General features: G+C 40.7%; 1 long non-coding RNA gene across 2 annotated transcripts; it reads left to right on the top strand.

Annotated features, from left to right (window-relative positions):
- Positions 1-32,920: 32,920 nt before the first annotated feature.
- LOC140502116 (uncharacterized) lies at positions 32,921-56,792 on the top strand. Of its 2 annotated transcripts, none has more exons than XR_011966538.1 (3): positions 32,921-33,307; positions 34,511-34,709; positions 54,859-56,792. It is a non-coding gene; the product is annotated as an uncharacterized lncRNA (long non-coding RNA). The 2 variants fall into 2 exon arrangements; XR_011966537.1 differs by having other exon boundaries at positions 32,924-33,307; positions 34,511-34,705.
- Positions 56,793-72,089: the final 15,297 nt, after the last annotated feature.

Below are 72,089 nucleotides of genomic sequence, written 5' to 3'. Positions count from 1 at the left end.
TGAGATTTGAACTCAGGTCCTCCTGACTCCTGCACTGGTGCTCTATCCACTGCACCACCATCAACACATTCAGCAAATGAATTCATTCTCTTTCCCCCTAAGCTCTCCCCTTTTCCCAAGTGCCCTATCACCATCAAAGCTACTTCCAATCTCCCAGCTACCCAGGCTCCCAACCTAGCTGTCCTCCTCAACCCTTCACTCTTTCAGTAGTCAAGAGTCTATCTTCTTCCATCTCTCATACATCTGTCCTTCCCTCCTCTGACGCTGCCTTCACCCTGGCGCAGGGCCTCACCCTCATACCTGGATTGTTGCCACAGCTGCTGCTTGATCTCCCCACCACGAGTCTCTCCCCTCTCCAATCTGTCTTCTACCCAGCTATCAAAATGATCTTCCTAAAGTGCAGTCTGATGATGTCATTCCCTCATTATATCTAATTATATAAATTCCAGCAGCTCCTTATTACCTCCAGAATCCAATATACAATCCTCTGTTTGGCATAAAAACCCTTCCTAATCTGGACTCTTCCTATCTTTCCAGGCTTCTTATCCTTCACTGTTCTCCCTGAGCTCTGTGATCCAATAACACCAGCCTCTTTGCTGTTCTTTAAATGACAATCCATTTTCTGACTCTGCATTTTTAGTGACTGGCCCACATGCCTGGATCTTTCTTCTTCCCCATCTTCTTCTGGCTTTCATGCTTTCTTTCAAGTCTCAGCTAAAATCCTACCTTCTGTAAGAAGCCTTTCCAATGTCCCTTCATGCCAGTAGTGCCTTCCCTCTGTGATTATCTCCAATTTATCCTATTCATATCTCCTTCATATACAGTTACTGGTATGTTTTCTCCCTTATTGTACTGCCTGCTCCATGAAAGCAAGGACTGTTTTGGGTTGGGTTTGTTTTTTTTTTTTTAGGGGGTTGCCTTTTTAAGTATCCCCAGCGCCTGGCATATGGTACACGCTTATAAATTCTAGTTTACTTGACCTGTCAGCTGGTCTATTGCACTAGCTTCTATGTGGTCTTTTGGTCTCATCTTTCCCTACCCCAGTTCATCCATCCATCAGACAGCTGCCAAAGTCCTTTTCCTAAAAAGCAGGTCTGTTCATGCCATCTCTCTCCTCAACAGACTTCAGTGGCTCACTCATACTTCTTGGTTCAAATACAAGTTCTTCTAATAGGCAATTAAAGCTCTCCATTGACCTGGTCTCTTCTTTTCCCTCTTCAACATTCTTACCTTCTATCCCCCACAGCCACATACTCGCCAAACCAATCATCCCAATTTACTGTTCCTCACATGTGACATTCTATCATTTGCCTCAATGCTTTTTTCACTGGTTGTTCCCCATGATGCTCTCTCTCTCTGGACTTTCATCTCTTGTAAATCCTGATTTCCTTCAGGACTCGGTCCAAGGGCTCCTGTCTAATGGTTTTTCTGTCCCTCTCTTCTCCCCCCAACATTACCTTGTATCTGTTTGGTATGTCTTGAATATACATTGTGCATATCGTCTCCCCTTTTTAAAAAGCAATCTCCTTGAGAGCAGGAAGAGTTTGACTTTTGTCTTTCCATTATACTACCAGGCACATGGTAAGTGTTTCATAAGTGCTAGTTGGCTAAATGATTCCTCCAGCCTTTTTTAATCTGTCTTCCAGCCAGGAGATCAACCTGCTTTTGGTTAAAATGTCTGGAACCTCGTACCTTGTCCCTTTTCCTTATTACTTGCCTGTCTTCCTGGTTTTTTCTCTTCAAGAGTTTCAAGTGGAGCATGACCATGGATTATTTTAACCATTGCTATGGCTTAAAGTGCAATATGAAATGAACAGTCTTCTCATGATTCATCCATTCACACTTAGCTAGAGGTGCAGTCAGCTGCTAGACCTGCTCTAAAAACCTTTCTAGCTTGTTAAATACTGCTTGCCCTTCTCTGGGAGGCTGATGGTGCAGTGGATAGAGAGCTGGAGTCAAAAAGTCCTGAGTTGGAATATGGTCTCAGACATTTAATAGATGTGTGATCCTGGGCAAGTTATTTCACATCTGTCTGCCTCACTTTCCTCAGTTATAAAATGGGGGTCATAGTTGCACCTATGTTACAGAGTTGTTGCGAAGATGAAATGAGATATTTGCAAAGCACTTAGCACAGTTCCTCGTACATAGTAGGTACTTAATAAATGCTTATTCTTTCCCTTTCTCTTCTCTGACAGGGTCTTTAAGAATCCAGGGACTCCCCTCAGAAAGATTTTAATGGAATCTTCCTTCTACTTACTAAGAAACCCTAAGAAGCTCTCAAATAGTATTGTCTGGTTAGTCCCAAGATATCAGGATAGAAAAGAAGCTAGAAAGCTAACACTTTCATTTATCAGATAATTATGGCAGCTGCTACCATAGGAAGCAAAGAATAGGGCCCAGACTGGGAAAGGAGGAGTGGAGAAGTAGGCAGGGTTTCACAAGGACCACAGTGGGATGAACTGTGCTTTTCAGAGAGGTCATGCCTGGGTAGGTGACTAGGTAGATAAATAGATAGAGTACTGGACTTGGAATCAGGAAGACCTAAATCTAAAACTGAACTCGGACACTTACTAGCTATGTGATCCTGGACAGGTCACTTAACCACTGTCTGCGTCAGTTTCTTCTTGTATAAAATGACAGGTAGGAAGATGATGTCATCTAAGGTTCTAACTCTGCCTCTATGATCCCATGACCACAATTGGAAGCCACAATCTCTTATCACAGATGTAAGAGAAAAGCATGAGTACAACTGGACACCCCAGAAGGAGGAAGATCTTCCTGAAAGGGAAACTTCAAAGGCCATTCCAGGGTGTGAGTAAGTACATAAACTGAAGAATATGCCTTCAATTGCCAGGTAGGTAGCAAGTGCAAGGATAGAGAGCCTGAGAGTTCCATAGCTATCCATGTAATACCAAAAGAATGTTAGGTGAAACTTCTAAGACAGGTAGATGAGGAGGATCATAGAGTAGAGCTAGATGTAATTATGTCCCACCCCTCACTTTCCCAGATGAGCCCCAGAGGGTCAAGTGACCTGTCCAGAGTCACTTAGGTGGTATATAGAAGAGTTGGGATTTAAACCTGGTTCTTCTGATGCAAACTTAGTTCTGATGCAAACATCTGAACGCAGATGGACTAAAATACTCATCATGGGAGGGAAGACCTGCAATAAAAAGATCTCAGATCCACGGGTCCGTTACAGGGCTGGCATAGAAACCTCATGGAAAAAGAGAAGCAAGAAGGCTATTGTTCCTTAACATCAAGAAAAGGATATAGAATCATAAAATATTAGGGCTGAAAGGGACCTTAGAGCATAACTAAACCAGGGCTTCTTAAACTTTTTCCACTTGTGACCCTTTTCCAGTGAAGGCAGTGTTCATTGCCCTTTGCATGGCCTGAAGACATGCGCAGTACCAAGTGCACATGTCTTATGTTCAAAACCAAAGCTGCAGTAAAACTGCAGGTGCAACACAGGCAAGCAGTGCCAGAAACTCATTACATGTTTAACTTTGAATTAGTTTTTAGTCATGGCATGTTCTGAAAACTTTTACTGTTGACAAATTTTTCACTACCCACAGTTTAAGATGCACTGATGTAGACAATTTCCTTCACTTCACAGATGAGAAAACTGAGGCTTAGACAGAAATGATTTGCCCAAGGTCACAAGGTTAGTTGATGGCCAAATCAGAGCTAGAACTCAGGTCTCCTAGCTCCCAGTACACTTCCCTCTGTTGTATGGCCAAGGACTAATGGGGAAAGTGTACCATGAAATTGTAAAAACTATGTTTTTCTGTATGCACCACCAGACTAAATGTGTTTTTTCATTTGCTAAGAGCAGCAGTCAGTGCTTTGGAAGATGAAGATTGAAGGACAAACACTCCTCCTACTTGACAGAACCTAGTTTTGATGATCCCCTTACTACAAATAGAGCTGAATTAAAAATCCCTAAAATGGCTTTAGTGGAGCATCGTAAGGACACCCTTATCCCACTGGCTGAGGATTTGCTTTTGCTCCAAGCTCTTATTTTCAAACATTTGTCACTTTTAAAAAGATTGTGGTTTAAAAAAAAAGGAAAAAAGGTAGAGTGGGCTTGGGGGAAAGCAGAGCTTTATCAGATTTGTTCTCTATCCAGAGCCGACTTGTTGGACCCATCTGAAAGAATCAGGTCAGGCAGCCACGTGTGTTATTTAAACCAGAATTTATGGCTTGACTTAACCTGAACAGTCATTTTTCCAGAGACTCACAGGTGTTTGGGCACCTCCAAAAAGGCTCCACTTTGGGAACTCTAAGTTGATGCAAAGACTGCCAAGCACTTACAAATGTTTTTTTCATTCATCCATTCATTCATTCATTCATTTAATAGGAAGAGGGTTGAATTTCAAAAGAATTGGTGGAAGAAGAAAGGACCCACCAAAGGAGACTCATGTTGAACAGAATTTCAGAAATGCCACTGATTCCTTCTCTCTTTGTACCCAGAGTTCTTTGTGCTATGGTCATGAAGAAAAGGGAAACGGGATCAATGTCCTTGTGTGGCACAGAGGAAGAGTGAATAAAGACCCCTTTGTTGCCTGATAAATGCCTGGGTAGGGGAGCAAAGGCCCAGATGTTGGCCTCACCACTATTCTTGGAGAATGTTTAAATCCAGAAATACAGTGCTTAGAATAGTACCTTCAAGTATTTATAGCTTCTTTAAAGGTGAAGCACTGTTTGGGGGTGTGGTTTTCTCCTCTCACTTGGCAAAGCTACATTCCTACCTCAGAAACTATAGAAAAAACCAAATATGGACTTAAGATCATCTAAACTGAAAGACTTTTTTTGGCATTAAAGAATAAAAAAGGGGGGAAGGATCAGGGGTTTGAATAGCCTGACGTGTGAAAACACCACATTTTAACACTCAAATGATTCAAAAATAGATGAGCAGAATGCTTGCAAAGTTTCCAAAAATATTCACCTTCAGGAGAAAAAAAATCAGTCTAAAGGGTCATTTATTTCCAGAAACTAAAAGCTCAGTTGGATGTTCCCTGAACCCCCACAATGAAGTGATGCAGGAGCCTGGGACTCCAGAAGGGTCACTTACACTCCTTCCCCTGCCCCTTAATGATAGGTTTAGCATAACTAATTTTAGAGCTGCCGGAAGTTTTTGATAGCCTTAATCATAAGGTGCTGGTGACAAAACCATGGCCAATGGCGGGTGTGGGCTGAGCTCCACTTAAAGTTGTGGGGTCCGTTCCTGGAAGGAAGGTCTCGATAGGCCGTCGTGGGGAATTGCTCATCATCCACTTAAGGCTTCTGGGAGGGCTCTCTGCCCTCCTCCATTCGATATGTACAGGAGACCCTAGAGAGAATGAATGGAGGCAGCCCCAGCGTATTGATGATATTAACCTCTTTCCTGCGGACCCATTCAAAATAGATCTCCTATTGGCTTGGCAGGCAACTGTTTGGGTTTGAGCTGGAAGCAGCTGGCTTTGAGTCAACGTGGAAAAGGCTGAAATTTTGATTGTTGGTCAGAGGAAATGCTTCAAAAATATCAGAAGTGAATTTCCATCCTTATTATTCGAGGATGGGGAGAGGCCTGTGTTTGCATCTATCAGGTGCGAGTGTCAGGCAGCAGTTTTTCCCTTTTCTTAGAGTCAGCGGTGGTGACACCTCCACCACTCATTCAGTTATTAATTGCCTACTCTGCTAGTGCAGAAAGGACCAGCCCCAGGATGATCAGCATTCAAATCCTGCCTCTAACACGTTGGCTATATGTAATATCTATGAGCCCAGTTATGAACTGGGTTGTCTATCATCCACATAGTGGCATGAGCTATCATGGAAAATGGACAAAGCCCAGCAAAGAATCCGTCCCAGCCTCTGAGACTTGGACACATCACTTCATCATTCTGAGCCTCCGTTCTTTCATCTCACTGACCAAAGACAGGGTCAGACTAGGTTATGTCTAATGTCCCTTCCAGTGCTTAATTTATGAACCTTAGTATGAAAACAATTCATTACCAAAAGATTGCTTTCCAGGTAATGTATGCTTTTTGGCCATAGGATTTTGCAAAGCCATCTACTAAAGCATAGAGGAGTTCTGGTCTGCACTGGGGGAAGGAGTGCCCTCATTGATGGTAACACAGCTCTTTTGAATGATTGAAGCTTATGCCATGATCGGGACAAGGTGCTAGAGGAAAGAGGTGAAAAAGGACAAACAGAATCCCTACCCTCAAAGAAGAGACAATCTGATAGAGAGAGAAAGGACCCATGTTCCAAAGAAGAGAACTCTATGTTTTATCCCATCCCTTGTTTAGAAAGAAATCTATCTCAGTTCTATCTACTTATTATCTACCTTGCCTAGTGACAGGAAGCACAGTGCAGTGGAGAGAAATCTGGTGCCAGAGTCAGGAACACCTGAGTTCAAGTCCTGCCCCTGACAGATGCTACCTGTGTGACTCTGAACAAGATATTCAAGCACCCTGGGCAACTGTCTAAAGGTGTACGTTGGAGAGAAAGGGCCAATCTACATGGCTAGAAGGAGTTCCTCATCTAGAATTCCTTACACCAAAGTCACAGGTCTCATTAAATAACACCCCCACAAAAAGCCCCCCAAAAAGCCATTATCTACCTTGCCAGTTCTGAAGGAAGATGAAATTTCATTATGTTTCTACTGTGGGTATTATATCTATGGACTCTTTTTAGAATCACTAACAAGAGGTTTAATTGGTGTGTTACGTTCATGTATAGATGTAATTTTGTCTATATTACACATATGTGTCTTGTTGGGAAAATCCTGGACAATAAAAAAGAATGAAATGTTCCGTCCTATTGTTCTGTCTTATGAACAATGTCTCCATGAACCCTATGGATACAGCTCATTTAGTGCAGTCAGCACATCTCAGGGAAGATGGGAACTATTACACATCCAGTCAATAATCTCCTGGGGGATGGAAACTGTTAGACATCCATTTTTTTAAAAAAAATAATTTTTATTTATGTTTTCTACTTCTTACATCACTATAGTACCCTATGGATCCTTCCTTCTCTCCCTCCCCCTCCCCATTCCATATGACAAATAGTGGGGGGGGGGGGAGGGATCTTTGTGTGTTTTGCTTTGCTTTGTTTTTTAGACAGAAAAAAAGTGAGAACAACTGATAGATGCACTGAGATAGTCCGAAACCACGTGTGGTGCAGAGTGCCTATGAATCTGCCACCCACACAGAGGAGGAGCTGAGGGCATCTTCTCCTTATCTCTTCTTTCGAGTCTCACTTGCTCTTTATAATTCTGTAATATTTCCTTTTGATTTTCAGTATGTTACTCTTTCCATTTTCTATACTCTTGTGGTCAGTGTGTTTATTGTTTTCTCGGTTCTGCTTACTTTACTCTGTGTTCTTGTAGATCTTTCCATACTTCTCTGTATTCATCATACGCATCATTTCTTATAGCATGCATCCCATTACATTCATGTAACATGCATTCTTAAAAAAAAAAAAGCTCTTTGTATCCTTCGTCAATACCCTTACGACCCACGTCAAGATTCAGTGGGAAAAAGTGCTAAGATGGATGGTCCTAAGACCAAAGGGAAGAGTAATTAGGAGGGCAGAGAAAAGATAATAATCGATGCCTTCTTGTTACCACCCACCCACAGTCATCTTCTTATCATTTCTTCATCCCTCATAAAAAAGATGAGGTCCCAAAAAAGGAATCTCTCTGGAGATCATAATATCACAGAATATTAGAATGAGAAGGAATCTCATCCAAACCCTTCACCTTACAGATGAGGAAACTGAGACCAGAGACTTTAAATGTATTGCACAGAGTAGCAGAATAGAGTTCTTAGTAGAGCAACTACAACAGGCACTATCTTTTAAGGGGTAGAAGACAGAACTTCATGCCAGGTGTGTCTATATCAGCCATATTTTCCTGCCTTGGTAAAACAAACATTTAAAAAGATACTATTGCAACCACATTTATAAAGTAATACTAATTTCATTTGTTCACCAAACCAATATCTTTTGAGCATCTAACTGTGTCCAAGATGCTGTAAGGGATACAAAGAAGACTTAGATATCCCCTGCCCCAGAAAGTTCACAGTCAAATAGGAGGATAGAAGGTGAACACGAGGAACTGTAATAATGTGTGGTAGAACATGACAAGTGTCAAAAAGTCAGTGTTGAAAAGTGCAACAAGAGTTCAGGTGAATGAAAAGTAGTTTTGATCCGAGGAATCAGAGAAGATTTCCTAGAGGGGATGGCATTTTCATTTGCATAAAGGACAAGACAGCAGAGATTAGAGGGGGAGAAGAATGGGGGGAAGGCGTTGTTGAGCAGGGGAGGGAACAAAAGGGGAGAAACAAAAGCATGGAGGCAGGAGTGTTCAGAGAATGGTTTATGGTTTAGTGGTCCATCTAGATTGTATAGAATATGTAAAAGGGAGCACTGTAGAATAAAGCCAGCCTTCGGAAAGCCTTAAGCTTCATACTATAGAATTTAAACTCTGTTCCATAGGCAATGGGGAGTCATTGAAGGTTTGATTTGGGGAGTGAGAAAGCACAAGATCATGAATTTGAAATCTTAATTCACGAATTGAGTATAAAATGTCAATTTTTGAACCTGGCACCGTGCTAAATACTAAATAGGTACTTGAGAAATATTTATTAATTAATTAATTTTGACCTATAGCTTAGAAACAAGGGTAATATAGACTCACATGAGTCATTTCTCATGAAACATTTTCTATAGGACTTCAAAATATAGAGCCACAGGTATGAGCAAACAAGTATCAGGTGTCTCAGACTAAAGGAAAGCCAAGGAGGCCCTTCTTACCCCTTCCCTATTAACCAAATGTAACGATTGTCGTGACCGGTGCAATGGAGCATTACCTAGATAATTAATTTGTTATAACTCATCTTTATTATGTCCATCCTGTGCGTTAAGACCATACCTGTGTTCCTGGTTCTTTTTCATTTTTAACCAGAAATTCCATTTAAAAGGAGAGAGTCTATCCTGGGAGGCTGTGAACTATCATAAGGAGGTTTTTTTCCATTAACAGATGATGTCATCTTGACAGAGATGGTACTTTTCTCTACCTCCTTCATTTTCTAGACTTAATTAGCTTTCATATGTTAAAGATTTTTACTCCAAAGTACACAGAGTGGTGCAGATGTAGAGTATACCATAAAAAAAAATCCAGGTTACAAAGGAGACAACAGACCAAAGTTTGAGTATTCTGTTCAGTTCTGGGCACCTCATTTTAGGAAGGAAATAGTATGCCAGAGAATATCCATAGCAGGACAATCAGGGTGGAAAAGGGCATTGAGATCCTACTCAAAGAAAATGAATTGAAAGAATGGGGAATATTTAGCCAGGAAAAGAGAAGAGTTAGTTGGAACATGATGACTGTCTTCAAGTATTTAACAGGCTGTCATATGGAAAAAGAATTAGCTCTCTTTCCTTAGCCCCAGAACCAGAGGCAGACCTAGGAGTATTGCACCAAAATAGTATAGAAGCAAATTTAGGCACCGAATCACAAAATCTCCAAATTTGGTGGGACCTCAAATGTATATGAACCGTCCCCTGAACAGCCCAGACAAATGGTCATCCAGCCTCCACTCGGAGAGCTTCAGTGAAAGGAGAGCCCCAACCTATAGAAATGGCCGCTCCTCCTATTGACTAGGGGCTGTTTTTAAGTGCAAAGTGTCCCAAAAGTCTTAGTGCAGTTTTAAACCATATTTTTTTCCACCAAATTGAATTCTGCCTTTTTGAAACTTCTGCCAAATGCACTCTGGGTCCCAGCAGAACAGGTCTCACAATCCTTCATCCATATGATAATCTTTCACATACTAGAAAACAGTGTATTCCCGAGCCTTCTCTTTCTTCTCTGCTCCAGGCCTTTTCTCTGGCTCTCTCTGGTGCCCAGAATGCTACCTCTCTTCAACGCCACCTACTGACTTCCTGGCTTTCCTTAAGTCCCTATCAGAATCTCATCTTTTACAGAAAACCTTTGCCAAGCTCTCTAAATTCTGAGGCCTTGTGTCAATTATTTCTCATCCCTGCTGTATCTAGCTTGTTCCAACATTACTTGTTTCCATGTTGCTTCCCCCACTGGATTATAAGTTCCCAGAGGGGAGGGATTGTCTTTGACCTCCTTTTGTATCCCCAGAGCTTAGTGCCTGGCACACAGTAGGTGCTTAATGAATGTTGATTGATTGATGGATAGGTTAAACAGCCCCACTTCCTTCCACTGGTCATCCCCTTGACATGCTTCTAGCTTGTTGATAGCCTTCTTAAAATTCTATGTCTTAGACCTCTTTGCAAAGATAGCCAGCTACCAGCTGGTGAGAAACAGTGAGCTAGATCAAACCATTCCTTGCTTTGGTAATGACCTTTCCAGTGCCTCCCTCCACTAGTTCAATAAAGTAATCTTTTTATGGGATTTTGGTTTTCTACCCACAGTGCTTTGTTCAAAAGGCTTCTTGTGTATACTCACTAATTATCTCTTCTGGGATATCTTCCATTCCTATGACTACTAGGGTAATATCAACTGCTGTGGCTGCTGCTGCTGCTACTACTATTACTACTGCTGCTGCTGCTGCTGCTGCTGCTGCTGCTGCTGCTGCTGCTGCTGCTGCTGCTGCTGCTGCTGTTACTACTACCACTACTAAAATATTAATACTACCAAGAATAGATATTTAAATAGTACGCTGTAGAACATACTTGTCCATCCATTATCTTGTTTAATTATTAAAGTCCTGCAAAGTACTAGACCAGGTACTATTATACCCATTTTGCAGAAGAGAAAACTTCAGCAGAGTGAAGTGAATCACCCCCAAATTTAGTTCTTTCTAATTCCACCTCCAGGACTCCCTCTCCACTGTGCCATACTAACGTTTTCATGTCTATGGCACTTCACAGTGCACTTACTTCACAATAATCCAAGATTCATAAACTCAGACTAGAGGTGGAATGTTTGTCAGAGAGATAACTCATACAGTATAATTTCCTCATTTCCTAGACAAGAGAACTAAGACTCAGAAAAATTAAATAAACTTGCCCATAATCACACAGCTGGTCAGGAGGAGAGCCAGAATGTGGATCTAACTCTCCTGAACCCTGGTAAACTGTTCTCTCCACCATGCCTACTGCAGTATCCCCATGTTGGCATCCATACATGTGTAAAGTGTCTAATGTGTAGATCCTCTATAAGCAGCATTATGGTACAATAGAAAAAGAAAAGGCCTTAGAGCCTGGATGCCATGGACAAGTACTACCTGTGACATGACACTGGATATAATTATGGGAAAAGCCACTCCGTCTCTCAATACCCTAGAGAGCTCTTCAAAATTGTTAGGGAGAGAGGAGTTGTGGATGTGCACAATGGCGGAGGTTTCCAAACTGGGAGTTTCCCAAACTGATGGAATCACAACTTTGGAAAGGTGGAGGTGGGGTAAAGGTAGAGGGAAAGAGAGTAGAAAAGGGAGAAGGAGAAGGCAAGGCAGGGATGTATCTCGAGAGAGAGGGAGACACACAGAGAGAGAGCTTCTATATCAGTATTCATTTCAAATACATTTATATGTCTTGTTATCCATCTTAAAAGCAGGGGTCAGAGTTCTGAACTTGATTACAGGGAAGACTTAAGGTCAAATCTTGTGTCTCAGACACTTTCTAACTCTGACGCTGGATAAATCATATAGCCTCCCTTAGCTTCAGTTTCCCCCTCTGTAAAATGGGTATAATAACCCACCTCCCAGGATTGTTGTGAGGACCAAGTGAGATAATATTTGTAAAGTACTTTGAAAAACCTTTGCATGTAAATGCTAGTTGTGTGTCTACTCTAAACTTGGTGAAGTCCAGAATGCCGAAGACAGTCTTAGACACCCTACGGGCACCAAACCAGTGGCTGGGGACTGGGCTCCTAGGAAGCACTTGCATCATCAGCCAGTTGCAAACCTACTCCCCCATCACAGAAGAGTCTAGAACACAAAGTCCATTTTCATTGTTCATCACCACAGCAATACTGCTTTCACCTAACGGCCACATTTCTGTTTTATTTCCCTCATTTTCCTTACTAGAGACATTAAAAACAGAATCTACCACTAGTGGAATTTCATCTGCTCCTGATGCTTATTCCCTATTTAAAAGTCATAATATTCAATTTATGAAACCAGCAATGAGCTGGCTCTATTGCTGCTGCCCTAGGCTACCTCTAAGGGTCTAGACTGCACCACGTTCCATTTAGAGCCAATTGACCAGCATCTGGGTAGAAGGGTGGTCCCGGGGAGCCCCAAGGAAAGCAAGAAAAATAGAAGTGGGAGATTTTAATGCAAGTACCTCTAGACATTAAAAAGAATAAGTACTCATCTACCAGAGTGCATTCCAGGAGGGATGCTTTTTTTCAGACAAAGATGGGGGTAGGGAGAGGAAGAGAATCCCTCCCAAAAAATTTTCCCAAGACCTCTGTCTCACTCAGGTGTACTTATATTCTATTTCTTCTTCATAACAATCCATTCCCTATGGCTAGAATCTTGTTCCAGGCAGACTATGCCCTGGGAGGTCAAAATGCATAATTAATTAGGCCAGGGAGTCAGGGATCCCCAAGCTCTCAACTATTAATGTCGTATACCAGTGCTTCAGAAAGTTGGGGAGCTACCGTGTTCTCCTGTGGAGGGTAGCATCAAAGGTTAGGGTCAAAAAGGCGAGGGCTTTTCCCATCACACCCTCCTCATGCCCTTGCCCTCATGCTTCTGGGAATAGGGATCTCCTTCCCCCCAGTCCCAATCCCCTCTCCTACATGCAGGAAGGTTCATTCACCTCTGCGATGACATCAATGAGCTACCGCAGGTAGGCTACTGCTTTGGTTTGTCTGCGTCTGAGTTTCTGTCTGTGTGTCTGAAAACCAAGGTGACAGGGGAGGGGCCCTGGAGCTGAAAGAAAAGGAAGGTTCCTCTTGAAAAAAGGCCCTCCAGCTGGGTCTGTCTCCAGGATTCATTCCCCTCCCCCCCTCTGTATTTTGAGAAATCAAGATCCAAAAAGCATCCAAATTCCAAAGTTTTCTTGGTTGCACTCTTTCTGCCAGTTCATCGCCTCCAGCTCCACTCGAAAGCTTGGTAACGGAACTTGGCTCTGCTCTTTGAGATAGGCATTACATCATAGGCTTCTTTTAGCCCATTATGTCATCCCTGCTGAGACGCATTATCCAGGCTTGGCTCACAGCAGCGATTTCTGCCGGCCTACTGCGGAGCTCCAGAGCACTGCTGGGAACCACAGATGGAAAGCTGAAGCATTTATCTTTGACAAAGCTGGAAAAAAGGGGGGTGGGAGGGAAGAGAAGTTAACATTAGGCTCCCTTGAGTGTCCTTAACCCTCTCCTAACTCTGCCTCCTTTTTAAAAATTGGGCAGGTGGCTGGCAAAGAGCTGCTCTCTCAGAGCGAAGGAGGCCATTTCCGTGATACCCATGATCATAGACTGGCAGGATTCTCACTCGCTGACCCATCCCCCCTGACGCACCCCCCCCTTTCTTGCTGCTGTTCCATTTCATTGTGTTTGAGAAAATGCATTCGAAAGGAACCACTTAGAGTCTTGCAATGATGAGGTTTATTGTCTAGTTTTTAAGAAATATGTAGACTGCAAATAAGTCTATAAAAACGTCCGGATGACAGATACACGGACAAACCTGCGTCTGAGCCCTCACGACAAACAGACACGCATACATCCCTAGGTCGTCTTGAATTGATGAAGGCAGATCTCTGAAAGGCATGTATTAGAGTGTAATTTTGATGCCAGGATCTGAGCAGATATTATCTCTTCTCATTTCAACCATGAAATTAGAGCTCGTTTTTGTATCACTATATCCTAGGCAGGATTAGAAACCATATCACAGAGGGAATAGGCAGGTGCTTTCAGGATAAAGCAAGGATATTTCCAAGCCTTAGAGAATCTCCAAATCTCTCCCTTCACAAAGGCATAATTATGGAGAAAAAAAAGGTCTCTAACTAGCAAGAGAAAATAGAATACATTCAACCATGACTAAATGACAGCCCTCCCCACCCACCCACCTCTTATAAATTGACTAAGGAGATTCATTGGATAGGGATGGATTAGGGACAGCGTTTTAGGGCGCGCTGGTCTTCTTTATTTCTGGGACTCTGGGTCTCACTGTCCTGTCGTATGATCAACGGCTTTTATATTGACCTTAACAAATGGTGGAGTTTAGGCGTGTCTATTGCCAGGGACTGGCAAGCACCTCCATAATTAGGATCATAGATCTAACACTGGAAAGGATGAGATCATCAAGTCCAGCCTTCTCATTTTTACTGATGGAGAAACCGAGAAATGGAGAGGTTAAGTTACTTGCCCAGGGTCACACAGGTAGTATGCATTAAAACTGAGGAAAGTCAAGACACTATTTATTCTGATACAATTATCTCCTTTCTATTTAAACACCCAATTATCACTTCACTCTGTTCCTCACTAATCTCAAGATGAGTCATGAAGCATGGCAATATCCTTTACCTTAGTCCTCAGCAAGAGAAGAACCATGATACACCTGCCTCCATGCGTGGTGGTCCAGCTGATTTTGAGCAAGTAGTCTACTTTCCCACTTTCCAGCCTTTGCCTATCTATTTTTTAAAGGAGCAAAGAAGAAAGCAATAATATTTATCTTTTCCCTTGTGGACTTGGACACTGTGAGGATTGATGACTAGTTATCTAAAGGGCTTTGAGTCTGTCAGATAAAGAATGTTATAGAAAACAGAATTATTTCACGTCAAAGGGCATTTGCTGACTAGAATCTGTTCTCTTTCCTTTCCTCCTCCCAAACTCCAGGAATTTTATGATCCTGGGGCTAAAGATGCCTTAAATCTTAATAGCTGTATGTGCTACTCAGGATACTCAAAGGAAACTCTATATATTCTTTTCCTAATTCATCTTGTGCCTTTTACTGCTGCTAAAATAATTGCTGTGTGATCTTTAAATTCCACCAAAAAAGGAAGATAGCATCCAACATTGGAAGCCAGTTTGAACGGAAGTCATGAAGTAGTCAATATCCACAAGCTTATATCCAGTGATGGGACAATCTGACATGAGTCTTTTGGTTTCCCCTCAAAGAAAAAGTGGATGAAAGTAAATTGTGTGAAAGCCACTGAAACGTGTCTTTTGATGTTCTTTGGAACTATCTGCACCTGACTGCTGACTTAAGAAGTGAGAATCAGGAGAGAATTCTGTCTCCCTTACTTATACCTGCCAGAGACTTCTCCTCATTACTCAGGGTCTTGAAATCCCCACAAGGAGTTTGGCTTGCTGTGAATGGACAGTAACTCTATCCCACATGTAGTGTCCACTGACCAGCTGGAAGTTTGTTAGACCACACCTAGTGCAGGAAACATAAGCAAGTTCTCTGAAAAAAAGACTACCGGTCCCTGAAGCAGAGCCATAACTACAAATTTGGGTTCTTGGGATGAGCAACACTAAACAAGTCCTCAAAGCAACTGGAGGGAGAGCTCAAACTGTCCATCCAAAAGCATCAATTAAGTGCCTGCTGTGTGTCAAGCACTGTCCTGGGTGCTGGAAATAAAAAGACAAAAATGAACAGGTCTCTGCCCTTGAGTTGGAAATTACAAGGTCTCTGGTGGGGAGTCTAAGAGAGGAACTTACCTGATATGTGATAAGGGGGTGAGCCAGAGAAAGCTTACCTTTTGGAAGCTTTCTAGCTTAAAATTAATCTCGCTGACTAGTTTCTAGTTGCCAAAGGAGTAAAATTGTCAATATACAAATGTAATAAATTTTAAAATTACAGTCTTCTAAAAAAATCATTATTTGACATTTTTGTGCCCTCTAAATTTTGATGTCCCAAGATAGTGCCATGGTTGCCCTGCATTAGTTAAGCCTCCGTACAAGAACAGAGGAAAGAAGACTTAAGGAAGCTCTTCTCCCCTCTCTAAATAGGAAGGCACATTATTCATACCACTCAGGGAGTGGAAAGGTTAGGGGTTATCTGAACTGAATATTCATTGATCTTCCTCAGAGAAAATACAAACTTGGGATTTGATCTTATAGTGAAAAGAGAGTAGGGTGATCCCTTCTGGAGGTTTTAAGCCAAAGATTCCTTTAGGGAGTAGAGTGAATACGGAAGAATAGGGTGCCAGAATCTGCCCCCCATCCACACCAACACCTAAGCAGTAAAAGCAGGTGTGGAGGCTAGAAACATTCTAAGCTTAGTTCCTGGCTCCTTCTGAGTTGCTTTCATCTCTTGGCAAAGAGACTTGTGTAGAAGGTCGAAAGGAAGAAACAAGACAAGCCGATGCCCAGCTCTCCCAGACAGTGAGTGCCATGAAGTTTTTGGAGTGGCCACCTTACTAAATACTCTATGCCTCAGAATCTCTGGGACAATGAACCATCCCAGAAACTAGGGAAGTCACAACCTTCCTCGGCTCATCTGTAGGACAAGTGGATTTGACCAGATGACATCTCTGTTCTCTCTCAGCTATCCATCTATGATCCTAATATGTATGTAAGACTCTTTACGCTGAGGTTAATTGACTTGCCCAGAATGACACTGCTGATGAGCGCCAAAGGCATTGTTGACTCTAGGTCACCCCACAGGTAAGGATCAGAAGCACGGCTCTCCCTTATCCCAAGCCCAGGAATCTATCCACTATAGCAAATTGCCTCTAAAGATCCCCTCTCTTCCCCACCCCTGCCCCCAGAAGCCTATGCTCCTCCAAACATGGAGATTAACAGTCTGATTGTATTTTAATAGTCCTAGAGAATCATCTGGAACACTGTGAAATGGCATGACTTACCCAGAATCAAATTACTAGTATGTGTTGGAGGAAGTATGTGAAGCCAGATCTTTCTGACTCTAGGACTATCTTTCTGCTCTGCTTCTCTTCTTCAGGGATTATCCTTAACCGTTACTTATAGTCTCATTAACCACTCAACTTGACAATAGATTCCTAGGCATCACACTTGGAGGCATCTGAAATGGGAAGTATTTGTGAGAAAGGGAGGTTGGGTTAAAATAGTTGAGTAGTCCTGGGCCCATCAGCAGGAGCAGTAAGTAGTTGTTCTTAAAGTCATTGAGTGAAAGGGAGACATTAGATCAAGTCAAGTCAATAACATTTATTAAGTGCTTACTGTTTGCCAGGCACTGTGCAAAGAGCTGGAAATATGGAGACAGGTGAAAAGACAGCCTCTGTCCTTGAAGAGCTTCCATTCTAACAGTAGAAGACAACACATGAAATGAAGCTGAGAGTGAGAGGAGAGAGAGAGAAAAGAGAAAAAGAGAGAAAAGAAGAGGGAAAGGAAGAGGAGAGGAGGGGGGAGGGAGGGGAGAAGAGAAGGGAAGAGGGGAGATGAGGGGAAAGGAAAAAGGAAAATAAATAAAAAAGGAAAGAAAGGAAGAAAGGAAGGGAGGGAGAGGGAAGCAAAGAGAGAGGTAAGGAGGTAAGGAAGGAAGAAATGCATTCATGTATTCTTGGATAAGGAGGCAGCTAAGTGGATAGAATGCTTGGCCTGTAGGCAGGAAGACCTGAATTCACATCTAGCTTCAGACACTTATTAGCTGTGTGACCCTGGGAAAGTCAATTAAACTCTGTTTGTCTTAATCCACTACAGTAGAAAATGGCAAACTACTCCAGTATCTTTTCCAAGAAAACCCCGTAGACAGTATTGGCACATTATGGCCCACAGAAACACAAAGAGTCAGACACAATCAACTGACAATAATATGTGAATGAATGAAGTATTAAACAATTACGCATTAAATAAGCACTTACTGCGTACAAAGCCCTGTGCTGAGTGCTGGGGATACACATAGTGATGGTCCTTGCTCTCAACAAGCTCATATTCTCATGGGGAGCACAACCTAGGGATAGCTATGGCTAGAAGTAAGATGGAAAGGTCCCATCATCCTCAGAGTGCTTTGGGTGCTTCAGCTAGGCTGGCTTGCCTACTAGAGTAAACATGACTGGCCTAGACAGTTCTTTAAAATGGAGATTCTGAGAAAAATGAACCAATCAGAAAAGGGGTCCTGGGGGGAAGGGATCTTCCAGGGTGAGAAGATTGCTGGGGAATAGAGGAGACAGAAATCTAGAATGGAGAATGAGGTCCAGAGAGAAATGAAGGATAGTGGTGGCAATTATTCAAATTTTAGGTGACCAGAGAAAGATGCTAACTCAGTGGGTTGACTGGTGGCCACCCACTGAATGCTAAGGCATTATTTTGGGTGAACAAGGCCTCCAAGGGAGCATTGTGAATTCTTCTCTGTATATTTGGAAAGGTCTTAACTAAGAACCTGCCAGGTATGGAAGGCAAGAAAAGAATGTCTCTGCCCCCCTCTACTCAGGCTACAAGACAACTGTGAGTCATTATATTGTCCCAACAAGGGTCTGCAGTCTTCAAAAAGTGGTGAACCAATGTTTTCATTTCTGTTCTAGCTACTCAGGAAACAGGGTTGTGGGCTGTGATGCAAGGTTAACTTTGGTATGTCTCAAGCATCAATCTTGGGGTGGAAAGAGGACATCTCCCTTGAGCTGGGGGAGGGACTCACCCAAGACTTGCGTAGCTAGCCTTCTTAATGCTGAAAACTGGCCTCTTTGCCACCTTTGGGTGCCATCTCCTACTGAAGGGCTTCAGATTGAGTATCAGGCAACACTCCTGGAAAGTATGCCCATTGTTGCTTGGCTAACAGAAGTGACCAGAGATGATCTGTGAGAGAATGATATCTCAGAGGCAGCAGATGGTACAGTGGAACTCAGGTCCTCCAGACTCTAGGGCCAATGCTCTATCACTGGGCAAGTCACTTGACCCTGATTGCCTCCAAAAAAGAAAAGAAACTCTGCCCCTCCCTTGGAAGGAGGAGGTAAGGAGAGGACATGGAATCATAGTTATCTATTTCTATAAGAGAGATATAGTTCTGAGGAAAAACCCTCTCCTTCAGTTAATATGCAGACTTCAATGGCCTTTTCTATCAAAAGTGGGGGAAGATTTGTGTGAGGATAAGGTCCTTCTGGGTCATCAGTCCAGCTCCTTCATTTCATGTTCATTAGTTAGCTCCTCCTATTCTGTAAATCCATATGTAAGCTCCTTGAGGGTGAGAACCATTTTTCAATATTCTGTCATCCTATCTCCAGCACCTTGCACAGCAAAGCAAATTTGGCAGGTGTCAAATAAGTGTTCTATGAGCCTAGGAATACCCAGCTCTGTTCACAGAACCAAAGCATCGTAGAATCATAGGCTTATGGAAGGAAAGGAAACTCAGAAATCATCTAGTCTAAACTCTTCATTTTTCAGATGTGGAAACTGAGGTCTAGGAAGATTGAATGACTTCCCCCAAGATGACACGTCAGAGGTGCAATCCACATCGAGGTTTTCCTCACTCCAAGCTCAGAACTCTTCTCTGGGCTATGCTGATGATTCTCAAGCAGTATCTTCTTTGTTCTACTTCCTAAGAGACAGGTCCCTATTGGGAGCTGGGTGAGCTTGGATGCAGGTCCTGGGTGGAAAAGACTGGATTTTTTACAAAAGGAGCTATTGGGGAAAAGACAGAAGAGACTTTCTTCCCCGTGAACCTGCGGAACAAGCTGCCCCCACAGGAAGGGCAGAAAGAACAGAACTCAGAGTTTTATTATTATTTTTATGAAGGAAAAAAGCAGGGATCCAGAGGAATGATGATGAGGGATGCTTTCAAAGTTATATTTAGAGATCTGACTCCTACATTCAAACCAACTCTTAAGCAGCCTTTCAGGTGGGTGGTTCAGTTGCTGGTCTGTTAACATCTTGGTGTGTACTTTGAGCACAGGGAAGTTGATGACTTGTTTTTCTGAGCTGTAGGACAAAGTGGAAGAAAGCACTCAGGGGTAGTGGCTTCTGAGGATCCAGTTCTACTTGGCTTGAGCCCCCAAGCTCTGATTCGAAAAGGCATAGGCTTTGACATCCTATGGGGCTTTCTGAGGAAATAAGATAATAAGTTAATTTTAAACAAATAGATCACTACCCCTGTTAGAGAGCAGTCAGATTTTGAAACTGGAGAAAGATGGATGAGTATTCAGCTGGATTCAGTTAGGCTGAAGTCGAGAAGCAACATGCCAATTTGTAATGAGCTCTGAGAATCTTGTCTTCTCATTTAGCTCATTTTGCTCGAAATGATGACACTTGGGGTTATGAAGAAACTTGCTAGATATGCTTGAGGTAGAGGCACCACGGAAGGGTTAATAAAGTCCTTCTTTGCTTCCTTGCTCTTTGAAGATATCCTTCTAAGTGAGAATGAGATGGAAAGGGAAAGAAAAGAAAAGGGAATGGGAATGGGGAAGGAAGAGGGAAGGGAAGGGGAGGAGAGGGGAGAGGAGGGGAGAGAAGGAGAGGGAAGGAAAGAAGGGGAGTGGAGGGAAGGGAAAGAGAGGGGAGGGGAAGGAAAGGGAGGGGAAGGAGAAGGAAAAGGAAAAAGAGAGGAAAACAGAGAGACTATGTTTTCATTTACCTCACTGTTCTTTGACAGAGGTCCCAAAATTCTTTTCCTACTCCGGCAAAGTGCCAGCCACGGGCTGCTTGCTTCTGTGGTCATTTTTGCTGCCAGAACCCAAGGATTTGGGGGCTCTTAGGGTCTTTGTCTTATTACCCCTCCCACGCTTTCTCCTCAATCCAATTTAATGAAAGATACAAAGTGCTACGGAAGCCTGAGAAAGGGAAGGTAATTTCTGGTTCGGTTGGGAGTTAGGGGTAAAGATTATGGAAGGTTTCATGGAAAAAGCAGCACTCAGTCTGGGTGCAGAATAGGGAGGATTTCAGCAGGTGGGCATGAGCAGGAAGATATTCTAGACAGATATAGGTCACAATGTGGGGGAAATTTCTGGAGTAGCCAGGATGCAGAGAATCTGTACAAAAGCTTTCCACTCCTGCATGGAAAGAATAACAATTCTGTCCCTCAGTGACTGTGTCCCCATGAGGTAATTATGAAAGCCCCCACATACACAGAACTCGGGCTTTGTGTTCTGGAGGCTTTTTCCAGACTGGGTTACTTACCATCTAATACTGGGACAGATTCTCTAGAAGGAATAATAGATCTGGGGTAAGAGGACCTTGAGCTAGAACCCTGTCTAACTACATAACCTCAGGCAAATCATGTAACTTCTCAGGGCCAGCATCTCCTTATCTGTAAGAACAGGAATTTGGAATGGATGGCCCTTCAGTTCTAATCTATGATCCTCTGATCTTAAGAACTTACTCCCTTTTCAAGGCCTCAGCGTCCTTATAAAATGAGGAGATTGGATTAGATAATGCCTAAATTACTTCCTAAAATCACATTTGATGATGCTTGGCCTCTTAGACTGGCAGGGCACTCAACTGACCCTGGAAAGAGGTTTTGTGGTGACATCAAAAAGGCTTTTGATGTGAAGTCACAGAAAGGAGCTGAGTTCAAATTCAGGCTCTAAATACTTCTATGACTTAAAATGAGTCACTTTGCCACTCTAAGCCTGATCCATCAAATGGACTCTAATGATCTCTAAACCTCCTTTTGACCCTACAATGTCATTCTAAGATCACTTCCATCCCTAAAATCCTATGCTCCAGGGCCCTGTGATTCCTTGCAAGTGTAGGCACCAGGGCGGACATTTGTTTTTCTCTTAGGAATATGGGCCCTACTAAGCTGACTGCCTCAAAAGATTCTTTAACTTGTTTTTTGGAGCAGAAGAACATGGAATGCTTTGGGCGATAGGGGTGGGGAAACAGCAAAGCAAGGGCAGCAATTCTGTTCATTCAAGAGACCAAAACTGTAAAATTGTCTGCTCTGGTCCCTTTCTACGGAGCCAAACACTTGAGGTTCCTCGGGCTCCAGCCTCAAATGTTTGTTACTAGTAATTTGGAAAGAAGGTCTACTCCCTATCCAGATCACCAAAAGGTTGATTTGTATTTTCAGGAGGTGGGGTAGGCATAGAACAGCCTTAGAACAGCAGCCTTTTTTTGTAGAACCAATGCCTGCCTCCCTACCAAGAAAAGCTTTGGTTGAGAGAGGCCTAAGCCTATCTGTTACTTGCAGCATTTTAATGGTAATTGTAAGAGTTAAAGATCTTCCCCACCCATTAATGGACCTGCCCACTAAGGGAAGTTTGATTAGGGGAGATTTGTTTTGTACTAAGACCCACACTTTTTGTTAATTTCCACTGAGGCATTGGTCAGAGGGTCCTGTCCTCCAATTTGAATACTGTAAGGGAAGGTTTTGTTTTGGGGCTTAGTTTTTGGAAAAAGGTTTGTGTGACAGATGAGACTCTGGGAAGTCACTAAGGAGTCCCCAGGCTTTGAAAACCTATATGTTGGTACTTCTCTCTCTGGTAACTATATATGTATATAATGGTCAGATAGTTGGATCTGTCTGTTGATCTGCGATGTATATATTGTTTATGGTCAGACAGTTGGAAGCCCTGTCTGTTGATGTTTATTTGTATTTTCTCTGAAGTTCAGGGTGCTGACTTTTTCCCCTGAACTAAGTGAATGGCATATGTGTCTAATTAAAGTAGATTGCTGACACCTCAAAACTTGCTTTTTTTTTTTTTTAGAAAATCAGACCTAAGAGCCTGTACAGGAAGCCCTCTTGTGTATGTTGTGGTCCTTGCTGTTACAAGCTTCTACCAGGACTTTCTCACTGCAGGTTTTTCTATGTATGTGTTTTGGGATGGAAGGCGGCACCTAAGAGTTCTATTGCTTTTAAGTAGGAATGACTATAACACAAATCTATATGCACATACACCTTGAAGATGAGAGAGAGAGAGAGAGAGAGAGAGAGAGAGAGAGAGAGGAAGAGGAAGAAGAAGAAGAAGAAGAAGAAGAAGAAGAAGAAGAAGAAGAAGAAGAAGAAGAGGAGGAGGAAGGAAGGAAGGAAGGAAGGAAGGAAGGAAGGAAGGAAGGAAGGAAGGAAGGAAGGAAGGAAGGAAGGAAGGAAGGAAGGAAGGAAGGAAGGAAGGAAGGAAGGAAGAAAGCCAGATAGTTTGACTCCAAGTCCAGGATTCTTTTCATTATATTCAAATTATAAGATCACAGAGCTAGAGCAAAAGGGGTCCTCAGAAGCTACAACTTTATTTTATTTCATCATTGAAATTATTTTCAAATAACTTTTTTTATTGTTCCATTTCCTAAAAGAAAAGAAAGTTTTGAGGTGTCAACAATCACTTTAATAAACACGTATATCCTTCACTTAGTTCAGGGGAATAAGTCAACACCCTGAACTTCAGAGAAAATACAAACAGAGAAATAAACCTCAATAGACAGGGCTTCCAATTTGCTTGACAAATACCAACAAGAGAATTTCTGTATGCAAAAATAAAAATAAAAAGAAGATTGTCCATGAAATTGTGAATATTCATTATAGATAGTATCAGGAAGACCTGGATTCAGATTTGTTCTCAGGTAATTCTTAGCTGTGTGACCCTGGACTTGGTATTTGCAAAGCACCTGGCACACAGTTGGCTTTACATAAATGTTAGTTACTACAAAAGTGCTTGAGTTTCCAAAGCACTTTACACATGTTGTCTCATTTGATCCTCACAGTAACGCTGGGAGGCAGGTGATATTATTAACCCCATTTTACAGATGAGGAAACGGAGTCAAACAGGGTTTAAGTGCCTTGCCTAGGGTTACATAGCTATTACACATCTAAAGACAAATGTGAATTCAAGTCTACCTGCCTCTAAGTCCAGTGATTTATCTGCCATACCACCTAACTGCCTGTGCAAGCTCCTTTGGCATCTCAAGTCCATCAATTCTCTCTCTGTCAGGCATTGGGTAACATGCTTCCTTCTTGGTCCTCTGGAGACATTGCATTACTCAGCTGATCATTTCATTACTTACGTCTTTCAAAGTTGTTTTCTTTACAATCTGGTAGTCCCTGTACAAATTGTTCTCCCGGTCATGTTGGTTTCCCTCTGTATCAGCTCCTCTAGGTCTTCCAATCAGATAAGAAAACTGGGGAACAAGGAGTCTGAATGACTTGTCAACAATCACACAGGGAGTGTCACAAGTGGGGTTTGAACTCAGAAACTCTGACTCCAAATCCAGGACTCTCCATTCTTGCTTTTCTTTGATCTCTCTATTCTGCTTGTTTGCTTGTTTTGAGACTGGGTCTCTCTATTTCATCCAGGCTAGAAGTGCAGTGGCCCCAACGCCACTGCTAACAGGCAAAGAAGCTTTTCAATACTCTGTTTCTAACCTGGGTGAGCTCAATCCCTCCTTAGACAACAGAGTAACTCCCCCTCACTCCCTGGGGTTCACTCTATCTGTATCAGTCTTAGTTCAGAAACCTTTAACCTACTGGAGCTTAAAATTCCTGAACTCAAGCAATCCACCATTTTCAGGGTCCCCAGCAGAAGGGACCAGAGGTCTGCTCTACCCCATCTGATCTGGCTTCTTGGACCTCCCTACAGCACAGGCTACTTGTGATTTGAGCCCATCTAAGTTTCTTTTCCTGTGCCTTGGCTATGAACAGAGATAAAATTTGTGATCTCATTCTGCAGAGGTGAGAAGGTCCCTGTTCTATCAATAACTTTTCTCCGTATGACAGGCTCCTTTGAGCTGGAATTTAACTGGAGTTTATTTAACACAGGCCAAGGACAGAATCTGAAACTGGATCAACAAATGGTATTTGATTCAGGCACAAACAGTTTGTTCCCTTTATGAACCACAAATTATTTTAAAAATTATTAGGTATGGGATTGGCTGGAAGATACCCCCACATGAACAGGAAAGATGTGCTTGCACTCGTTTAGAGGCATTGGTATAGGCAGCCCAGTTGGCAAAGGAAATTCTGTCTAGTCTTTGTTATGACACTGGCCAAGTCTTTAACTGTGAGCACACCTGATTGGGCATGGGTGACCACAATATATGTCGGCTTACTGCTTTGCAGAGGTGTGCTCAGGCTACAGAAAAGTACTTCTCTTCAATGACGTGTAAGTTCCCATTCAGAGATAGAATGTATGTAAGTGTATATAAATATACTCACATTCATATACATATGTACACATATATATACATATGCACAGGTACATGCATATGAATATGTATATGCATATGAATACTATAAGGCAATGTATGTTAGTGGATAGAATCCTTATCAGAGTCGAGAAGACCTGAGTTCAAGTGCACCTGTACTTAACTTTTCTGTGCCCCAAGGCAACTTTCTAAGACTATAACTTCCAAAGCAGATTCTAGTCTTCACTGGTAGAAAGAACTTCATCATGTAAGTTCCCTATACCAGCTGAATCACAAGCCAGGTCAAAAAATATATATTCTTCTACATTTTAACTGCTCTATCATCCCAGTGGTCTCTGATCTGGTCTATAATCCCAATGTGATGATCAGTTGAAGGGTAATCCCTCCAAGAGTATAGAGCCCAAGCCACACAAACCCTCTTATCTGGGCAGGTCTTGTCCATGCCTTCCCATGACTGCTTCACAGCACAGGTACCCTTTGGGCTGAAGGCCTTTCTCAGAGTCAGGCAATGCCCAGTGTGGTGCTCACATTGTTCATCTAGTGACCATCACTCTCATTGGCTTTTTTTCTCTGGTTTCTTGTATGTCACTTTTTCACTTCTCACATTGTTATCATCTCTGGTAATAGACTGCAAATGTTGTCTAAAAAGGGAAGAAAGTGGAGTCTGCTAATTAAAGGCTAGCGACCTTGACTTTGATTCCTGGAAATATTCTAGAATGTATTATTAAAGGGATGACTAGTGAACCCCGAGAAGAGGATTCCAAAGAACCAGTATAATTTCTGAAAAAAATAGACTAGCATTATTTCCTAGCCAAGTTTTTAAACTTGTATATATAAGGAGTCTACAACAGATAGGATTTACCTAGTTTTTAGTAAAATGTTTAGTAAAGTTTCTCATATTATTATCATGAAAATGATAGAGAGGTCTAGTTAGGTGAATCTGGTAATGATTGGTTGGCCAGACCCAAAGACTAGTCATTAATGGCTCAATTAATGGAGAGACAGATGGAGAGGGAGAGGGAAAGGAAAATGGAGAGGGTAGGGAGGAAAAGAAGTCTTCACTGGAGTGTCCCAGGGACACCTGGCTCTATGCTAAGTTAACATTTTCATCAGTGACCTTGATTAAGGTATAGGCAGCATGTATGTTGGATTTTTGGATGACAGAAAACTGGGTGGCAGAGTTAGATTTTAAAAAATCTCAAGTATTAAGCCACCTCTAATAATATGAAGCTTTAGCAGGGATAATTATCTGAAACACGGACTCAAAAAAATCAGTTTCTCAATTTCAAGGTGGGGCAGGAATACTATAGATTATCTGAAAAGGGATCTGGAGTTTTAGTGAGTTGCAAACTTATTAAGAAAAGGAAATCAAGGAAGCTATTGTTATCTTAGGCTTTTTAAATAAGGCAGCTTGTGGCCCAATAGATAGAACTCTAGACTTGAGTTAGGAAGACCTGAGTTCAAATCCTTCAGTACTCAACTAGCTGTGTGACCATAGATAAGTCACTTAACCTCTCAGACCTTGTCTGTAGCATGGGGATAATTATAACAAGTACCTCCCAGGGTCATTCTGAAGACAACAGTGTGATAACTTTTGTAAAAAGTTTTGCAAACCTTCCAGAGCTAGCTATTATCGTAAGGGAGGGATTGATGCTCTATACTCTGGCTATATCTAGAATGCTGTGTGTAATGTTAACTTGAGCTCTATTAAAGATCTTCCCTGCCTATTAATAGGCTTCACCTGAAGCCCATTATGGGTCGTGATGCCTTCCAACTCTGGAAAGTGTATATATGCTCTGAGGTGAGGTTTTGCTTTGGGGGCTTGGAAGAAGGTCCATGTGCCAGATGAGACTCTGGGTAGCTGTTAAAGACCCCCTGTCCCTTCCCCACTTTGAAATCCCAGATATCGGTGCTTCTGTCTCTCTGGTAACTATGTATGTATGCAATGGTCAGACAGTTGGATCTGTCTGTTGATCTGTGATGTATATAGTGCTTACGGTCAGACAGTTGGAAGCCCTGTCTGTTGGTCTTTATGTCTCTGCTTGTACTTTCTCTGCTGGTGAATGTAATTAAAGTAGATTGCTGACTCCTCAAAAGTTGCTTTCCTTTTAGAAAAGCAGATCTAGGAACCTGAACATCAGGCACTCCTGTGTATGCCAGAGTCCTTACTGTTGCATTGGGTTCTGGACACCACAATGTAGGAAGGACATTGACAAGTTAGAAAGACTCTGTAGGAGGGCAGCCAGAGTGATGGGGGCTTCCAATACTGTAGAAGGATTGGTTGAAAGAACCGAAGGTATTTAGCACGGAGAAGAGAAAACTTAAACAGGATATTCAGGAGTAGCTGTCTTCAATACCTAAAGGGCCATCACAAGCAAGAGACTGACTAGCTGCATGACCCTGAGCAAGTCATTTAACCTCTGTTTGCCTCAATTTCCTTAACTTCAAATGGGTGTTATGATAACAGAACCTACCACCCAATCAACAGAGACAATATTGGTAAAGCATGCAATGTAACGTCCCACACATACTGAGGGCTATATAAATGTCATTCATTGTAGCAGTTGTTGCTCTTGCTAGCCATGTGACCCTGGGTAAATCACTTCAGCTTTCTCAGTCCCAGTTTCTTCATCTCTAAACTGAGGATAATAATAGCACCCATCTTCCAGAGTTGCTTTGAGGAAGTGTTCGTATGTGTGAACTTTAAAGCGCTCCATAAGTGCTAGGAATCATTCTTCTCCGGCTTAGCCTCAGCAGTCAGGCTAGAAAAATGAGTAGCAGTTGCAAAGAGGCTAATTGAGAGAAGTAAGGAAGCCTATCCTAATAGAACTGTCCAAAAGTGGAACAGAAGGCCTCCCATGGGAACCTGAAGACACTGGGGGTCTTCAAGTAGAGGCCAAATGACCATGTTCTGAGACTGGGTTAGTAGGGAATTTTTTTCAAGCTAAGAACTCTGAGGTGCCTTCCTCCTCCTAATGTATTTGATTTTTTTGTGATCCCTGATATCTGGCACCAAGAAGGACTATGGATCAACTCTTTCCCATTACTGTCCAGCGTATCCTTGAAAATTTTCTTTTGTCATTTGTCTAAGGTTTGTAGCATGATCCTGGTGGATAGAAACTGAATCTTCCCTTTTCAGTCAAGTGGCTTGCCTATCCTTAGAGCTCAGCACAAATGTAATAAAGCATTGCTCAACTCTCCCCCACATCTTCGCAGAAAGCATATTTCCCAAGCCGTGACTCCCTCTGCTTCCTCCTACATTCTCCTCTTAGACCCAGAGTGTACACATGATACCCAGCTCTGTTTTGTTTTTTTAGTATAGTGCTCACTGCTACCTTGAGAGATTCTTTTTCTTCTTTTTTCTATTAATTAATTTATTTTTAGTTTTCAACATTCACTTTCACAAGATCTTGGGTTTCAAATTTTCTCCCCATCTCTCTCCTACCCCTACCCCAAGACACTGTGCATTCTGATTACCCCTTCCCCCAATGTGCCCTCCCTTCTATCATGCACACCCCTTCTCTTATCCCCATCCCCTCTATTTTTTTGTAGGGCAAGATAGATTTCTATACCCCATTACCTGGATTTCTTATTTTCCAGTTGCATGTTAAAACAATTTTTAACATTCATTTTTAAAACTTTGAGTTCTACATTCTTGATTCTTAAAAACCATCTCTACGTTCTCAGGAGAATATACAGTGCTACCCAGGGACAGTTCCTCCATGCTTCTCTGTACACCCTCTGATTTGTGCTTCCAAATAGCCCTGTGATCTGGTGAGACTAGGTGTTGTAGTTGTTATACCTGCTTTATAAATGGGTAAACTGAGGTTCAGGTTAATTGATTCACCCAAAGTCACACAATTAACAAGCAATAGAACTGTACTAAAACCCAGAAGTCTGTCTCTCAGTCCAATGCCCTTTCCATTCTACCAAGATACCTCTCCAATCAAAGAAGGCAACATCAGAAGAACTGACCATTGTAACATTCATCTTGGAGAAGGTAATGAGGAAGTATCAGTTGTGAGAGAAAAGCCAGCTCCCATTTATGGAAAAGAAGTGAAAGACATACTCATGGAAAACATAGACGGTATAGGGAAGTACACTCATAAGAATACAAAGTTTCCACAGGGCACAGTGGAAGAAGACCTACTAAAAGGGCAGATAGAAATGAAAATGGCTTGGGAAAGGGTAGGATTTAACTGGATAGGAGGGAGACATGGAGGGCTATGGAGTGGGGAGGGAAGAAATTTTTTAGTGTGCTAAGTATGATTGAAATTCATTGGGCATTAAGAGGTAAGAAAGAATTTTAAAGGGACAATATGAAGGAGATTCTCTGCCTCAAAAGGGAGGATTTTTGTTCTTAGAACTGATAGAACCAAACAACGCCAATATTGTGATTAGAATGCTGATGTAAAGGCATGGAATCCCTAAGACTTTCCATCCCCAGTACAGGGCTTTGGACTGATGGGCATTTCAAACACTGTATTGCTTTTCCAAGCCTCATCATGTAGTAATCCATCACAGGTTGGAGCTGAGAAGGTTCCACAATGCAGAAGTCAAAGAGGAAGCCAGAAAGAGTTCAGGTCTAGGGTTCCCTGCTGGACAAGTAACAGTCTGTCAAAGCTAGACCAAGAAAGATCCTGCTTGTGCTAAGGGTAGCTAAGGGTTCCTATGCCTGAGGGTGGCAGCGTCTTCAGAAGTTCTTCAACCAGAAAGCTCCCACCATAGCTCCCTTCATTGTTGCTCATAAATCCACAACAATGGGCATTTATACACCAGCAGACTCTAAGTGAGAAACATGAAGGGTTCCATTTGATTCAATAAACACTTGTAAAACACATACTGTGTGCAAGGCATTGGGCTAGAGGGGGGAAGGGCAGGGTGATTGGAGGGTGGGGAGCTGGACAAATTTACATCCCTCGGTGCCAGGGACTGACTCGATAATGGTTGATGTGCCCCTCTTTGCAGCCCATCGCTCCTGAGGAAGCTCCTTCTGCAATATTTGAGCCCAAATTATTTGTTTTCTTCTACAAAGAGAAAGACAGAAGGGAGGACGACCTTTGCTGATGCTAAAAGCAAATGCATTTAAGTTTTATTATCACAAAAACAACCCTCCATGTAAAGGAATGTAAAGGAAACGATCACTAGAAGGAAGGGAGATTCTGAATAACCAAAAAAATCCAGTAAATAGATTAAAAAAAATTCCTCCTTCCTCTCAGGATAGCGAGGGGACCACTAGAGCAGAATGTTGTATATGTTCTCAGATTCCATCCTTATGTCAAATGTCTTTAATTGATATTTTTTGACAAAAAAGAAGAATAATCTGGAGGGAAATGGAATTCCTCACCCCGGAGAAAACTGTGATATAGGAGCCAATCAACAAGAATTTTTTTTAAAAAAATTTTTTAAATGTTAATAGTATTTTTCCCAATTATGTCAAGACAATTTTTAGTATTCATTTATACAAGATTTTGATTTCCAAATTTCTCTCTCTCCCCTCTTTCTAAAATGGTATGCAATTTGATATAGGTCATATATGAGCTATCATGTAAAACATATTTCCATATTAGTCACAGTTGTGAGATAAGAAACAGATCAAAAGGGAAAAAAACATGAAAAAGGGTAAACTAAGTGAAAAAAGTATTCTTCAATCTGCACTCCAAGTTCATAAGTTCTTTGTCTGGACGTGGATAGCATTTTCCTTTGTGAGTCCTTTGTACTGATCTTGGATCATAACGTTGCTGAGAAGACCTAAGTCATTCATAGTCGATCATCATACAATGTTGCTGATACTGAGTACTATGTACTCCTGGTTCTGCTCATTTCATTCTACATCAGTTCATAGAAGTCTTTCCAGGCTTTTCTGAAATCTACCTTCAACAATTATTTCTTAAGTGTCTGCTATGTGTCTAATGCTGTGAGAAGTACTGGGAATGTAAGTACAAAGAACAAATCAGTCCCTACTTCATAGAACCTTTATATTCTAGTGAGGAGAGACAAGTATATACAAAATGTATACAGCATAAATAAGGCAGGAATAAATACATGTTTATGTATATAAGCTACATGTATACATACACATAAATGCATGTACATATACATATGTGTGTATATATATATATCTTCATATATACATATGCATGCACACAAGGCTGCTACTAGTTGGGGAGATCAAAAAAAATGTCATGCAGATGATGGTGCTTGAGCTGCATCTATGGAGGAGAGTTGGGGAGAGAGTGATGAGCCAGAAAACGGACACAGAGGAGCGATTAGACAAGGGAGGCAAACGAGGAGAACCAGAGGAGTCACAAAAAGCCAAAGAGGAGACAGGGCACTCAACAATGTCAAATGAGGCGGAGAACTTAAGGACTGGACAGCGAGGTGTGCGCATAGCACGCTGCGCCTGAAGTCAGGCAAACCTCATCTCTCTGACTTCAGATCTGGCCTCAGATGCTTACTAGTTGTGTGATCCTGGACAAACCACTTCACTCTGTTTGCCTCACTTTTCTCATCTGTAAAACAAGCTGGAGAAGGAGCTCCTCCAGTGTCTTTGCAAAGAAAACCCCAAATGGGAAGAGTCAGATGCTACTGAAAAACAGTCGGATGACAAAATCTACAGAGAGTGAGTGTGATGTAATGAATAGAGGGCTCTCCTTGGAGGAAGGAAGACCTGTGTTTAAGTCTGGCCTATGCCCAGGTCCTTGGGCAAGTCTTTCGTGAAGGAGATTGCTTTGGAATTGGCTAGGAAATCTACAGGTCAAGAGAATGAAGGAAGGCATTGTAGGAGAGGAGAACATCATGAGCACATCAGACGCTTATTAGCTATATGGCTCTAGGAAGTCATTTCACCCTGTTTGCCTCAGTTTCCTCATCTGGAAAATGAGCTGGAGAAGGAAATGGCAACCCACTCCAGTATCTTTGCCAAGAAAACCCCAAATGGCGTCAGACGTGACTGAAATGCCTGAACAAAAACAAAGGGACTAGTAGACAACCATCAGAAATGGTCATTGTTCGTAATGGCAAATATTGAGTCTTTCCAAAATCAACGACTTCGGAATCACCGCATCATATGGTTTGTCTTCCCTATTAGGATCAATTAATCAGCTTGCATTTTTAAGTGCCTACTATGTGTCAGGTTTTGTACTAAGATGGATGTGAGCCCCTTGAAATCAGGAACTGTCTTAAATTTCTATTAATATCTCTAGGGTTTTGCATACAGTAAATATTTAATGATTTTCTATTTATTCATTACCATAAAATAATTATGTATTACATAAGCACTGGAGATAAGAAGAGGATCCAACAAGCCAAGATCAGCAGCATGACCCAGCCAAAAGACCAGCGGATTTGCGTTTGGACCCATTCACAGATCCCACATTTGACACCTACTACCTGAGCGTCCTTGGGTAAGCACTCATGTCACCTCTCTGAGCCTCAGTTACCTCCTCTGTAATGTAAGGGCCATTCTGCATAATTCCTCCAACAGCGCAAAAGGCCTACTCTATCAGGCTACCATGAACCAAGTCACACCCTAGGCTTGTCTTCCATCTTAGCCGTGAATCTGGACCCAGGAGACTAGACCAAGAACAAAGAGAAGCTGAGAGTTGAATGGGATTTTTTCCTAAGTTATGAACTGTTTCAGTCTATTAGACAAACCTATATTTAGTCAGTTTGAAAAAAAAAGTGTTAAGTCCCTGTTAGAGTTGACTGGCTTCTTTGAAGCTGCTTTAGGTTTATTGGTTAAATATTTATTCATTAATATATTTAAAGGCCATATTATTTACACAATAGCTTTGGAACCATTCTGGTCCATTGGGTAATTATTACCTATTTCAAATCAGAACGAAAACACTGATGGTCATTTACAAGGAAAGAGCACTTAACTTGAGCTTTAAATATGTCATTCTTTAATTTCGCCTTTATTTTTAAACACTTCCATGCTACTAGTTCTAGTGGGGGCTTTCTCTGTGTTTGTGTGTGTGTGTGGTGAGAGTAAGGTGGGAAGAGAGGCCCTTTTGCGAAAGCCTAGTGTAATTAAATGGCTTTATGGACACGTTGCCTGCCAAATGTCTCATTGAAATGATGCCTTTGAGTTCCTCAAACAAGAGCAGAGGCAAAAACAAAACACCTGCAGTCACGTCTGCTTCTCATTTTACACTCTTGTAAGTCAGCTGCCCAGCGGATTAAGTGAAATTTGCTTCTGAGTTGAAACCATGCACCTTATGGGTCAGCTTCACTGGAATTTGGAAACTGGAGTACAGAAGGCGTCACTCAAGTATGTAACTGATTTGCACTGACCATACTGCAAGTCAGGGAATCATGCTTCGAGAACATGGATCCTCAATCTCATGGCAGGTAAGAGAAAAAAGAAAGCCTGTATTTGCCCTCAGTGGGGCCTCCCTGGTATCCTTGGTGGGTATTCTTCCAGAGTCTGCACAAGTGAAGGGCAAAGCCTAGTACAAAGAATATCAAGTGCATGCATGTGGATAGCCCATGGCCAAGACACGGATTTATAGCCACCTCCTGCTGTACAAAAAAAAAAAGGAAGAAGCCAAGCAAATTGGTTGATGGGGGAGGGACAAGGCTGGGGATGGTCAAAGAAACTCGAGGAGGATGTAGACCAGAACCTCTGGGCTCCCCACAAGCTACCCTCCCCAGGCTACAAGTAGGAAAGGAGGCCCTTGTGCTCAGGTCCCGTACAGAGCCTGCCTAACCATGAAAAGGATTCTGCAGCTTCCCAAAATAGCCTCTGAATTAAGGGAAAAGAATGACAGAACCCATCCATATAAATCATGCCCTTTTTCTCCCTAAAAGAAGGTTTTATGACTAATTAAAAATAACATTTAGGAAACTTCTTCTGGTTCTTTTTTCCTCAAATACCACTGGGGAGAGAGAGAGAGAGAATCTATATGTCTAACACATATATGTAGTATTACATGTATTGTAGAATTGCATTATAAACCTGTATTGTGTATGCATACATACATGTGTTATATAAGTATATTGTTTCTATGTGCATGTGTGTTTATGGATACCCACATGGTACGGACAGGACCTCTCTCTCTGAGCCAGCATGAATCCCCATGGTGAGCTCATGGTTTGTGTAATGAAGTTGTTGTGTTCGTCCTTTGCTGCGAAAGAAGACTGTGTAATGAAGTATTGGTCAAGAAGTCCCCAGTCTTTAAAAGCTTGTACCTGGGCCTGATGCCCTCCTCACATGGAAGAGGCAAGCAATCCCACTTGCAGAAAAATATGATGGAGTATATTTGAAGTACTCTGGAGACTTTCAGGGCCTACAACTGGTTATAGTCTACCAAATCTATCACTGAGAGGAGCCAACCTGATTGGCCACCGAGCCAGAACTGGAAGCATTCAAAAGGCACTAACTGACCTGAGACTGCTCCTCTTCAGCATCTCCTTCCTGCCTCTAGGCCTCTGGTGAAAGGTTGGATTGTGTTCTGAGGGGAGAGGCCTTAAGCCCTACTCATGTGAGGCAGATATGGAACCCAGAAATATGTGCTTTGGTTCTTCACTTTGCTGTTTGTCCTTGTGTTTTAGGTGAAGGAGACTGAAAGTGAAGGTCGGAGATGGTGTGCTCTGAGAGGTCAGGAGGGCCACCCATTTGAGGTCCAGGAGTCTAGGAACAGAGCCCATGCCAGGCTTTCCAGCCAGTCCTTCATCAAGGCCTCAAAGTGAGGAGCAACTTTCAGGACCCAGCCCATTGGAAACTGGAGTACAGAAGGTATCACTCAAGTATGTAAGTGATTTACATTGACCATACTGCAAATGCAGCCACAGTGTGAGTCTGGTAAGACCAGTGTAATGGAGAAAGTGTGTTAGTCTGAGAACGGTGGAGATTGTGGCTGTATAGGGGATGGTGAGCCTCCAAGTGTTGGGGGAGGGGGGATAGTTGCATTTCCGTTCTTGCTGTCTTTGAAATAAATGCCACTTTGTAAAAGTAAATTGATATAAGTGGTTTAACGGAACTGGGAGTTCACGACTGACAGTCAATAGGAGAAAGATAGCCTAAACCTTCAGTAGCACCCTGGAAGGGAAGATGTAACTGGCTTTGTGCTGTGAGAGTGAATTCAGAATAATTGCTCCATATATACATGTGTGTGCATATGTAGGTGTACGTGTATATATACATATATAATACATATGTATGATATGGGAACATAGATGATATACATCATGCATATAATGTAATTCTGTATATAAGTATGTGCAGCTAGGTGGCAAAGTGTGTAGAACACAGAAATTATGGAGATCTAAGTTCAAATCCTGCCTTGGATATTTACTATCTGTGTAACCCTGGGTGGGTTAACATTTCTCATGCTCAGTTTCCTCATCTACAAAACAGAGATATAATAGTACCTAGTTCCTAGGGCTGTTGTGAGGGATCAAGTGAATGCATGTTGCAGAGCCAGCTGGGAAGAATTGGTCGCCCTTTTTTATTATTGGACAGTGCCCTGGAAAGACGTTTTGGAGGTCCCAGAATTGTTGGCTTCTAAGGAAGTACCTGGTCACTTCTAGCATTACACAGTCACAGATTTGGGGCTGAAAGGAACCTATCAAAGTTATCTAATCTAATTTTCAGAATTTTTACAGATGAGGAAACTGAGTCTTAGAGCATTTCAAGTGACTTGCTCAGGGGTCAAGTCTTATTGCTTGTACTTTCTCAAAATCTTTAGCATCCATCCCCTCTGAACTTATAGAACAAACACTTTCCTCCAGGAAGTCATCACCTCTCACCTGATCTCTTGTAAGAGCCTAACTCAGGGGTGAAGAACCTGCAGCCTCAAGGTCACATGTGGCCGTCTAAGTCCTCAAGTGCGGCCTTTTGACCAAGTCCAAGTTTTACAGAACAAATCCTTTTATTAAGGGGTTTTGTTCTGTGAAGTTTAGATTCAGTCAAAGGGCCACACTTGAGGATCTAAAAGGCCAGACGTGGCCTGGAGGCTGCAGGTTCCCCACCCCTGGCATTGTTCTCTCTACATTCAGTCTCGCCCCTCTCCAACCACATGGCTTCCAAATTGATGTGACAATATCCCAAAAGAGGTCACGAAGAGTCAGACAGAACAGAAACGACTTAACAAAAATATCATGTTGCTCCTCTACTAGGGAAACTTCAAGTGATTTGTCATTGCCCTTAAAAACTCCTTTGTTTGGCATTTCAAGTTTTTTACAATATGGCTCCCACCTGTCTTTCCAGACTGATGAGAAGTTTGTCCCCCTCTTTCAGTAAAGCTGGTCTGCTTTCTATTTTCTTGTCCTATGGTCTATCTCCCACTTCCATCCTTTTGCACAAGCTGCCCCAGGTCTGAAATGCTCCTCCTCCCTACATGTACCTCCTAGCTTCCTCGAAGGCTTCCCAACAATACTGCTTCCTTTAACAAGCCTTTCCTGATTCCCCTAGGTTCTATAGACTAAACTGACAAACCTGTGAATGTAGTTTATGCCCCAAGTAAAATATAAACTCCTTGAGGGCAAGAACCATCTCACTTTTGTATTTGTGTCCCCAACACTTAACACAGTTATGACACATTGTGATCTCCTAATAAATGGAGAGAGAGAGAGAGAGAGAGAGAGAGAGAGAGAGAGAGAGAGAGAGAGAGAGAGAGAAGAGGGAGGGAGAGAGAGGAGGGAGGGAGAGAGGAAGAGAAAGAGAGAGGGAGAAGGAGAAAAAGAGACTAGATAGAAAGAAAAATAGTGAGAAAATATATAGAAAGAAAGAACAAGAGAGGTATAGACAGACAGACAGATAGATAGATAGATAGATAGATAGATAGATAGATAGATAGATAGATAGATAGATAAATGAACCTTGCCCAAAGTACAAGGAAGACAGAAGAAATGGGCAACACAGTGGGGGGGAGGGGAACTCTCTAGATTTCTCTCATCTGATTTTTTCCTGCCTTTCAGGAGTGAATCTGTGAAGGCATACACACAAAAAAAAAGCTCAAATGACTCTATTTTTAAAAATGAAGCCAATGAGGTAAAAAGATCATTTTTCTCTCCTGACATTTTCAACTACTTAGATGCTTAATATCTGTTACCAGAAGGTCTCCTTGTAAGCACCAGCAATTTTGCCCATTAGCAATTAGTGAGCAGGGTAATTTTACTGAGTTTTTTTTAATGTGCTCAGATAAACAGATAGATGCCTTCCCCAAGTACCCAGAATTAGAAAGCAAAGGAAAAAGCCACGTCAAATATTAAAAGTGACTTCTTGTGTTACTCCCCCACATGGAGGCTATTATTGATCCAGTGACTGTATCATCATTCAATATAGCAACCAAGAAGTTTCCTGGCCTGGATGAATGGTGGGTAGAAGACTTTTTAAAAACATCTGTTGATAACAGTGATATCAGATCACATCTTTTAACTTCATAGTCTAAAATTTCATTTAAAGATGGAAACAAGAAAGCTGTTTAAACTCTAATGATTTTTACCAGGCTATTAAATTGGCCAAGGAAAGAGTCATCCAAAAAGTGCCATGTCATAATTCAATAAATGTATGCAGCTACAGGTACAGACAGCCATTTATATGTCACATAAGTCATTACTGAATTTAGGAACCTTTGTTTTAGACTAAAGATTTTTTTCCCCCAGAGCTGGCTTCTTGGCTTACATTAACATAGAAGAAGTCACAGAAAGCAATAGTCCAAAGGAACAAAATTAGCATTCTTTTAGGCTTCAGCCTGAGAGCACACAAAACAGACCATAGAAAGGGCCAAGTCTCTATCCATGAATCACAACAGAAATTCTTTAAAAGCTGCTCCTGGCCCATGTAATGGTAATTTAAGTGGAAAGAACTTTCCCATTCATTAGTAGGTCCACGTGACCTGTCTGGGTTACTTGAAAGTCTAAGTCACATAGAGCTTGTGGTGGGAAGAGTTTGCTGAACAGGTGGAATAGGAAGGGTGGAACAGGAAGAGACAGAGCTAGAGCAGAGCTGAGAGGAAATTTGATCATGAGAGCAGTCAGAGCTAAGAAGGATGCAGGCAAGCAGGCAGCTGGCTAGCAAGAGTGAAAGGGCTTGTTTGTGATTTTGTTTAATGGAGCTGGTTTGTGGGAAGCCTAACAGGGGGAAGTCCTGGAGCTAGTGTTGTTCTCTGCATTGTTATTGTATATAGATGTCTTTGTTACTATGGTGGATTTGACTTTCTAGTGTCTGAATAAATGTTTTGGTTCTGTCTTCCATGTGGAGAGTCTGCTGTATTCTGTGATTCAGAATTGAGTCAGGATATTCATGGTTACCATAGGCTCCATGAATATCGCATTGGCGCTATAACCCAGGATCCTAGGTTTTCACTGTCTTTGGAATCAAGACTGGGACTTTCTAATTCCACTCTGAATTCACACAAACTATAATTCTAACAATTTACAAGCTTGTATTTCATTTACCTGATTTTTTTTCAGTAATAACCTATCATGACATGAAAATAATGGTAGTGATGATAGCAACTGATATTACCAAAGCACTTTAACATTTCTAAAATACTTCCCATACACTTTACTTCATGGGAGCCCTACAACAATCCTGTGAGATCTGTTCTATAGGTTTTATTTTCCCCATTTTTCAGATAAAGAAACTGAGGCTCAGGTCAAATAGCTAGGAAGTATCAGAAGCAGGAGAACCCACTTTTTCCTGTTCATGAATTTTACTAAAACAAAAAAGATGTACCTGAAAACATGCAGAAATAAGCCACAAGAAAGGTAATACTTGCATGAAAAGCATTAAGGAAAACATTAAAAAGTATTTGCCACCGAGAATACATGCACTGATGCATTTTCACAGTTTGGAATTTGTCAAAAGAAAGGCAGCTTTGTATCCCGACATTAACAAGGCCATAGCACCATTATCCATCACATTTCACCAGAGTTTTGCCACTGTTTACTATTGTCATTTACATAGTTGTAGTCATTGCATATTTCGTTATTTTTTATCTTCTTTCTTCATCACCTCACTTCATATTTTTCATTCCTCATGACACAATAATATTCCATTTCATTTGTATACCAGAATTTTTTCAGTCAGTCTTCAATCACTGAACAAGTCATTTGTTTCTAGCTTTTTGTTAGCGTTGCTATGAATATTTTTGGGCAGAGAGATTTTTTTTTCCATCTATAAACTCCTTGGGATCAATTTAGTAGTATTGCTGGGTGATGGGCTATGAATAATTGTATAATTTTCCTGTATAATTCCGTATGGTTTTCCCAAATAGTCCAACCAAATTTACCAGCCATAATCAGTTACACCAGCTTGCCCACAGCCCCTCCAACACTGATTTTTTTCTACTTTTTATCAACTTTGATAATTTGATAGGTGTAAGGAACTGTTATTTATTTCTCTGTTAATTAGTTATTTCATGCACTCTTTCATGTGGGTGCTGAGAGTTTGTGTTTTTTTCTGGGAAAACTGCCTTTCCTTAACTTTCAATACAAGCCATTTTATTTTCATCAAGTGTCCACATTTCTCTTGCTCTTATACAGATTCAACTCTCAGAGAAAAGCTTGGAGATAATAATACACCTTACTGACGAGCCCACAGCTCTTTGTGTCAAGTGTCTTATAATGATACCTTTACCTGTTGTTTCACCAGTGCCTCAATGTCTCGGGCTAGTGTGACTTTAACTTTCCGTTTTCTTGACCTTGTCATTTAAAAATCTTCTCCTGCCCTGTGTTCCAAGAACTTCATCCATGTACCCATTTTCCAGAACTGACTCATTTAAACTGGAACCAAAAAATTCCTTCATGAAAATTTCCTTTAAGTTTACCCATATGACTGCCTTCATATTTCTCAACACTAAAATTAGAAGGATCTCTCATGGCTATTATCCTTAAGGGTGATGTCCTTCTCTCAGCAACCATACTACCAGTGACCTCTCCCTACCTACCTCTCTTCTCAGTCACTGCTGCCTTAATCCCTTACCTCAATCACAAAATACCTAGTTATGGCTTTGCATCAAAGTAAGACATGACAGCATAATGAACAAAACAGCATGATTAACTTGCTTGGCCAATAACATGTTCATGTTGTGACCAATCGCTAAATTCCCAGTGAAATTCAAATATATTTAATTTCACAAGAATTCACTAAAACACTTTGTTGTTGTTGTTGTTCTGCCATTTTGGGCATGATTGACTCTTCCTGACCCCATTTGGGGTTTTCTTAGCAAAGGTACTGGAGTGCTTGGCCATTTCCTTCTCCAGCTCATTTTGCAGATGAGGAAACTGAGGCAAACAAGGTGAAGTGATTTGTTCAGAGTCACAGCTGGAAAGTGTCTCAGGGCAGATTTGAATTCAGATCTTTCTGACTCCAGGCCTGGTGTTCTATCCACTGTGCCACCTACCTGCCCACTAATCATCTACCCTTCTGCAAATTGAAAGATACCATAGACAGATATATAAATAGGTCAGCCTTAGAGTTGAAAAGACTAAGGTTAAGAAAGGTGGACTTCAGAAAAATCTGGAAAGACTTATATGAACTGATACTGAGTGAAATGAGCAGAACCAGGAGAACATTATACATAGTAACAGCCACAGTGTTTGATGACTGACTTTGATAAACTTAGCTCTTCTCAGCAATGCAAGGACCTAAGACATTTCCAAAGGACCCATGATGGAAAATGCTACCCACATCCAGAGACAGAAGTATGGAGTTTGAATGCAGAGAGAAGCAGACTATTTTCTTTTTTGTTGTGTTGTGTTTTCTTTCTCCTGGTTTCTCCCATTCATTATAATTCTTCTATGCAAGATGATTAATGTGAAAATGTGTTTAATAAGAATGGATGTATAGAGCCCTTATCAGATTGCATGCTGTCTGGGGGAGGGAGAGGGAAGGGAAGGGGAGAAAATTTTAAACTTATGGAAGTGAATGTTGAAAACTAAAAATAAATTAACTAATAAAAATATATTAGGTACTAAGATATCCTAAGACCTTGCAACAAGTCATAAAAAGTTTTGCTCTCCATAAAATAGATCTTCATAGGCATCAGGGAATAGGGAAAAGGAGGCTAGCTTTAGGGTGAGAAAGACCTGGGTTCAAGTCCTGCCTCTAACACATATTATCAATGTCATCATGGGCAAACCACTTGACCTCTTTGTGGCCTCAGTCAGCTCCCTAAGACTATGAGCTACAAATGAACAACAAGTATTTATGAAGTACCTTTGATCTACCATTTATAAATTGCCAGTCAGTATTGGTGAAGGAAGTTTCTACACTGAGAATTCCCCACAATGATGAAATCACAGATCCAGACCACTCTACCACACTCCCCAAAAGAAACCCTATCAAATTAATGTGTTGGTACAAAGTGTGGATAATGGTATTTATAATGGATGATGATTCTGACTATATTACAATAAGCAAGAATAAAATGATTGGAAAGCAACTAGAAAGATAGTGGGTGAACTTGTGGCCAGAACACAGATACCTGGACTTATCAATTTCTTTCATAAACTTTTGGCACATCACTCACTTTCTTTGGCCTCAGTTTCTTCCCCTGTAGGAAAGTAGGTAAGAGTGAGGCAAGAGAGGAAGGATACTTTACTCCTGGTAAATTACCTAGCAATAAGATACCATGTTCATTGCCCCTGTTTTCATTCTAAGGTAAGGTTGGTCAATAAGTTAGATACCCTAGACCAAGTCTTCAACAGTAGCTAATGAGACCAGAGTATTTTAAGAGCCAGGGATAATTTTGTCCCATAGTTTCTATTTTATGTGCTGTTCTGACCACAAGGTACAACACAAATACTGTGGTTCACATTCCCGTAAATTAATGCTGGATGTGGTCAATGCTTGTTATAATTTTCTTGAGAGGGTTGGAAAATTTGGAAGAATGCTACTATAGGATTGATTCCACTTTGAGATCCATGAAATATCATTTTCCAGGAAGCCTGATATAGAAAATAGAGATCTAGCCTCAAATCCAGGAAGATGAGTTCATGCCTCACCTCAGACACACACTGTATGATCCTAAACAAGTCCCTTAAACTCTCAGTGCTCCGGGTGACTCTTTAACACCATAAATTGCAGAGAAGGTGTCAATCTCCATTGGTGTCTATTGGGGCAGCTAAGTGGTACAATAGATAGAGCTCTGAGCCTGGAATCAGGAGAACCTAAGTTCAAATCCAGCCTCAGACATCTATTAGTTATGTGATCTTGGGCAAGTCACTTGATCTCTGTCTACCTCAGTTGTAAAATGGGAATAAATAACAGCAGGGTTGTTGTAAGGACCAAATGCGATAATATTTATAAATTACTTATACAGTACCTGTCACATAGTAGATGCTTAATTAATACTGAGGCCCTTGCCTCCCCCTTCTTACATCAATCCTTAATCTCTTAATGATTTCTTTTTCTCCACTAGCTCTCCTTTCTCCTACCCTATTTCACCTTTGTCCCTCCTTCCTCCTCTCTATCTCTCCATTTCACATAAAGCTAAACCATATAGAGCCAGTCATTCTTTCTCAGGGTTGCTCCAGAAGCATCATCATCACTTCCAAAACTTTATATAGTCACTGCCAATACCCATTTTACAAACTCAATAAATGAGGAATTGCTAAAAGAATATTTGAAAGGCAAGAGATAGTCAACCAAAAACAGACAGAGCCAAACTAGCCAAAGAAAACATTTTAAACCCATTTTGAAATTCTGCTGATGTTGTGTAAGGAGGTTTAATGCCTAGTTCAGAATATTATTTGGTGCTGACAGGTTGCAAGTGAGGTGGTATTCATTCTAACATATCATGTCTGTGAATAATGATGCTCTTTGAAATCTCTTTGCCCTTCTAGAATGTTTACTGGGTTTTTTTTAATAATGATCAATCTTGAGGTGGGCCTCTTGCCCCTGGCCAAAATTTCACAAAGAAAACACAGGGAAACTTGCTCTTTTGAGTTCAACTTTACATTGTAATTTTAGTGCATATAAAAATAAATTCCATTTTATATTGTTCTTACACCTGGACGGAAATATTTCCCTTCTTTATTCAGAGACAAGTAAGTAGAAACAACATAAATAGAGATCTGGCAACAAACTGAATAATATGGCTTATGTAGAGAACTTTTGGTTCATACATATGAAACTTCCACCATGGATGAACATATACAACCAATGTGTAAGTTAGAATCTAGGAGTTGCCAGGGAAACTGAATTTAAATAGTCAGTTGGTATCAAAGCCATGCCTTTAACCCAAGTCCTCCTGATTCCAAAGCTGTTACACTTAGAAATTTAGAGATCTCTGCCTCTAGTCTTCCCTTGGTTTTCCTCCTTTCCTTGGTTGGGCTGAATCAGCATTTGTCCTCTCTCTAACCTGCAGAAAGTTGGAGACAATTACTGATTCATCTCCATCCCAGTCTCCTCAGAGTCTTCTCAGAGTAGGGACAGAGGGTGGTGAGCTCTATATCCCTCAGAAAAGAAGTTAAGCAGTCTGGCAGCCCTGCCTTGTGGATATAACTCTCAGCAAAGGGAGAATAGCCAAAAAGTGGATGATGGGAAGTACACACACAAACAAAAAAGCTGAAACATAAAGGATTTCAAGGAGGAGGCTCTCAATAAAAACCCAGAGCCCAAATGAATACATCAGCAGAGAAAATCCTAAAACCAGAAAGAAAGATGAATAGTAAATCTTCAATGAGACTATAAAGTTCTCCTAAGAAATACTGTAAGAGGGGTGGAGCCAAGATGGCAGAGTAGAAGCAAGCAATGCCGCTGATCCTTCAGACAGATCTATAAAATGCACATGACCAAATTCTGATGGAGAAATCCAGAATAAGGAGACATATAAAGAGGTCTGCACGCTGGAGTCAAGTGCAGGGCAGAAGAGCATGCAGTGCATGAGACATGCCAACACCTAGGTTGATGCTGCACACAAACACAAAAGGAGGTCCTAGACTCATACTGGGGAACCTCTAGACCTATACCAGGGACTGCAATGGGGACAGACGGCAAGTGGCAGCTTTGTCTCCTACTATCTAACCCTAGATTCAGTGCATCACAAGAAGGAAATCAGCAGTGTAGAGAGGTAGAGAGACTCTGGGCAGCGTGTGGAGAAAGGAGCTCCAGAAGGCGGCAGCAGTGGGGCGGGTCAGACCCCAACTTCAGAGAGAGGTCTGACTTCTAGGATCTAACTCAGCCTACAGAGGAATAACCAAGGCAGGATCTCAGACCAAAGCCACTTTGACCCCGCAGAGCTTTCCAGGTAGCTGACAGGGCAGAGACTAGAAGCAATGTACCCTTATTTTTAGGGGTAATAAACATTTTGTACTTTTAATGCTAATTACTCATATTTACCAAGTGTTCTATCTCTTTAAACTATTTCTCTTTTTTAAAAATCCCATAAGGTTGGTATTGCAATTGGCATCACCCCTATTTTATATATGAAGACCCAGATCTTCAGAGAGGCTAAGCTGAATACAGGAACACATGTAATCAACACTGGAACTCCAAACCTATGAAGCAATGCACTCTTACACAGATTCAAGTCCAGATTAGGAACATGCAGAGCTCAAACCAAGGGGACAATAATTAGATTTTGCCCCGGATCAAACCACTTTGGGAGCACAGAAAGCTTGTAAGTCCCCAGTCTATCCTTGAGATCCTAGACTCTAATACAACACTCAATACCCCCAGTAAAGCAGCAATAGCATGAGCCCAGATATTCCCTACAGAAATGTGGCAGCCCAGCTCTAATATCAGATCTAAAGTCAGGAAACAGGCTTGACAGATGGGCAAACATAAAAGAAATTACATCTTACTGAGTTACTATGATGGCAGATATCCTCAAGACACAAATGAAAAAGATAATGATACTAAAACATCTACAAACAATCCCTCAAAGAAAAACACAGCTTGGCCATAAACTCAACTAGAATTTCTAAAAGAGATATTTGGGATTTGGTCTTTTTTTAAGAGCTCATTTTTATAAATGGGATGAGAGCACTTGAGGAAAAAATTAGAAAAGAAATGAGAGCTATGGAAGAAAGAAATGGAAAGAGAACTAACAGCTTAGGACAAGAGGTATTTATAACCTTGCCCAGTAACAAATTCCCTGGAAATCAAATAGACACCAATGACTTCATAAAGCAACAAAAAACAAAAAACAAAGTCAAAAGGCTGAAAAAAATGGCAAATATAGCAAAAAATTGACATCAAAAATAGATTAAAGAGGAAAAAATAAAAAATCATTGGATACCATGATCAAAAATAAAAAGATTCTAGACGTTCTGTTTCAAAAAATCTTACAAGAAAACTGTTGGGGGCAGGGGGGAGAGCCAAGATGGTGGAGTGGAAGCAAGATCTACTCAAATTCTCCCCCCAAACCCTTTAAAATACTTGTAAAAAATGACTCTAAACAAATTCTAGAGCAGCAGAAGCCACAAAATGACAAAGTGAAACAGATTTTCAGCCTAAGACAACCTGGAAGGGCAACAGGAAGGGTCCATTGCACCATCTCAGAGAGGAGCACAGTTGGGCCCTCCTGCCAGCACACATGGAACTGGAGCAGGCTTCAGGGTACTGAATCATGGGCAGTTACTGAAGTTTCCAGATTTCTCAACCCACAAGTTATGAAGAGAGCTTCAAAGGTCAGCAAGAAATCTCTCTCACCTGCATGAGAAGTGAGTGTAATCAGCCCCAGTCCCAGCCCCAGCCCCAGCAGCAGCTGCTTTCACAGTAGTGGCCATTTCTGGAGCTCTCAACCTACAGACTATTGGGGAATCAAGCAGTTGATCTGAATCCAAGTCCTAAATAGCGGTACTGGAGTGAGGAGGAGTGCTGATGTGGCAGAGCTGGTGGCAGCTGTGGAGAGGGAATTCTACTCACAGTTCTAGGGCAGAAAAGAGTGCTTGTGGTTGCTCACAGACCAGAGCACAGACCAGGAGAGGAATAAATGCCTCTCTTTTGCCACTTTGGAGAAACTGAGAACTTACAGGTCCCTAGAGATATCTTAGAAAACAGCTGCACAAAACCTCTGAAGCCTGAGGTAGTATGCCCTCCACTTGACAAAAGTCAAGTAATTCTCTGGTGAAATGCCACAAAAGGGGGGAAAATAAGACCATAGAAGATTACTTTCTTGGTGAAAAGGTATTTTCTTCCATCCTTTCAGAAGATGAAGATCAAAGCATACAACCAGAGGAAGATCAAAGCATACAACTGGAGGAAGACAGCAAAGTCAAGGCTTCTACATCCAAAGCCTCCAAAAAAATAATCAGTGGTCTTAGGCCATGGAAGAGCTCAAAAAGGATTTTGAAAAACAAGTAAGAGAGGTGGAGGAAAAATTGGGAAGAGAAATGAGAGCAATGCAAGAAAAGCATGAAAAGCAGGTCAAAAGCTTGCTAAAGGAAACCCAAAAAATGCCAAATCCCAGAGTTCCCAGGTCAAAGAGAAAATATTGCAAGCAGCAAGAAAGAAACAATTCAAGTATTATGGAAACACAATCAGCATAACACAAGATCTAGCAGCTTCTACATTAAGGGATCGAAGGGTTTGGAGGTCAAAGGAGCTAGGAGATAGAATCACCTACCCAGCAAAACTGAGTATAGTACTTCAGGGGGAAAAATGGTCATTCAATGAAATGGAGGACTTTCAAGCTTTCTTGATGAAAAGACCAGAACTGAATAGAAAATCTAACTTTCAAACACAAGAATCAAGAGAAGCATGAAAAGATAAATAGGAAAGAGTAGTCATAAGGGACTTAGTAAAGTTGAACTGTTTGCATTCCTATATGGAAAGATAATATCTGTAACTCTTAAGACTTTTCTCAATATTAGGGTAGTTGGAGGGATTATATGCATATTGATAGAGGGCACAGGGTAAGTTGAATATAAAGGGATGATATCTTAAAAATAAAATTAAGGGGTGAGAAATGAATATATTGGGAGAAGGAGAAATGGAAAAATAGAATAAGGTAAATTATTTCTTACATAAAAGAGGCAAGGAAAAGCTTTTTCGATGGAAGGGAAGAAGGAGGAAGTGAGAGAGAAAAAGTGAATCTTACTCTCATCACATTTGGCTTAAAGGGAATAACATGCACACTCAGTTGGTATGAAAATCTATCTTACACTACAGGAAAGTAGGGAGAAAGGGATAAGCAGGGGGTGGTGGGCATGATAGGAGGAAGGGCAAATGGAAAGAGGGGGTTATTAGAAGTAAATATTTTTGAGCAGGGACAGGATCAAAAGAGAGAATAGAATAAATGGGGGGCAGGATAGGATGGAAGGAAATATAGATGGTCTTTTACATCATGACTGTTATGGAAATGTTTTGCATGACTACACAAGTATAACATATATTGAATGGCATTCCTTCTCAGTGGGGATAAGTAGGGAGGGTAGAAGGGAGAGAAGTTGGAACTCAAAATTTTAAAACAAATGTTAAAAAATGTTTTTGCATGTAACTGGGAAATAAGACATACAGGCAATGAGGTATAGAAATCTATCTTGTCCTGCAAGAAAATAGAGGGGAATGGGATAAAAGAAAGGAGAGGTGTGATAGAAGGGAGGGCAGATTGGGGAAAGGGGTATTTGGAATTCATGATATCTTGCGTTAGGGTTAGGGGAAAGATGGGGCAAAAATGTGGAATTCAAATTTTTGTGTATGTGAATGTTGAAAACTGAAAAATAAATATATTATTTAAATAAATAAATAAAATCATAAATTATAAAAAAAAAAAAAAAAAACTGTTCAGATGTCTTAGAACCAGAGGGCAAAGTGGATATTTTTTTTAAATCTACTGGTAACTTTGTGAAAGAAACCTCAAAGTGAAAACTCCCAGAAACATCAGAGAAAAAGATCCAGAGCTTCAAGTGGCAAGAAAAAAATTAAAGAACCAAGGAGCAACTGTCATGATCACACATGATTTGGTAGCCACCACCATAAAGAAGAGGAGAACTTGGAATACCCCACAAAACTGGATCCTTACCAAGCTTGATTGCTGCAACTCCAGATAGACTGTTCTAAGAACTCCTATTGCTGAACCTTTGGTGGGTGTTCTGACCCAATTCACTCTGGAACTCATAGACTGGACAACAAGTCCTTACCCATCTAGCACAGAGTGAATGTAATTACTAAATAGTAATTGTTTCTCTTCTACCCAGGAACCCTGAAGGTCTTCCCCTCTCAGTTTGATTTTTTATTAAAGGGGCCATCCCTTGAGTAACTACTTAAAGAAGCCTATTAATTGAATAAGCATATCTCACTCAAAGTGAGAATGTGATAAGACCTTAGCCTGAAAGGACCAGGGTCTCCCATTGCATCTTGGGTGACCTCCAGTCATCCTGATGAATATCCGGTCACTGGACCCAGATGGCTCAGGAGGAAAAAGTGAGGTTGGTGACCTTGCACAACCCTCACTCACTCAAATCAAAGTCAACTACAAGTCATGTCACCATCTTGATGTCATGATCCTCTTCAAGATCGAAGGACAAACACAACAAAAGATAATACATTTGTCTTCTCTAAACCCTGTCATCATCAGAATTCACAGAAGGAGTCATATTAGACAAGGTCTGGGTATGATTCTGTTATTTCTTTATACTTTTAATAAAAGAATGCAAAGAGAAGGGAAAAAAATTCATGGGGGCTGGGGTGGGGGGGAAAGGAAGTTAGACCTCTATACGAACAAGGAGGAGGAGGTGAAGGAGAAGAAGCTGACAGCTGAACCTCACTCTCATCTGAACTCATCAAAACAAAGAAGACAACACAGACACTCACACAGAGTTGAGTGTAGAAATATCTTTCACTCAACAGGAAAACAAAAAGAAAGGGGGAGGAGAGGGGTGAGAGAGTTAGAGGAAGGGAAGATAAGGAAAGGATTAGTTCTAAGCAAAACAAATCCTAAGGATGTAGAAAAATATAGTTCTTTTTAAGGTGACAAAGAATGGGAGTATGACAGTGTACCCATAAATTGGGTAATGACTGAACAAGTTACGGTATATAAATATGATGGAATACTATTGTGCTGAACTCTTATCAGTGAAATGACCAAACAGGATTCCAGAAGACTAACAATGAAATATGTTACCTACCTCCTGATAAAGAGGTGAAGGACTCAGAATACAGAATGAAACATTTTTTTTACCTTGCCAATCTAGAAATTTGTTTTATTAACTAAAAAAGTATAAAATAAAATCTTTCCATGATATACAATAATTAAGCTAATAAATTATTATGGCAGGTTAAAAAAATCAAATACTGTAAGACAAATGAAAAGTAAATTAATGCTTGATGAAAAAATCTTGTGAATTCTCAACAAAATATGAAACAAGATGTCTGACTGATACAAAATAGACAGAAAGTGACTAGATTCTGTGCTTTCAATAATAAAGAAAACTCCCTGATGAGAAAATTATATCAATTCCAAATAAGACCTCTTTGACTTATAGTCTTAGAGTTAGAGGTTAAGTGACTGGCCCCGGGTCACACAACTAGTGTATGTCAAAAGGGGACTTGGCCCACAGTCTTTCTTGCTCTAAGACTGGGTTTCTAACCACTACACCAACCATTACACCATGGCTACCTTGCTATAAAATAGAAACAAAATCCAGAAGAAAATAAATTAAGAATGAATTATAGGTCAAAATTTAGAATTCCAGATGAAGAATTTGAAAACAATTGACAGATTATTTCTAAAAGAATTCATAACAAAGCTTCTCTAAAGAAATGTGGGATTAACAGGTTTGTATCACCAAAATACTGAAGTAGAAGAAAATCTGGCAGAAGAGAAGAAAAGGCAACAAGTTAAAAAGAATGTGTAAACTTTACATAAGCTACAGACATAGACCTCCAAGAAAGGATATGCAAACTTAAGGATCATAGATATCCCAGGAAAATGTAAAAATTTTAAAAACCTTAACGTAGTAATAAAGGAAATAATATAATTACCCAGAACCCATGGATTCAAACAACAGGGCATCAATTTTGAGAAAACTTATAGATCAGCATCAGAAAACACTTCACACTCCCATTTCAAGACATGCAGCAGTTAAATTTAGCTATTTCAATAACAAATAGCAAATTGTGTAAGTTTCCAGTAGAAAAACTTTCAAATATGAAGAAAGGATTAAATAACAGGATTGCTCCTCAGGAATGAGAAATCACAGAAGGGAATGGAATCATATATTCTGAAAAACAGAAGAACTCATTCTGCATCCCAAAATGACACACCCTGCAAACTTAAGCCTAACCTTCAATGAAAAAGTACGGATGTTAAACAGAGGAATTTCTGCAATGAGGGGGGGAAAAAACAGACTAGCAAAATATTCAATGTGCAAACACTCCTGATCACAGTAGCACAGGAAAATTAAATTAAGTACAACTTTGAAGAAAATTTTAAATCTCATGTTTAGAGGTTATTGGTTAAGAAAGAAAAAATAAATTGACTTATGGTGTTAAATTAAGAACAAGGAGATAGCATTTAGAAATTTGAAAAGAATAAGGGATGAATAAAAGTTTAAGTAGAACTTCAAATCAGGAAAATCAAAAGTGAAAGAGCTAAACTGAACCACCATCCTCCCCCCGCCCCATCCCCTAAAGATGAAACGATGCCTTTTGTAGAAATGAATTGAGAAGTGAAAGATTGCCTAAGTACAGAAAGGGGAGGGCTAGGACAGAAGGGAATGACTAGTATATTCCTATCAAGTCTATGTAGGAATAATGAGGCAGCTAGATGGCACACGGATAAAGCACTGGAGTTAGGATAGACCTGAGTTTAAATCCAGCCTGAGACACTTTTATGTGTTCCTGGGTAAGTTACTTAACCTCTACTTGTCTCAGTTTCCTCATCTGTAAAACGAGCTGGAGAAGGACGTGGCAAACCACTCCAGTATCTTTGCCAAGGAAACTCCAAATGGGTCAGGAAGAGTTGGACACCATTTTCAAAATGACTAAACAAAAGTACAAATGCTGCCTTATGCACTATTATTATGAAGATGAAAGGATGATGATTCCTAAGGTCTCTCTGCTAGAGGGGGAACTGTGAACAGAGAGAGAAACAGAAGAGGAGGACTATGATAGAAGAAACTGAAGGAGGTTGGTCTCACTCAAGGAGAGGGTAGAGGGTCCCAATGAACAATCAAATGATCCAGTGACCATAGGGAAGGATGCATGTGTCTGCAAAGGGAGATAATGCTTTTCCTGGGGAGTTTCTACATTGAGAGGCCACCTGCTCTGAGATAGAGGTTTGTCTCCATGGGAAGCATCTCGACCTGAAAAGGTATATTGGAGTTCCTAGGAACAACTGGATATTCATCATACGCTTGCTGGTTCCTAACTCATGAATAGTTCTGTTCTGTCCCAGGTCCTCCCATCTTGCATGATTTTCTCTCCAGCTACTCCCTCAATCCCTTTTGTTCTGGATGATTTTTTTTTTTAAAGAGACTATGGGAAGGAAAAAATTACTGAGGTGCCACCTCTCATACCAGGCTCAATTCACAATAGCTTCTCCTGAGCCAAAGCTATTAAACTCATTGCTTAAGAAGATCCAAATTCACATTTCCTTTCCCTGGCCTAGGGAGTTACAAAACCTGAATCAATTATTCTCCTTTGCTCAACTCGAGCCTCCAGAAAGGAAAATTGCCCTGGAAAATCAAATATATCTCATACTTTCAAATTCTCTGGAGTACCGCCATGCATGCTCTCTCAAGAAGTGAGAGAGAGAGAGAGAGAGAGAGAGAGAGAGAGAGAGAGAGAGAGAGGGAGGGAGGGAGGGAGGGAGGGAGGGAGAAGTATAACAAAACACTAGCCTTGTCCTCAGCAGTTCAAACAGCTTCAGCAAATCCAACATCTGCTCTGTGCAGAGTTCCTGTGTTGCAATCTGGTGCTATAGTCCTCTTGGTTGGACTCTTTTCTTCCACAATTTTTTAGGGTACTCCCTGAGCTGCATCCTCTCTCATCCTCTTGTGTGCCCACCCCCACATGGTTGTAGTCTGGCTCCAGCCCATCACAGGGTCAACACAGCTCCCCAGAGGATCAAGGAGGGGGCAATATTTGGAGTTTCTGTCTTCCAGCAGGCATTGTCTCCATGGTCCTATTCCAAAAGAAAAATAAATTACTAATTTAAGCAAAATCTAAGAATTTCGGATAGGGTAGGAAAATGACTATGAGAGTAGATTAACATCAAAACAGTTTAACAAAAGTAATCACTGGGACAAACTACTGACCAAGAAGGAAAGGATTTTAAAAAAAGAAAAGAAAAAGAAAGAAATGTAGGAAGACCCAACCTAACAATCATAACTTCAAATGTGAGATGATTAGACAATTCAATAAAACAAAAATGAGTAACAAAATGATTAAGTAAACAAAACTCATCACTCTGCAGTATTCAAGGAATACATCTAAACTATAAAAACACATGCAGAATTGAAATGAGAGGCTGGAACAAAATTTACCATGTATCAGGTGAATCTAAAAGAGCAACGGCTGAAATAATGCCATAAAACAGCCTGCTAAATGGTTTCCCTGCCTCAAGTCTGTCTCCAAGCTAATTCATTCTCCACACAACTGCCAAAGTGATTTCCCTAAAGCCCAGATCCCATCGTGACACTCCACTACTCAGTAAACATCAGTGGCTCCCTATTACCTCTAGAATCAAATATAAACTCTTTGGCATTTCTGTTTGATAAGTTGTCACTTCAGCCCAATCTGTCTTTCTAGACTTATTACAAATTATTCTCTTTTAGGCACACTATGTTTAAGCCAGACTGACCTTTATAGGGTGTTTCATCTCCCACCTCCATGATTTTGCATTGGCTATCCCCCATGCCTTGAACACACTCCCTCCTTATCTCCATCTTTCAGAACCCCTAGGTTCCTTTAAGGCTCAAAGCTCAAGTATCACCTTCTACATGAAGCCTTTCCTGATCCCCCAAGATGACAATGGCTGCTCCAACCCCCTAAAAATAACAGCTTGTGTCTATATCGCATATAACTACATATGTCCATGCTGTCTTTCCCAGACAAATTGTAAGCCCCTTTCATACTGGAACTGTTCCATTTTTGTCTTTGTACTGCCAGTGCCTAGCAGTAGGGTGCTAAACTATGTGCCTGACACATAGTGGATGCTTAATAAATGCTTATTAATTGATTGATCAACTAATAGCTGAGCATTTTGAAAAAGATGTTATTCTAATATGAATGATGCAAAGTAGAAACCAATAGCATACCATCAAGAAGCCACTTTTAGGCTCCCTTGTTTGGGACTGCTATCCATATGCCAAAGGGAAATGTTCATTTATCTTGTATGACTATCACCAGAGAATCTTATCTGATATGCATGACATGCCGCTAAAGCAAGGTTTCCATTAGCATTTGTGAGAAATACTCACATAACCTCGACCACTCCTGGAAGGATGGTCAATGAATTTGAAACATGGGGAGTGGGGAGAAGAGAAATGTCTGGCTCACTTTAAAGTGTTTATAATTAAATGAGCTTACATCAGAATTAAGGAAAGTTGCCAAGAAGGACTATAGGAAAAGAGGCACACTAATTTATTGCTGGTAGAATTGTGAATTGGTATGAGCATTTGTTTTGAGAAGCAAAAGGCAAGAAAAGTTACAAACTATTCAGACTAGCTGACTCAGAAATTCCATTTGCATCTCTTTGACAGAGATGGAGTGCCTCCATTAAGGGTTAGTTCCAAAAAGAAAGTCTATGAATATATGTATGTATGCATGTGTAGATATGGGTATGGATATATATGTGTGTGTGTATGTATATGTGCAATGATAGATTTTAAAGCTATAGCCCAATACATATATACATGTCTATATTTATTGGTGTATATACATATATGTCTATATATATATTTGTCTGGAATTTTACAAGTCTGAAGAAGAGGACTTTAAGCTGAAAGGGAGGAGAAGGGAGGCAGCTACTCACAAGGATCTGCCAAGCCTGAGGCCATTGACAGCAATAATTTTAACAATAGGGAAAATAGAAAAGTGGACCACGGAGATTATAGGAGGTGAGGCTTGGGGTGAAGGTTCAACTGTACAAAAATATTTATATTCAGAGAAATATGGCAAGACTTCTACGAAATGACAGTATACAGAAAAGAACACCAAAAAAAAACATACACAGGACCTACAACTATATAAATTAAGACAGCATTAAACGTCAACAAAACTCAGTTTAAATACAATGCAAGACATTGGTTCCACCTTGTTAATGCCTAAACACCCAGCTTGCCTTTTAGCAAGTGATCAGTTACAAAAGTGTATCATTACAAGTACTTTGAGCTACTGACTTTTACAGGTATTAGGAAATACATGTTATATATGTGGGGCTTTCAGTTTGTTTGTGCTTGTCAGTAGTGTTCAGATAAAATTGATGAAATGAAAAACAGAAAACCAATTGACTGTTTGTTTTCCAAGTGATCCCAAGAATCCAGCTTGGGATCCTCATAGAAACACAACCAACTTCTCTGGCACTCTGTTCCTCCTGTTGGAGTCAGTTCAAGGAACTAACCTTTGGTTCCCCAGGATTATTTCAATTTGTAATCCCTGCTAGAATGAACATACAGAGCTGGTCCTCCACCCCAACTCCCTTCTTTTACTCCTATGCATTTGGAACTTGGCATATCCTTCCATACCCATATTCTAGTCATAAGTCATCCTAGAATATTTCAAAAATATTCATGACGTTTGTCTTCTTGTTATAGTCTCTCCTTCATCCTGGTTTGTTTGCTTTTTAATATCTGTTTGGTTTGGGGGTTTTTTGGCCAGACCATTGGGGTTAAGTGAATTACCCAGGGTCACACAGATAGAAAGTGTCAAGTATGAGACCACATTTCAACACAGGTTTTCCTGATTCCAGGACTGGAGTTTTTAAGTTATTTTTACATCGCTATCTGAAACCTTGGGCTTCGTTGCTTGCTCTCATTTCTTTTTTTTAACTTCTTTCCAGTGAATTATTGGTCCTGTTCTTTGCTGCTCTTCTTATGTTGTACCAGTGACTCGAAGATCAGAAGTCCTAGATGATCCCTTGGTTCTCCATTTAAGCCTTGAACCATCACATTGCTGGAAGTGGTCAGAAAGTTTGCCATTCCCGAAGGACTCAAGTACTGAGTCATACATCTGGTCACTGGGAAACAGGATGCTCTGTATATTCCCTGTTATATATGTCTCTATTTTTCCTATTAGGTAGACAAATGCTACTTTGATACTCCTCAGCAAAATGTCACCAGACACCACCACCAATTTATTCTTCCTCTGACCATCACTGGATGACTTCTCACTGAATGATGCCCATGAGTCCAAATTATCATTCCTTGGGGCACAAAAAAAAGCTTCTTCTTCCCAAGATGGGTGGACACCTCCCTCTTCAGAACAACAGTTCCTCTTGTCTTTTCCTTCACAAAGATCCTCGTATCTGTTACTTAGCTCCCAGGGTCCAGATCTCCTTCTTCCCTCTCTTCTCTGAGTTCTCTCCAGCATCCAATCTTCTGACATATTTAATATGGGATATACAGAGCATGCTCAGATATTTCCTACCTGTTTCCTAGTGACCACATGTTATAACTCAGCACTTGGGCCCTTTGGGGATGGCAGACTTCCTGGTTCTTCCAACAACGTGGTGGCTCGGAGCTGAAATGGAGAACAAAAGGACCACTGGGGTTTTTTACACCATACCATAGTGACAAGTCCCTTGGTCCTCCCTTTCAGCACTGAGGCACCATGTGGCTGGAAGCTTCCAGGAAGAAAATTTATCATCTCTGAAAGACCCAAGTGCTATATCTCATATATAGTCAACTAGTAGCAGGCAGGGGATTTCTGCACATGCTCTGTACAACCTACATTACACAGATTAGAATTTCCCCCACCATTCTTTCTCTTTTGTTTCCTCTTTGAAGCACTTTCTTCCATTCGTTCAAGACAAACACCTCCCTGATGACCTAGAGAGTAGAACTAGGCTACTTTCATTTAGCCCCTCCTCTAGCAAGGTGATCAGCTTTCACTTTGTACCATCAGAGGTGATAATAAGAACCAGGTAGTCCAAACCACAAATGTAGCATCCCCTGAAGCTTTCACTCTGTCCTTTATCCTTGTTTGAAGTGAAATGCTCAGTCCTTTTGAGATGCTTTTTGGTCAATTCCTTCTTGGTTAATCCTCATGTCTCGATCTGATTGCAAACTACATGTTTTCCATTTCTATTTGTGGTCCAGGAGGTTTAGTCACTGTAATGGGAGCTCCTGAGAAAGACGAAACAGGCTGTTCCTTTTCTTGATCGGGATAGACAATCCTGTCTGTGGAGATGTTTTTAATTGTCCGAAAAAACTGTTGATATCATAGACCCCTAGGGTCACAGATTTACAAGTGGAAAGGACCTTAGAGGTAAGGAGAACAAACACTCATTTTACAAATCAGGAGGCCCCTGAGAAGTTAAATATAGCTAACTCATACTATAGTAATGATCAGACATCAGGAGTGTGGAAGTAAATTTTTAAAACCTCCATTTTAGTTTCTCTAGAAATATGAATACATAATACTAAGAAAGAATGTTTCTCCAGCCTAAAACTCTTTCTGGAGTTTTATCTTTAGGAAAATGAGTAGAAAATTTCTTTGGAAATGGAGTAACTGAACTCCTTTTTTATTTAGTCAAAATCTTAATTGATCTGACTAACAGCAACCATTGGTGAGAGTTTTCCTACGTTTCCAAATACCTCTTGGTCCTGAAGAACAATTAAAATTGTTAAAATTAAAAACAAAAGGGAAAAACCCAATAAAGCCCATGGAATTAGAGAGAAGTGACTGAAGACATTGGCTCGAAGCCTCTGATCTCCATCAAGAAAAATAATGAAAAGGAAAGGAATGGGAAAGATGAGTGGGGAAGGAGGCGGCCGGGGGCGGGGGACATGGCCGGGGGTGGGGGAGGGGCGGGGGAGGCGGCCGGGGGGGGGGGGGGGGGGAGGTGGTCCTGGCATAATTTCTGGATGGTTATAGCTTTTTGAATCAGAATGGCACTGAAAAGAAAGAGGTGAGAGGACAAGAGGCTTCAGTTGGGCAGGCAAGGGGAATGAACATTTTCTGTACATCAGATTATTAAAAGAAGCTTAAAATGGAAACCCAACCTGCAAGTGTCCTTTGTATTCTCCAAGACACCTTCAAGACCTACCTCACCTTCCTCAGAAAGAGGATGGCTTCACTAAGGTAGAAATAAATGGATTCCATCTTGAGGTGAAGGAAAAGCCTTGGACCATCAAGGCCTGGTGATACTAACATAGACATGAGGATGTTCAAAATGGGATGGACTTTTCATCCTGTTCATCTAATCTGGTCTCTATCCTGTGTATAGAATGGGGCTAGTCTCATCGTTTCAAGTAAATTACCCTTGGCACAGGTGAGTTTGTTTGTTTTCAAGATCAAGACAAATGAATAGGGAAGGAACATGGGGACTCTTAACTAGATAAGATTACCACCTCCCCAGCACAGAAGTGGCTAGCACCATGGCTCACCTGAAGGCAATGTCACCTTTACATTCAAGGTTAATATCCCTTGGTTCTCCATTTAAGCCCTGAACTATAAGTATATACATACATACATACATACATACACACATACATACATACATACATATATATATATATAACATAAAGGGGCATGATCTGGGAAGGAACTGAGGGGCAACTATCCTAGAATGTTAATTTGATCTTTCCCTTGTTTAAGATTCCTATAAATGTCATCTCATATGTTCTCAAGGCAGAGAGAATCATGTTGGAAGGCATGGCGAATACACCAGTTTGGACATCAGTCTCTCCAAGCTTGAAGTGGTTTGAATATAGATTAATGATAAATTCAGGAAAATGGTTTCTGGCAGATCTGCACCTAAATTGCAGTATTCATTATTAGAATTCTTTTTTTACTCTTTAACAATGGTCTAGGTCAAATTTCAACTAGGAAAAGAAAAGTGAAGAGTCTAGAAATTCAAGGTTTATCCTGAACCTTTAACTTGGATTCCAATTCAATAGGCAGTTTTGAATGAATACTACATAGCACTCTCCCAACGTGACACTTTCTTATTTAGAGTTGAAATGGCAAAAAAAATGGGTGAGCTCTGTAGGGTTTATTTGGGTTTCCATGAATTGGGGAGGAGTTGCACTGGACTTGAGAGCTAAATGACATAGGGAATTCACAGTGAGGAAATTCCCTTCCTCAGTGCAGGTAGGTAACTGGTCTAAAACCTAAAGCCTTAGCTGCCCAGAGCACTTAAAGGTTATTGCTTTGCCAAGGATCACACAGTCAGTATATGGTTCATATATCAAAGACTGGGTGCACACCAAGGTCTTCCTAACTCCCAGGCAAGCTCTGTATACCACACTGCTTCTCAAGACCTTTACAGGGTTTTTCCATTTCTGAGAATATGAACAAGTCATCATTTTTTCCAAAATATCTCTAGCTTTAAGTTAAAAGGAAAACCAATATTTAAGGAAGAAAATCGATAGCAATGAGTACAATTTATCTGTCGGTATTTACTAGACTATCCTGAACCTAAAGCTCTTAAAACTTAAAAAAAAGAATTCAAATCACCGAAAAATGAAAAAATTTAGGAACAGAAAATCCTCTTATTTTGGCATTTTTGAATGTTTTAAGTTGAACTTCCTTTAAGCTTTCTTTTCTCTGATCTGCCACCCCCAACTCCTCCCCTGCAAGATTATCCAGTCATCCAACAGTGTGGGTCTGTTGTGCACTTCTATCCAATCTATATTTTATTTGCCACATCTGATTTTTTTCTGCTAGGTTTGTTGTTATTCAGTCATTTTTCAGTTGTGTCCAACTCTTTATGACCCCATTTGGGATTTTCTTTGCACAGATGCTCATTTGACAGGTAAAGAAACTGAGGCAAATAGAGTTGTGACTTGCCCAGGGTCACACAGCTACTAAATGTCTGAGGCCAGATTTGAACTCAGAAAGTTGAGTCTTCCTAACTCCAGGTCAGTACTCTATCCACTGAACCATCTAGCTGCCCCTTCCTGCTAGGTTAGAGGTTCCTTAAGGCTAGGGATTCTTAACGATCTATCTATCTACTCCAATACTTAATAACAGTGCTTTCCCCATAGTTGTCACCTACCTATTCAATGTTTAGTCAGTAAATAAGGAAGCCATATAAACTCCTTTTCTGAGCTTCTGGAACAAAGGTTTCCCATTTTCGTGGGAAATCTGTATTTTATTCTGCGAACACATTATTGTGGTACTGATGATGATGGGCATGGTGGTGCAGATGATGATTTAGACTTTCTTTGTGATTTATAGGGAATTCTTGTGAAGGAACTCCCCCTAGCAATGCAGAAAAGCATCTATTCTATAATCTATAATTTTAGAGTTGCCGGGAACACGGAGAGGTTACGTGATTTGGCCATCGTGACAAGGCAAGTATGTAGCAGAGACAGAACTGGACTCCATATCTTCCAGACTTCAGCGCAGACTCTCTATCCAATACTCCACACTGCATTGTTATTGATGCTAATAACATTTCGATAACACTTACTATATGCCAGGCACTGTGCCAGCCCCGTGAGATAGGCGTTATTGTTCTCCCCAGTTTTTAGATGAGGAAACTGAAGCAAGCAGAGTTTAAGTGACTTGCCCAGGTCCACACATCTAGTTAGTGCTGAGGTGGGTTGTGAACCCAAGCCTTCCTGACTCCAGACCTGGAGCTCTATCCACTGTGCCACCTAGCTGCTAACTATTGCCATTTTCATTACTTATCTCACTTTCCCCATCTTTTTCAAGTGAATTCAGATAGAAATCGCTTTGGGCCATGTCACTATCTTAATATTATTCTTTTAAAATCAACATTATACAGATTATTTCATAGATGAATAAAACAACTGCTTTTTGTTTCTAAAATAAAAGTATTAAAATAAAGTATTTTGTTTACAAAACAAAAGTATTCCAATGCAAATTTAACTTCTATAGATTTGCTAAAAAAAAAAAAAAAAAAAAAAAAAAAAAACCTCAGATAATTCCAGGACTAGATAGAATGATAAGGATGTTGTGTACCTAATCCTGTTCCCCCATGATTTCAATGTCTTCTGCTAGGTCCCTCTCTCTCCTGAAAGCTTCTTGTTACACATCCCTTGGACATCATGAGTATTTGATACGGAAACATCTATTTAAAATGCTGTTCTCATGTTTTTATGGATCAGTGATATGTCTGAGCCATATTAATTCCCCTGTTCCAGTGCAGTTTGTTGCTTAAGTTCTCAAGGATATTTCGAGGTGTGTATTTTAGTACCTTGCATTTATTACGAGGTTCACATCTAGTGGGAGACTTTTTGTCTGGCAGTCTATGAAAGATAGCTAGCTTCTGTACACAGTTCTGCCCCCCAATTTATTTCTTACTGCTGCTATTAGCTCCCGGCATGTGCTTCATGGAATTACTTCCATCAGAGTTGTTATTTCAGAAAAGCATAAGACTTCTTGCCAAGTTGGATGCCTGTAGGAAAGACCGCCCACCTAGTTCCTATATGACTACTCTAGCAAAATTCTGATCTTAAAGGAGGGAAGAAGAAGGCGAGGGAGAGAGAAAAGAGCTAAAATCTAGTTAGATTGCCTCTTGAACGTTTGGGTCTAGCTGAGTAAATTGTGGCACATTAATGTCACGAAATATTATTATGCAATAAAAAAATTTTAATGGGGTAATTGAAGAGAATCCTGGGTAGTCTAAACTGGTTCAGAGTGAGGTAAACAGAACCAGGAAATTGATTTCTTCAGGAACAGCAAAAACGTAAAGAAAATCGTCTTTGAAAGACCTAAGAACATTGATAAATTCAGTGAACAACTATGTCTCCGAAGGACCTGTGATGAAGTACATTACTCTCCTCCTGACAGAGGAGTAATAAGTGCAAGGTCCAGAAGCACTGATTTTTGGACAGGACCACTGCGGAGCCTGGCTTTGCTTCACTGTGTCCATCTGTTGCAAGCTTCTCAGTTTTCAATTAGGGTGTGGGGAAAGGATGAAGGAAGCAGCAGCTGCAGGGATGACGAAAATGAAAGGACCATTGAAATATATATATTTTTAAGTGCATAGAAGAGAACAGAAATCACAAGGAAATACTAACAGGCAGGACAGCTTTAAAAGTAACAGAATTAGATAGATAGGTAGATAGATAGATAGATAGATAGATAGATAGATAGATAGATAGATAGATAGATAGATAGATAGATGGATGGATTTATTAGATAGATAGATGTAGATAGACAGACAGATATACACATATGTGTTTGTATATTTATATTTTAAAGCAAGTGGTAAGAAATGGGGTGGGGGGAATTAAAAGGCATTATGGCTGACATCAATCAATCAATATTTATTAAGCTCAGGATAGCTAGGTGGCACCATAGTGAATAGAGGGCCAGGCCTGAAGGAGCCTTATCTTCCTGAGTTCAAATCTGACCTCAGATACTTCCTAGCTGTGTGACCCTGGGCAAGTCATTTAGCCCTATTTGCCTCAGTTTCCTCATCTGTAAAATGAGCTGCAGAAGGAAATGATAAATTATTCCAGTATCTTTGCCAAGAAAAACCCTAAAATGGGGTCAGACTTGACTGAAAAACAACTGAGCAACAACAGATGTTCCAGGGACCGTGGCAAGTGCTGAGGATACAAAAAGAAGCCAAACGGTCCCTGCCCTCAGAAAGTTTACAATCTAGTGAGATGAATGAATGCTTTTAAGTCTTCTATGAGTATTCAAGGGGGCAAGAGGGCAGCAAAATTAGACCATAACTAGATCAATACTGGGGAAGCTAAGAGTATTTATGAAGAGCCCAAAGATGCCCAGCTGGCACGGGGGTTGGGAGATTTGGGCTGGAAAAGACAAAGCTGGTGGGAGCGCTCTGTTCAACAAGACAGTCAGTGGCTGCATAGGTTTGCAGCTGGTGCAGCATCTTAGAGGCCATTTAATCTAAATCCTCCATTTTGTAAGTAAATTGAGGACTGGAGAAGTCAAATGTGTTGACTCTGGTTGCAAAGGGGACCTTTCTATGTCTCTCCAATTACCGGTGTCTTCTCCTCAAAGAGTACCTTTTATTTAGTCTCTATATATCATATTTAAATTTGATTTCTATACATTGTATACGTATATGTATTATATACAATGTATATACATTGTATCTATTTATATACATTATCTTTCCCTATTTAAGGAATAAGCATCTTGATGAAAGACTACTTTTCCTTTGTATCCCTAGCATTTAGAACGGTGATGGACACACGCTACGAGTTTGATAAATCCTTGTTGGTTTATTGGGTGGGTGGCAGGGCAAGCATTTAACCAAAATAGTCTGGTCTCTGTAACACTCACCCTGAGCTCACTTCCCCACCTCAGTATCTCTGCCTGGTGGTAAAGATGAAAGAGCTGCCTCTTCAACACACCCCTAAGCCTCGAGTCCCTCACTACTTCACTGACCCACTGCTGAAAGGTCAACTTCGGAAATTCCTCTACTGTTTAAAACCCAGAGGAGCAGAGCTAACTTAGGGGGTTACTCAATCACAGTGCTCCTTCCTTGACCCAATTAAAGAGAAGTTCACACCTTGTAAAGAGATCCTAGGGCATAAACAATCTTGTTCAAACTTCTAAGCTTCCTCAGGTGTGACACCTTTACACTGAACACCTTTTAATTACAGGAATTGGGAGGGAGGTGCAACCCCACCCTTACACATTCTAATCAAAGGTTGGAATACTGCCTCAGATGCTTCTTACCTGTGACCATCAGAAGTCATAGAACCCTCTGAAACTCAGTTGCAGAAGGAATGTGACACAAGAGAAAGAGCTTCCAGAGTCAGTCAGGCCTCCGTCACCTTCTGTATGGTCTTGGATAAATCACTTAGCCTCCATATGTCTTAGGTTCCTCTTATATAAAATGAAGGATTTGGACAATAGGACATCTAAAGCCCTTTCCATGCTAAAGCTATGATCCTTCAAAGAATACTTAATGTTTTAAGTAAGCTGACAAATCTACTGCTTGGGGAAAAAATATACATACATATAGACATACATACATATATATAACATGTATGCTGTGGACCACAGCATATATTTTCAGATGAAATCACACTTCTCTGAGAAATTATCTCAGATGTTCAACTGATTACACATGAAACATGAAAAGAGAGTTCTATGGCTTCCTATCAAGCTTCTTAAATTATCTAGCCAAGTTAGGCTTCTTAGTAACATGCTTTGAATCTGCTAACATGAATCAGATCCCATTAAAAACAACTACATAGAATTGTTCCAGTCTTTTGGTTGCCCTGGTGTTTTGTTGTACCAAACATGGCCTGAAATACCTTGGCCCATTACCTTGGGTGCAGTAATTGTTTTGTTATGTAGAGAAAATCATTTTAATGGTAGTGACTGTTGCTTCAGGATTTGACCCTTATTTTTTAGACTTTCAAAAGAGGCCCTTAGAAGACCAGGCACTGAAGTCGTCAGGCCATGGTCCCATCCAGAGCACTCCACCCTTACCTTGAGGAAACAGAATATCTAGCTTCCAAACAAAGGGATGACTAGAATCCTCCCAAAAAAGATGACAAACTCATAAGTTTTTACTGTTTGGTTTAGAATTCTTGACTTGACTTGACTTGCTGGAGATGGAAGTAGCAAATGTTTACTTTTTAAGTCTATCCTGATGAAATATTTGATTACACAGAATTTTAGGGCTTATGAAAACTTTAAAATGTTCAAGTTTCCATAAGCTGCTTAAAAAAACAAGTTTGCGCATTTACTCGAACAGCCATCTCCACCAGCGCCAGGACTTGCTTCTTTTTCTTTCTAAAGTCTTGTTTAATTTACTTTTACATTAAAGTAGAAAAATATTTTTTAAAAAATAGAAATGTAGATCAGTGGAACCAATTAGATGAGAAATCAATCTATCAACCAACGTTCCAGGCACTGTGCTAGGTTGTGGAAATAGAGGGGAAAAAAAGAAACTATCCCCCACCCTCAAGAGCTTACATTGTAGTGGGGTAAAAATACACACAGATGTAAGTATAAACACAATGTGTCTAAATAAATACAAAGTCATTTTGAAAGGGTGGGACAGAAGCAGTTGGGGAGGTGTCTGTCTTAAAGGAAGAAAGGAATTCTGAGAGGCAGAAGTGAGGGGAAAGTTAACTACAGGGCAAAGGAAATGGGCAAAGCAAAGGAATGGAGGTGAGAGGAGGGGTGTTATATACAAAAAACAGCAGGAAGACAAGCTTGGCTAGAGTCTAGTGTGGGAAGAAGAGGAATGGATGATGAGAAAGGGAGATTTGGAATAGGTTGTGAAGAGCTATACAGCGAAACAGAGTTTATATCTTATATTAGAGATAAGAGGAGCTGCTGGAGTTTACTGAATAGGGGAATAACATGGTCACTTTGGCAACTGTGTGGAGGTTGGGTGGGAGAAGAGAGAGACTTGAAACAAGAAAAACAATTAGGAAGCAAAACCCATAAGCAACTGATCATAGTAGACTCATGTCCAATAAACCTGCTTTGGGAAAGGTCTCCCAACTTAATGAGAACTATTGGAAAAACTGGAAAGTGGTTCGGCAGAAAATAGATACAGGCCAGAATCTTACAACATATACCACAACAAAAAAACTGAATGGATGTTAACCCTAAATATAAAATGTCAATCTTTTAATAAAAAATAAATAAAACTTACAGGACAATAAAAAGAGGTACCTTTTACAACTATGACCAGAAAAAAAATCTTAAATAAGAGCTAGAGGTAATCACAAAAAAAATATTATGTCGATTGTATAACATTTAAAAAGTTTTATGTGAAAAAATCAATGCAGTTAAGATAAGAATGGAAGCTGCGCTGGAAAAAATATCTACATCAAATATTTCTGAATCAGTTCTGATATTAAAGATATATAGGACATTGACACAAATATATATATATATATATATATATATATATATATATATATATATATATATATATATATATACATAGAGAGAGAGAGAGAGTGTGTGTGTGTGTGTGTGTGTGTGTATACACACATATATACATATACATGTACTGCCAAGAACTGCTTTTGTATATATAAGTGGTTAAAGGATGGAAACAGCTTTCATAAAAAGAATTGCAAGCTATCACCAATGCATGAAAAAAAGTTCCACCTCACTAATGTTGGAGGAAATGCAATTTAAAATGAACCACCTTGAAGTTTTACTTCATATTCTGCAAATTGGCAAAGATGATCTAAGATAAAAAGAATCTAAGCAAAAAGGGTGTGGGAAAACAGACAAACACACCGTTGCAGAGGTGTGACTATCCAACCATTCTGGAACCATGCTAAAAATGTAAGTAAGTTTTTTGTGCCTTTTGGCTCATTAACGTAATTCCTTCCTCCATTAGGTTGTAAACTCCTTGAGGGCAGGAACTATCTTTTGCCTGTTTTTGTTTCCCTAGCAGTTAGCATAGTGCCTGACACCTAATAGGTACTTAATAAATTTTTATTCATTGACTGGTCAAAGACAAAGGGAAAAAAGATCAAAGATCAAAATGTTCATAGTGAAACTTTGTAGGTTGTCGCAAAACACTAGAAACAAGACAGAGTGCCCATCAAATGAAGAATGGCTATGTAAATTGTGGTATTTGAATGTAATGGGCATTATTGTGGCAAATAGGTGGAACTCAGAAAAACTTTGCCTGACTTTTGTGAACTGATGCGGAATAAGGTAGAACTAAAAGACCAGTATTCATAAGGACGACAATTATGTAAGGGAAAACAAAATTTGAAAACATCAGAATTTGGATTTCTGTATTGACTCACCATAATCAAAAGACTGATGGTGTAACACACTCCCCTCCTCGAAGTAAAGACCTGTGGTTCTGGAATCTTTCACTTGCTCTCCAACACAGTCAATGTGTCATCTTTTATTTTGTTAATAAAGAAGGGTTCTGTTGGAAGGATGATCATCAAGAAATGACTGGAATTTGTTTGTTTTTAAGAAAGATATGAAAACCCTCCCTGTCCCAATTCATAACAACAGCTTGATGGATTAGCAAGTATTTCCCAAAAGTTAGATGGACTAGTGATACATAAAGAGGAAAGACCCAAGATCTAAAATGAGACAATGAAGGTCAAAGAAAAGAGAAGATGGATTCCTGGCAAAGGATACAAAATCACAGAATTTGAGAGCTAGAAGGACCTTCAGCTGTTATTTTGGCTAATCCATAAACTAAAGGAAGCTCCTTTATAACATACCCAACAAAGGATAGCCCAGTCTCCACCTGAAGACTTCCAAGGATGGGGGGAATTCCACCACAACTCTAATGAGCAGGAAATTGCTTCAAACATGAGGCTTAAATTTGCTTCTGTGCAGCTTCCACCCTCACCCCTTTCCTACTTCTGTCCTCTGGGCCCAAACAGAGCAAAGCCAGTCCCTCCTCCATACAAAAGCCCTTCCATTACATGAAGACAATGATGATGACCCGCCACAACAGACTCTTCTTCAGGCTGGATGTGCCCATTTCCTTCAACTGATCCCATGTCATGTCCCTCATCATCCTGTTTGCTCTCCTTTCAACCATCTTCAGTTTGTTATTGTTATCCTTAAACTGTGGTGCCCAAAGCCGACCGTGTTCTCCAGACAAAGTCTGGCAAGGAGCTGACCCAAGCTGTGTCCCTCTCAGTCCAGTCCCAGACAACATTAGCTCTTTTGGCCTCCACATTACACTGCTGGCTCAATTTGAGCTTTCTATTTAGGAACATTCCCCCACCCCCAACTCTCACCTCCATCTTTTATGGAACAAAGCCATCCAAACATGGCTCCCTCATCTTATACTTGGTGAGATGATTTGTTTTTACCCAAATGCAAGACTGTATTTACTTTTACCTTTATGAATTTCATATTATTAGATTCAGGCCAGTGTTCCCAACTTCCAAGATCTTTGTAGATATGGATGCTGTCAACAAGCTCAACTGTTCTTCCCAGCTTTGTGCCATGTGCTGATGAGGCAATTGGTTACACAGTGGATAGAGTGCTGGGGCTGGAATCAGGAAGTCCTGAATTCAAATCTAGCCTTAGACTAGTTGTGTGACCCTGGGCAAGTCATATAACTTCTGTTTGCTTCAGTTTCCTCAACTATAAAATAAGAATAATTAGTAGCATCAAACTTGCAGGGAAAGATCAAATGAGATGAGATTTGTACAGAAAAGTGCTTTGCATGGCACCTAGCTCATAGTAAATCTGCCATCAAAGCTGGCAGATTGAACAGTTTGCCATGTGGACGTGACTTGTTGTTTATTATTGTGGTGATGGTGACTATGGTTGTTGTTCTTAATAAAACCTGGAGTTACTGGGTCTACAGACCCATGGGGAGATACACAAGATGTACAGATATCCAGAGTCAAGCTTTATTGCACATCTCCATAATACATTGTAAAAGCATTTGTTCTAAGTCTGATGATTAGCATATCCAGTGAGAGGATTCAAAGCAGCTATGTTATTTTTCTGACGCGTAAGAGAGACAGATAAAATTATTGACTAAATGTAAGAAACACAGCTGTCACTGGATGCTGATGGATAATCATTATTCCACTGTTCTAGCCCAATGGAAAAAAGTCAGAAGTTAGCATTTCTATCATGTCTGAATTCCTGAAATGCAGGTATGTATGAGTATCAGTCAGTCAATAAACCTTTATTAAGTGCTTACCATGTGCCAGGCACTGTGCTAAGGGCTGGGGATACAAAAAGATGCAAAAGATAGTCCCAGCCCTCAAGGAGCTTACAATACAATGGGAGAGATAAACAAATAGGTACAAACAAGTGATACATAGAATAACTGGAAATAATGAACAGAAGGAAGGCCTTGGAATCATAAAGGGGGGGGAAGGCTTCCTGGAGAACATGGGATTTTAGCTGGACCTGAAGGAGGCCAGGGAATCTAGGAGGCAGAGATGAAGAAGGAGAGAGTGCTCCAGGCATTGGGGAGATCTGGAGAAAATGTCCAGAGAAGAGAAAAGATGTGTCTTGTTTGTAGAATACCAGAGACCTGAATATCTGCAAAGCACTTGCAAAGTTACTCAACAAAATTAACCTTTTGCTGTTAAATTGCACATGAACCAACTATAGTCCTTTGTCACTCGTTTATGGTACTAACCACATGATGCCAGATCTCAGTTACTGATGTATAAATTTTTCTTTTGTACACATATTATATATACTTATATATGTACATGTTTTCTCTCCTCTTAGTATGTAATGATTCTTTCTTTTGACTTTGTATTCCAGTACTTAATCCAATGCTTGGCATGTATTAAATGCTTAATCAATACTTGGTGATTGATTGATTGATTGAGCTCCCCTACCGCAGTGGTAAGACCCATTATGAAAAGAGGCCTTAGAGCTCATCGAGTTCACCCTCATTGTTTTACAGACAAGCAAACTGAGGTGTAAAGAGGTTAAGTGACCTTCCCACTCACTGGAAAAGCAGGTGACAAAACCAGGATTCCAATCCAAGTCACGTGACTTTTAACCAGGTTATATCTCAAAAAGGCCATGTCTTAAACTTCCCTGTATCTTACATAGCACCTAGCAGAGTACTCCTCCTTCAGAAATATTTTTGAAGGAACAAATGGACATATGATGAGGAGAAAACCTTAGCGAGACCAAGTGTGAATCACTGAGTACCATCAGAAGTATGAGGGATTTCAGCAGATGTTGTACTCTGTGAGTTTTCAAATTTAATTCTTCTTAACTAGAACTTCTAAAGTCAATAACTTTGTCCCTCCTCTCCTCCCCTCCCCATCCTGAGTCATAAGTTATTTCTGCTCTTAACTTTGTAACCTGACAGATTTAGGTCAGAATTTACAGAAATTCTATACAGAGATTTTTTTTTTTTACAATTCTCCATTGAAATGGCAATTAGAGAAAAACCACGAAGGAATATAATGTGTCACAGTCACTTGTCATCAGTTATTCTCTTGGCCTCCTTCATTTTTCTTTCCCATTTCTGCCTCTGCACCTTCTTCCAAGTCATCCATTCGGACTGCAACTATTTCTCCTCTTATATTTACAGAGACGTATCTTTGTTCTTTGTTCTGAGTGGAATTTGCAGCCATTTTGACATGTAGCTCAAATTAACCACTTAATGATGACATCTCTTCTTCACATTTTGTTATAGGGATCCTGTCTCATTCTAAGATGCCTTGGGATTTTTTAATGTTGGAATAGAGGACAATAAGTGGAGGGCCCATTTGAAGTAGAGGTGACTGTGACTGAAATGCCTGTTGGTGGTCTTGTTCAAATCCTAGGGGATTTCAGTGTAGGGAAGAGAAGCCATCCAGACTAGGTACTAGGTACTAAAATGGGCTTTCTATTTTTGGCTGATCCTGTACTTCTTTTGTATAAGACTAATATATGTAAAAGTGACCGGTAAATTTTAACGTATTATATAAAATCAGTTGTTATATTATTGCCATCAGTTAATTGTTGTCAGTCAACAAGTTCTAAGGGCTTACTATGTGTTGGGCGTTGTGCTCAAAAAAACTTCAAACACAAGGACACAAAGACAGACAAAAAACAGTTGTGGCCTCAAGGAGCTTACATTCTACATGTAAGACAAACAGGAAAACAACTAGGTGCATACATACAAACTGCATTCACTTGGAGCAGGGCTTCTTAAACTTTTTCCACTCTCAACTCCATTTCCCAGAAACACCTTGGATTCACTACAAGTTTGATTTTTAATTAATTTTTCATCATTGCATGTTCAGGAAGCTTTTACCAAATTTTTTATGACCCACAGTTTAAGAAGCACTGATTTATGAAAATGATATGGATAATGAAAGATAACATAGGAGGAGAAGGCACCAACATCTGGAGGAACCAGGAAGGGATTCCTGCAGAAGATAGGATTTGAGCTGAATTTTGTAGGAAACTAAGAGGCTGAGTGGAGAGGAACGGCCACTTCAAAGGACGTTATGTTGTTTTTGAGGAATCCCAAGCAGACCAATATGGCTGGATTGTAGAAGACAGAGAGAGGAGTAAAGTATGAGAAGACTGGAAAGATAGGAAAGGGCCCGGGAAAGAGCTTTGTCATTATTACATCAGCAAAACTATGTGTCAGGACAATGTAAAACTACGTGGCAGAGATTTAGTCTTACCCTTGACCAGTGAAGAGGTTACCAAGGTATCAAGCTTACCTACAATTGTAGAAAGACAGACTGAGCAAGACTCTACCTTAATGGAGCTTCATACTCCACAAGTTTACCTGGGAGCTGTCACTAGGAAATCAACCTTGAGTTTCTTGCTTCTGCCAAAATAATTCAGTATAAGTTCTTTCTTTATGCCTTAAAAGTCCAAGGAAAAAAAACCGAGTAGGTTTTGCTTGCTCATTTCCTGGGCTGATGGTTTACTAGTGGTGTTCATTGTTCCATGATTGGGACAGAATGGGTGCGATTGCACCAGGGAGCATGCTTATCAAACAATGCACTTAACACTCTCTAACTGTTTACGGGTGAGCAAGATGACATACAAAACAGCAAACTAATCTGCACACTCAGCCCCAAAGATGGCCAGATGGGCAAACTGAAATGTCAGATGTTTCCTCTTTGCCTTACCAGTTAGTTTCCTCTTTATGGGACTGTACAGCTGACATTATAGGAGATCACAAACAATCTGATCACCAGCCAGCTAACAGCCAACTCCAGGAGCCATAAGAGTGTTTAATGATGGCCTTCTGAGGGCTTTTTGCTTTTGAAATCATGCCAAGTGGACCTGGAACCTAAAAGACATCAGAGAGTAGCCGTCGTAAATCTACAGTAGGGGGCATAATGAATGGAGCGTTACACCTGAGAGTCAGGAAGGCATGCATTCAAATTTGACTTCAGACAGTAACGAGCTGTACAATCCCAAGCAACTCAGTAACTCATCTGAAAAGTGAGTAAATACCTCTGGAGGCTGTCAGGGGGATCAAATGAGATGATAAATGCAAAGAGCTTTGTAAATATTAGAGTCCTACATAAATGCTAGCTCTTATTACTATTAACAATAATAAATCAAGAACTGCTCTCAGAAAGGGCAGCTAGATAGAGCAGTGGATAGAGCCCTGTGCTTTGAATCAGGAAGAGTCATTTTCATGAGTTCAGACACTTTGTAGATGTGTGACCCTGCACAAGTCACTTCACCCTGTTGGTCTCATCTGTCAAAAGAGCTGGAAAAGGAAATGGCAAACCACCCCAGTATCTTTGCCAAGAAAACCCCAAATGGAATCATGGAAAGGCAGACATGACTGAAACAACTACACAATAACAAGACTTTCAGGAAAAAGTGATGTTGATCACTTTATGTTTATCTTGCTAGAGTGTAAGAAGAGAAAGGAGTATGTGTGTGTATATGTGTGCATGTGTATGTATGTGTATATATGTGTATGTGCATATGTGTTTATGTGTGTGTATGTGTATGTGCATATGTGTTTACATGTGTGTATATGTGTGTGTACGGGTGTGTATATGGGGGTGTGTGTTGGGAGGAGGAATTGTGATTGAAGGAAGGTTATTTTCTCATTGTCTCCTAGGCCCAGAGTAGCCAGAGTTTTCCACTCTCTGTGGTCAGGCCCAGACCCTAGTCCCACATATAACCAACCTCCCTGGGTCCCAGTGCACTGTTAGAAAACAAAGGGGCCCTTATTCCTGTAACATAAGCAGTCATTTCCACAGCTTTTGTCGCATTCCAAAACCAAAAGGTGCCATCTCAGCTCAGCCCTAGGCCCAAAGGAAAATCCTCTACTCTGAAGCCTGGGTCTTTTGGACACACCTACTGCTGAAGTCACCTTTCCAAATGCTACATCACATTTTCCTTCTCCTTCTTCCTTTCCTCTTGCTCTCCATCACCCTGTCGTTTCTAGGCACCATTTGTATTTGATTAACATTCCTTGAACAAACAATGGGCTGAATAGGCAACAAAGTAGGGCACGCAAATTCCAGGAATACAAGACCAAGAGGCAGGCTCTTCAGGGGTGGAGACCCCTTGATTCTGAAGTGGAGAAAGCTCAGTCTAACCCACAGGCCACCTGGGGCACTCTGACCCGGATGCTAAATAGCAAGCTGAACCCAGGACAACACGGTCTCATGTGGACTTGGAAATAAGTTACAAAAGTCTTACTTTACAAATTATTTTCAGGAAACCTTCTGACCCAGTTGA

This window comes from Notamacropus eugenii, chromosome 4, assembly GCF_028372415.1.
Source record: "Notamacropus eugenii isolate mMacEug1 chromosome 4, mMacEug1.pri_v2, whole genome shotgun sequence".
Classification (NCBI taxonomy): Eukaryota; Metazoa; Chordata; class Mammalia; order Diprotodontia; family Macropodidae; genus Notamacropus; species Notamacropus eugenii.
The sequence above is the reverse complement of the archived record's forward strand: the minus strand, read 5'-3'. Positions and strand labels throughout refer to the sequence as shown.